This window comes from Theropithecus gelada, chromosome 1 (genome assembly GCF_003255815.1).
Source record: "Theropithecus gelada isolate Dixy chromosome 1, Tgel_1.0, whole genome shotgun sequence".
NCBI classification, from domain to species: domain Eukaryota; kingdom Metazoa; phylum Chordata; class Mammalia; order Primates; family Cercopithecidae; genus Theropithecus; species Theropithecus gelada.
In genome coordinates, this window is record NC_037668.1 from 110,994,555 (window position 1) to 111,066,643 (window position 72,089).

Sequence of the window (72,089 nt, forward strand, 5' to 3'; positions counted from 1 at the left end):
TTTCACCATGTTGATCAGGCTGGTCTCGAGCTCCTGACCTCAAATGATCTGCCAGCCTCAGTCTCCCAAAGTGCTGGGATTAAAGGCATGAGCTACCATGCCTGGTCATCAGAGAATATTTCTAAAGGAAAGGAAAAAATGAAACCAAAAGGGAAGTGTGGTAGAGATGTTCTGTGTGTTTAACCCCAACCCCCATTTCCCCTGGGAGGTGACTGCAGCAAGATGGAGACCATACTACAGGTTCTGACTAATGAGCCATGAGAAGAAGGGGCTCATAGGACTGGTGGCACATGTAATCCTAGGATAGCATGGTAAGGTCTTCATTGGCTTGGGTCCCTGACTGACTTTGAGGAGAAGCAGCCTTGTCTGACATGTGATATGAGTGAAAAATACAGTTTTTGATTGTGAATCCCCTGAGATTTCAGGTTAATTTATTTCCTCAACTTAACTTGAGTATTCTGGCTAGTATGGAAAGCCCAAGATTAAGAAGTCAATAAGCTAGGATCTTAGTAAAAACATAGGGAAACCTAAACAAAGAGATTTGTAATTCTGTATTAAAAATGTCTAATTTGTAGGGTTAAAAAAATCAGAACTGAGGTTGTATTGTAGGTAATCAGCAAAATCCACTGCCTCTCCTTCCTGGCACCTAGCTAGACTACAATTCTCAGCTCTTCTTATAATTATCTGTGGCTGTGTAAATAGGATGGTCTCCATAATGTTTCCCACATAGCTACACAGAATGGAGATTACTTACAAACTGACCCTATGTCACATTTTTCAAATGAAGGATCTACAAGCTGGAAGCAGCTTAGATCCTGAATTACTGCTTGAAGTACCTGCCAATATCTTCTCTAGACTTTCACATGAGTAGGAGATAAAATTTTATTATGTTAATTAACTATTTTTTGTGGTTTATCAAATAAGGACAACTAGGAAGTTCTAATCTTTTTAAAGCTTATTTATAAAATTGAGCAGATTTTAGTCCATCAAGGAAATCTAATGAATTTCATAAGAAACAGGTGTCACACAAATCTCCAGCCAAAGTGAAATTAAATTGGAAATCAATATAAAGATTGTCTGACAAAATGCATTTGCTAGATTTAAAAAGTCAGACATAAATAATTTTGGGGTTATAGAATAAATATTATTAAAAATTTGAAACACTTAGGTCTGAAAGGTAAGGAAATGACAATGTGCCAAAACTTGTGCAATGTAACTAAAGAAGTAGCTACAACAAAATTTATAGCTTTAAATGCTCATATTCAAACAAAAGAAATGCTGAAAATTAAAGAGCTAAAGATCTAAGCTAAGTTAGAAAAGAAACAACATCTCCTTAAGCTGATAAGCAACTTCAGCAAAGTCTCAGGATACAAAATCAATGTGCAAAAAGCTCAAGCATTCCTATACACCAATAACAGACAAACAGAAAGTTAAATCATGAGTGAACTCCCATTCACAGTTGCTACAAAGAGACTAAAATACCTAGGAATACAACTTAGAAGGACGTGAAGGACCTCTTTAAGGAGAACTACAAACCACTACTCAAGGAAATAAGAGAAGACACAAATAAATTGAAAAACATTCCATGCTCATGGATAGGAAGAATCAATATCATGAAAATGACCATACTCTCCAAAGTAATATGTAGATTCAATGCTATCCCCATCAAGCTACCATTGACTTTCTTCACAGAATTGGAAAAAACTACCTTAAATTTCATATGGAACCAAAAAAGACCCCATATAGCCAAGACAATCCTAAGCAAAAAGAACAAAACTTGAGGCATCACACTACCTGACTTCAAACTATACTACAAGGCTACAGTAACCAAAACAGCATGGTACTGGTACCAAAACAGAGATATAGACCAATGGAACAGAACAGAGACCTCAGAAATAACACCAAACACCTACAATCATCTGATCTTTGACAAACCTGACAAAAACAAGCAATGGGGAAAGGATTTCCTATTCAATAAATGGTGTTGGGAAAACTCACTAGCCATATGCGAGAAACTGAAACTAGACCCCTTCCTTACACCTTATACAAAAATTAACTCAAGATGGATTAAATACTTAAATGTAAGACCTAAAACCATAAAAACCCTAGAAGAAAACCTAGGCAATACCATTCAGGACATAGGCATGGGCAAATTCTTCATGACTAAAACACCAAATGCAATGGCCACAAAAGTCAAAATAGACAAACAGGATCTAATTAAACTAAAGAACTTCTGCACAGCAAAAGAAACTATCATCAGAGTGAACAGGCAACCTACAGAACGGGAGAAATTTTTTGCAATCTACCCATCTGACAAAGGGCTAATGTCCATAATCTACAAGGAACTTAAACAAATTTACAAGAAAAATACAAACGACCTCATCAAAATGTGGGTGAGAGATATGAACAGACACTTCTCAAAAGAAGACATTTATGCAGCCAACAAATATATGAAAAAAAAGCTTATTATCACTTGTCATTAGAGAAATGCAAATCAAAACCACAATGAGGGCCAGGTGTGGTGGCTCACGCCTGTAATCCCAGCACTTTGGGAGGCCGAGGCAGGAGGATCACGAGGATCGAGACCATCCTGGCTAACACGGTGAAACCCCATCTCTACTGAAAATACAAAAATTAGCCAGGCATGGTGGCGGGTGCCTGTAGTCCCAGCTACTTGGCAGGCTGAGGCAGGAGAATGGCATGAACCCGGGAGGCGGAGCTTTCAATGAGCGGAGATAGCACCACTGCACTCCAGCCTGGGCGACTGAGAGACACTCCGTCTCAAACAAAAAAAAAAAAAAAAAAAAAAAAACCAATGAGACACCATCTCACCCCAGTTAGAATGGCAATCATAAAAAAGTCAGGAGACAACAGATGCTGGAGAGGATGTGGAGAAATAGGGATGTTTTTACACTGTTCATGGGAGTGTAAATTAGTTCAAACATTGTGGAAGACACTGTGGTGTTTCCTCAAGGATCTAGAACCAGAAATACAATTTAACCCAGCAATCCCATTACTGCATATATACCCAAAGGATTATAAATCATTCTGCTATAAAGACACATGCACACATATGTTTACTGTGGCACTATTCACAATAGCAAAGACTTGGAACCAACCCAAATGCCCATCAGTGATAGACTGGATGAAGAAAATGTGGCACATGCACACCATGGAATACTATGCAGCCATAAAAAGGATGAGTTCATGTCCTTTGCAGGGATATGGATGAAGTTGGAAACCATCATTCTCAGCAAAATATCACAAGGACAGAAAACCAAACACCACATGTTCTCACTCATAAGTAGGGGTTGAACAATGAGAACACATGGACACAGGGAGGGCAGCATCACACACCAAGTCCTGTCAACAGGTGGGGGGTTAGTGGAGGCATATCTTTGGTAGAGATACCTAATATAGATGATTGGTTGGTGCATGCAGCAAACCACCATGGTACGTGTATACCTGTGTAATAAAACTGCACGTTCTGCACATATAACCCAGAACTTAAAGTATGATTAAAAAAAAAAAAAAGAAAAGAAACAACACAGGATAAACCCAAATAAAGTAGAAGAAATAAAATAATGAAAACAGAAAGTCATTGAAATAGAAAATAAATTTTAAAGAGATAGAATTAATGATAATGGTGATGTTGTTGGTGATATCACTAACACATAATACTTGCTATGTAATAAACAAGGAACTAATTTAAGTGCATTATATATATTAATCTATTTCATCCTCAGAAGAACCCTATGAGATTGGTTCTATTTTTATCTCCCTTGTTACAAGAAAAGAAACTAAGGCATAAAGAAGTTTAATAACAAAGTTGAAAAGTAATTATTTAACAAAACTAATATAATAAACAAATCTTTTATGAAACTAATCAAGAGAAGTGATAGAAGACAAAAGTAACCAAAATAAGAACGAAAATTGTATTTGAATTACAGATAAAACAGCTATTCTAAAGACACTATGAGTGAAAAGTCAGCAGACATAGCACTGAAAAAAGAGTGGATTTAGCTTTTGCTATTTTTTTTTTTTTTTTTGAGATAGAGTTTTGCTCTTGTTGCCCAGGCCAGAGTGCAGTGATGCAATCTTGGCCTCACCGCACCCTCCACCTCCTGGGTTCAAGCAATTTTCCTGCCTCGGCCCCCTGAGTAGCTGGGATTACAGGTATGCACCACCATGCCCGGCTAATTTTGTATTTTTAGTAGAGACGGTATTTCTCCATGTTGGTCATGCTGGTCTCGAACTCCCGACCTCAGGTAATCCACCCATCTCAGCCTCCCAAAGCGCTGAGTTTACAGGTGTGAGCAACAGCATCCAGCCTTGATATTGCTTTCAACTTCAAAGTTATTATTTTAGAAGTTGACTAACCTACTTCAACATTTTACCTAGCATCCCTAGAATTTTGTATTATCTATGCTTATGTGATTGCAATTTTTTATCCTAAATAGTCACTGTGGTCAGATGAGGTAGCTAATACCTGTAATCCCAGCATTTTAGGAGGTCAAGGTGAGAGGATCTCTTCAGCCCAGGATTCAAAACCAACATGGGCAACATAGTGAGATCTCATCTCTGTTTTATTTTTTTAAAAAAAATAAAATGATAAAAAATATTTTTAAAAAAAATGAAATAATCACTTTAACTATCTTAATAGGAATATGATATATTATTTGAATTTATTGTTAATATCCAAATGTTCTTTTATAAAAAGACAACCATTTTAGATATAACTTGGATGAAAATCTCCTCCTGCATTTTATATGGCAAATTATTTGTCAATTGAAGTATAAATGTTTATCATTTAAGGTTAAAATGCTGCAATAATTAGTGATGCTTGTGAAAACTTTAATTTTACATACACAACCGTTATCAAGTACAAGATATGTGGGGACATAGTGACAATAAAAACATTTAGACAGAGTATGTTAGCACATGACTTTAACTTAATAAAGAGAAGTTTATTTTTTTTGAGCCTTCAACTCTTTGTATTGTTTACATAACAATATAAAACAGAATAACAGAGATTATATGATCTTTCTAATCAGGCTAGAATTATTTGGTGAACTAACTGTTGCAGACAAACACTAAGGTGACCCTCGGTGAGTCACATCCTTGTATAATCCCCTCTCCTTGAGTGCAGTGGAAACTGTCTTGCCTTTGTCCAAAAGAACTTGACAAAGTAAGATGCCACTCCTTGATAAGGTTATATTATGTGCCAAAGGCGATGCTATATCATTCCCTTGATGGTACTATGTTATATAAGACTATTTTAACACACTGGAGAGAGACAATCTTTTGCTGTCCTTAGGGAGGCAAATGACTTTGTAGTAGAGAACAGCACATGACAGGGAACTTCAGTGGCCTCCCGAGGATGCGGCTTCAAGGAACTAAATTGTGCCAACAACCAATGAACTTGACTATACTTAATCTGTACCATCATTTGTGGACTTGGATTCTGAAGTTGGCTCAACATAGCATGAATTCTTAGCTGTGTAACTCAGTCATTGTCTATGACTTGGGTTATTTTTTGAAGTTTTCAGTGAATTAGTGCCTGCAATAGAAAAAAAATAAAATACAATAAAGCCAACCATATTAGTAGCCTAACAGTTTTGCTCTGAGGACTGGAGATAATGTATGCAAAATGTCTGGAACACAGTAGATTCTCCATTACAGTTATTGGGAGGGGGAATGAGTGGAGGTCACTGGCCTCTCCAAGCCTCTTCCTTTCATCTGGTAATAACACCCACAACATTGCTGAGAAGATTAAATAAGATAACAGAAAGGAAAATCCTTAAGCTCTCAATAAGTGCTCATTAAGCAGTGACTATCGAATGCTCATGCTACCTTTTCTCTCATAAGTGTACATGCACATATACATATTTTGACATATGTATATATTTATATACCTATATAGAGAGAGACAGAGAGAGAATGCCAATACTAAAATTAGCTCATCTGATGATCTTTTCTAAACATTAAAGTTGACAGAAAATTAGGATCTATGATTAGTTCTGAAACCACTTCTTATTCTGAACAAAAATATCCCTCTAGATGTCTCAGGGAACAGTCTATTTCTCTTATATAAACTATCATTATCATTTCTCTTTCAGAAAATGAAGCCATCATTTCCGGAAAGGAAATGGATGTTAATCCACATCTTCCACCGTACTCATCACATCTTACAGCTTTCTGCAATTCCATCTCTCACTCTTATACACTCAGGATTCAGATACAGCCATTGTGTAATTACATGTTTTTCAAGAGAAATTGATGAGAATGTGAATACTCTGAAACAGTATCTTGTTTCCTCCGGTACAACACAACAATATTTTCTATTTCTACAGATGACTTGAAAAGCTGGAGCAATCAGTACCAATCACTCCTCACTCAAAAAGAATGCACAACTCTGCTGCCCGGAGTGCACTGGTTCTCATCTGAGACCCTAGCAGCAGACACACGGTGTCAAGTTCTAAGATTTTAGATGCAGATGAGCTTAATTGTTCTATCTTACCGATGAACAGCACTTGGCAGATTCAAAGTACCTTTACAGAAACAATCTCTTCTGACCCTCTCAGGCACAGAAGACATTATTATCCCTGTGTTATAAAAGAAAAAAAAAACCATATACACAGAAGTAGAGTAGGTATCTTTCTCAAGACCACTTTACAAGTAAGTGGTGGGGCCATGCCTGGCGTCCTGGCATCTCTTCTCCTTGATGGTGTTTTTCAAAACTCATAATAGATGTACCTTCGGACAATTACTACCAAAGCTTTTAGAATTTGATGAAACTTGGATTTGAATCTCAGCTCTTTCTTTTACTAGCTATGTGATTATAGGCAGATTATTTAAGCCCTACAATTTCATTTTCTCATTTGTAAAATGGGATTAGTAATTGGACATTTGAAGTTATGAAAATGTTAGATGAGATAATATTTGCAACATAGCCAGCTTTTAATAAACTCTCAATGTTAACTCTCATAATTGTCATGAGAAAAAATGTATTCTGCTATCTTTTATGACTAATTCTCCATCTAGATAGGAAATATTCAGTATATAATTCCAATTTCTGTTGAATAGAAATGGTTCTAGGAATAATAAAAAAAAAACTTTACTATTTGTAAAAATGGAATAAATTTCTTTTCCTGGGGTTCATAAAAAATGAAACACTTATCAAGTTGCACTTCAAATAGTATAGGTTTTCCATGCTCTCAAAAAAGCATATTTTCACAGGCAAATGAGGCAAAATATGCCTTTTGTCATTCTAAAAACCCAAGTGGGACAGTCTCCATGAAGGCTCAGGAATATATATATTTTTCTTAAATGTTGAAAATAGTTTCTCCAAGACCATATCTATTTTATCTTTATATCTAGGCAAATTTTCTATATAGAATCCCAGACAAGAAAAAACATATGGCTATATGTCACTATAGAGCTTGGTAAATCAATGCTTTTCGTTGATTTTTGGGCTGTCTCATCAAAATAACTTGATATTTTGGCACCAGGTAGACAGACACGGCTTCAGAGAAGGCAAGAGAGAAATTACATTTCATCAAAGAGAGGATATGAGCAGGCGGATATTAGAGTAAATGACTTAAGTATTTTACATTAGTGGCTGCTTTTCTTAGTTTGCTTTATGCCTATATTTTGAATGTTAATATGATACATACTAGCAATGTCAGGAAAAAATTGAAGTAATTGTCTGTCAGGTGGCTCAATGTAGCATGAATGTGACCATATTGAAAGAATTTTTCAATGTTTCTAATAATAAAAATAAATTAAATAACCATTTTTTTCTAGAATATAAACTAAAGTAAGATATGCCAAAATTAATTTAAAAGATTTGAATTGTGTCTTTACAGTTCTCAGGAGCAGCAATTGATATAATACGTAAGTGCCATTTCCAAAAATTAAACAATGTGTCTTTTTCCTACAATTAGAATGTTAGTTTTTCAGTAAATAAACTTAAAAGAAGTGAATTCAAAGTAGAGCAAAAAAATAGATACTGATTTTATTTCAAACTTTCTTGCTGGAAAGAAAAAGGATTTATGCAAGTCTGTTATTACCAAGAGATGACTTCAGATGGCATCATGAATGATTCTACTTTCTTGGAACATTGTATGGACGATATGCATCATCACTGGACTGAAATCACAATTGAAAGAATCACCACTCATCAAATGGCTCTCAGAGCCAATAATTTTTATCTTAAATGTAAACGAATGAAAACCATATGGAAAGAAATTCAGTGCACAGAGTGATTGAAGGCTTGTGGAAGAGTGCCAAGGAAAAAGATTATCTTCATGCATTATATTTCAAGAATTTTTTGTTTCAGGCTTTACAGCTTCTAGATGTCCCTAGCCAAAGATATGCACAGGGAGTCCTGTTGTTCCCATTACACTATGAATAGTGAGACTGTTTGTAAGCTTGTATAGTTTCATTTCAAATATCTTGCAGGGCAAAGACTCCAGAACACCTTTCTGGAAGAAGCTTCTGTGATCAGATACTGTTATCAGTGACCCAAGAAGTGAGGAAACTATTCTCCACTCCAAATTGGGACTGGTGGAAAGGGTATGAACAACAGGGCTGCTTTGGATCTCTGGAGAGGGTCTTGGTTTCCCACCTCATTTCTGTACAGTAGTAGACTGAGTTAGATGTTCTTCTTCCACTTTGCCTCTCTTAATATTCTGTTTTCCCCTTGAATTAGTTAAGGTTCATTGTGTTACATTGAGTAACAGAAATCAAATTGAGCCAATGCAAGTGAAGAGTAAAGAAATGAAAGAATCAGGAAGCAAAAAGCCTTAGGGGACCCAGGGCACTCTAAGTCTCCATCTTATGTATTTGTTCCTCTTCGCACATGTGCTTCGCTTTGCCTCTCTACAGTCCAGCTGCCTTCATGTCTCACATACTGAAAAGCAAATTGGCATTTCAAAATCTAAAGTGACTGATAGCCTCTCAGCCCCATTTACCAATTCCTGAGAAAGAATTAGTCTTTGGCCAAGAGAACCTCCCCAACCTATCCATTTACCTCCCATCCAGGGGTGTGGGGTCATATGTAACACATATACTGTTATCAGGTCCAGACTATGGAGTTGAGGTGTGACTTGCAGTTCAGAAAGAATGGGTACTGAGTTGAGCACTTACTCCAGAAATTATTGTCTACATTTTGCTATTGTCAGGGAAGAGATATTACTATAGACAATAGTATTCAGTATCCATTTATTTTGAAACTCAAGCCTTTCTTCCTTCTTCAGGAATACTCTTTTTTGTGTGTTTGTTTGTTTTGAGACAGGGTCTCACTCTGTTACCCAAGTTGGAGTACAGTAGCATGATCATAGCTCACTACAGTCTCAACCTCCAGGTCTCAAGTGATCCTCCCACTTCAACCTCCAAAGTAGCTGGGATCACAGGCAGGCTCTACAACACCTGGCTTTTTTTTTTAATTTTTATTTTTGTGGAGATGGAGTCTCACCATGTTGCCCAGGCTGGTCTCCAACTACTGGGCTCAAGCAATCTTCCTGCTTTGGCCTCCCAAAGTTCTGGGATTATAGGCATGAGCCACCACGCCCAGTCAGATTGATTTCTTTCATCTTTATATGTGACTAATGAAATCTGTCTCACAGGATTGTTTTGAAGATCAAAATGAGTATCTCCTGGTACCTAGTATATAGCACACATTTGACAAATAATAGGTATTCTTATTTTTTCACTTTTTATAACTCTTTTTAGCAAACAGGTAGCAAATGAGCTAGATATTATGTCACCAATTCTGAAAATCAATAAACATCATCAGTATCCATTCTCCCATTCTTCTCTATCAAATTATGATTATTAGCAGCCCTCATCATCACTCAGAATAAAATAATATTTTCTAGTCTTCCTTATTGCTGTGTGTATTAGTCTGTATTAATACTGCTATAAAGAACTACCCTTAATTGGGGAATTTATAAAGAAAAGGTGTTTAATTGACTCACAGTTCAGCGTGGCTGGGGAGGCCTCAGGAAGCTTACAGTCATGGTGGCAGGTGAAGGGGAAGCAAGGCACCTTCTTCACAAGGCAGCAGGAAGGAGAAGTGCTGAGCAAAAAGGGAAGAGCCCCTTACCAAACCATTAGATCTTGTGAGAAATCACTCACTATTACAAGAACAGTGTGGGGAAACTGCCCCCATGATTCAGTTACCTCCACCTGGTCCTGCCCTTGACACATGAGGATTATGGGGATTACAATTCAAAATGAGATTTTGGGTGACACAGCCAAAGCATATCACTGTGCATGGAACACTGACCAGTGGAATGTTAAGAAAATGTGCCTGGTGTTCAATAATAAGATAGTTTTCTTCAAGTGAGAACGTTCTCCTCTTGTTTCTCTGTTGTTTGTGATGGAAACACAATGGCATCTAGGCTGGAAGTACTACAAGAAGCATCCCAGTAGTAAGTGCCCAATTCCCAATATGTGCTGCACTTTATAGGGTCAGAGGCTACAGAATAATGAAAATCCCGGGATGAATAAGTGGAGTTAAAAAGGAAGAACCTCCAGAGCTCAGCAGCTGACAGCAGCCTGTAAAGTACGAATGCATAACTCCCCGGCTACCTTGGTTATCTTAAATGGCCAGTGTGTCACACAAGATACCTCTGTGAGTTTCTCCACACAGGAAGAGCTTGATTGAATATTCTCCCACAGTTTGAAGAGTAACACCATAGAAAATGGTATGGACAACAGTGGGACATGGAGAGGGAGGTTGTGTTAGTCAGTTTTTATACTGCTATAAAGAACTACCTGAGACTGGGTAATTTATAAAGAAAAGAAGTTTAATTGACTCACAGTTCCCCATGGGTAGGGAGGGCTCAGGAAACTTATAATCATGGCAGAAGGCAAAGGGGAAGCAAGGCATGTCTTACATGGTGGCAAGAGAGAGAAGAGCGAGGGGGAGCTGCCAAACACTTTTAAACCGTCAGATCTCATGAGAACTCAATCACTATTATGAGAACAGCATGAGGGGAACTGCCCCGATGATCTAATCACCCCCAACCAGGTCCCTCCTTCCACATGTGGGAATTACAATTCGAGATGAGATTTGGGTGGGGACAGAGCCAAACTCTATCAAAGGTTGAACCAAATTGAGATGGGGAGGGACTGGACCAAGTAGTTTATAGGTTTGTTTAATAAACTATATAAAACTTACTATTTGCCTATCATTAATTAATTTAATCTTCACAATAACTTCATGAGGTAGGTACTACTACTAGTCCCATTTTAGAAATGAAGAAACTGAGGCACAGAGCTATTGATAAGTGTATAAGGTCACACAACTAGTATACAGTGGGGTTAGGCTTTAAATCAGACTCGAGATTCTTTCCCTAATCACTATGCTATGTTCACTCTCCCTAAAGCCATCTGCCATTAAGGAAGACCAGCTAACATCAACTGCTGTGTGAGCTGTGTGAAGCACTGTGCTAGACAGTCTATTTTCACTGGATCCTCACAATAATCCTAGGAAGTAGGTGCCATTATTAGCCCCATTTCATAGATGAATAAACTGCATATTCGAGAAATTAAGTTATTCATCCCAAGGGCAAAGAGCTTTAAAATGAATGAGTTGAGATTCCAACCTTGGTCTTTCAGACTCCAGAGAATCTACTAATAACTACCACACCACATGACGAAATGTGTAAGATGGATTAAGGAAGAGAGGGAAGGGGACATTAATGTAACTCAAACTGAGTGGAAGAACTTAAATCTAAACATGGGAGAGCCAGGGGCAATAAGAACCCATATATTCCTGTATCATTAATACAATAATTTAGTTTTCTTTTTAAAAAAGCCATGTTTTATTCATTGGTATAAATATAATCATAAATTGCATTGCATGGGGCAGTTTATGAAAAAAGAGGACTCCAACTGCAGGAGATCTGAATTAACAAAGATCCCTTCTGAAGTTTAGGCTGGGGGGGCCCAGAATTTAAATTTATACCCCCTAGCTGGATTGGAAAAATATAAAAGCCAAACTGCCAGGTTAGCCTTGGAATCTTTACATTGCCCACCAAGAAGCATACGTTCTGATTGAGTGTTGAGCACAGCAGGAAATATCATTACAGACCTGGAATCCAGATTTCTACCAGAAAATGCGAAGCATCTGGCAGTTTTGAAAGGTAATCTTTCCAGATTTACTTTCACATAAACTATACTCCACTATAGCACCAGAAATCATGGAGGAAGATTGTTTTTAATATAGTAGTTCAGAGAAAAGCACAGAGAAAGTTAAATGAAGACAGCATTTCATCTCCAGGCCTTGATTAGCAAAAATAGCACCCCCAGACCTTACTTATTTAAGAAAGGTGGGCTCACTTGGATAGTCTTAAGTCATTTCCCAGTGGCTCCTTTGTAGCACATTAATTTCCAGGGAATTCTGTGGGGTGCCTCTTTTCGGAAGCAATTGGCCATTGATTACCCATTAGTTTGGTGGTTGTTATTTTGCTCTACAGGAAGCTAACTGAAGTTTCAAATTATCTTCCATGACTTTGCTGTGAGCACAGTACCAAGTTTCTTTTTTATTAGTTGGAAAGACAGGTTTCTGGATTTTTTCCTTTAAATTACATCTCCAGTTTTAAATCCATATGAGTTGAAGGGAAACACATTGTTTTCTTTTTTCCTTTTTTTGGAAATAAAGATGGATTGAGCCGTGCCTAAACAATTGAGGAAACATTTTCATAGCTTTCATTACAAGCCTAACATTTCTTAGATGATTTCTTGCAATGTAAGGCCTGTTATAAGCAAGAGAAATTCAAAGTGTAGGTTAATCTTGGGGTGGGGGGAGTGAGTAAGGCAGAAACTAGAGTGAAACAGGATAACTTGAGAAATTCTCAGTGATCAATATATGCCATGTTTTTCAACATAATGGAATGGAAATCGAGTTTTTAAAAAAGACATCTTGGAAGAAGTCATTTATAGCAGAATGCACAATGTGAAATGTTTGAACTGCATGAGAAATATAAAAGCCAAGCTGAAAATATACACTTACATTATCAAGATTGTTAGACAACACTGCATTATCGTTTTTCCAAAAACAGAGCATGAATTTGGATCTTAATTACAAAGAAAGCAAATGTACAAAAGAAAAGTTTATTTCCTATTGTTGTTTGCCTATAATTGATAGTGTGACAAATAATTGCACAGCTATTGTGTATGGCAGATAAGCAACTTCAGTAGAAATCTTGCCCTACATGGCAACCAAACAGCTGTTTATCATTGGCCTAATTATCAAGTTAATGAGATGCTAATTTCTATATTCATAAGGCATGCATGAGCAAGTACTAGTGTATGCAAAACAGGGTTTAGTGACAAACTTAATAAAATAGCAAGGTATGGGTAAAGAAACACAAATGGTTTTAAAAGCTAGGACTTAGTTTATCGAGAAATTGTACAATTCCAGGATGCACACCCAGCGATCTACTGTGTTTAATGCATACACAGCACTTACAGTAGCCTTCTTTTGCTCAGTAGTCTTGATTCAACTCCTGCCGTGTCTATAGAACTCTTATTACTGTTGCTCAATGGGGGCAAAATCAGACACACTGTGCAGATTTATGGATAGCCGTTTCACTCCCCATGGGATTGTGGTGCCAGGCTTCCAATTTCCCCAGCACAAGATGGGATGCCCCCTTTTTAGGAAATTAATATTATCAGGAAACCCCTCCAGTAAACACTGCAGTGACACATGCTTTTCCTTTCTCTCAGTCAACAGTGCCCCTGTGGGTAAGGCTTGTATAACACCCAGGTTTGATGTTTCCTTACTTACCTGAAGAGGGGAACCATTATTTTAAATAATAATTAGGAATAGTAGTAATAAGACTTAAGTAGTAACACCAAACAGCAAACACAAGATAATATTCAAAAATTGTATTTCAGGCATAGAGTAGCAGAGAGAAAACTGATTTTTTTTTTTTGAAAATAGAATTTCAAACTTTTGAAGGGGTTGAGAAATGCTGACTTACAGCATCTCCTTCCTGTCATAGAACTTAAGGTTACTAATATAAATGCTTTGGGGGCGACTGATCTGCCATCAAGAGACTAGGTACCTTGGTGACCTACTCACATCTTTTTGGTATGCACAATATCATGCAGAAGAAAAGTGGTGGATCCAGAAAGCAAAGCCCTAAAGCAGGGCTACATAGCCTGCCAGGGAATTTTCCCTCCTTCATTTTTCAGCATGGCCACAGGCATGACATATTGAACAGTTTACCATGAAAATACAGGAAAGACTGGAACTACCCAAATGTCCATCAATGATAGACTGGATTAAAAAAATGTGGCACATATATATCATGGAATACTATGCAGCCACAAAAAAGGGATGAGTTTATGTCCTTGGTAGTGACATGGATGAAGCTGGAAACCATCATTCTCAGCAAACTATCACAAGGACAGAAAACAAAACACTGCATGTTCTCACTCATAGGTGGGAAGTGAACAATGAGAACACTTGGACACATGGCAGGGAACATTACACACCGACAGGGGCCTGTTGTGGGGTGGAGGAATGGGGGAGGGATAGCATTGGTAGAAATACCTAATGTAAATGATGTGTTAATGGGTGCAGCAAACCAACACAGCACATGTATACATATGTAACAAACCTGCACATTGTGTACATGTACCCTAGAACTTAAAGTATAATAAAAAAAAAAAAAAAGAAAATACAAGAAAGACTAGAGAAGATGGGCCCAAGAACACGACAGTGTATATTTTTAATAACCTGTTGCTTTAGTCTGTTTTCATGCTGCTGATAAAGACATACCTGAGACTGGGAAGAAAAAGAGGTTTGATTGGACTTACAGTTCCACATGGCTGGGGAGGCCTCCAAATCATGATGGGAGGTGAAAGGCACTTCTTACATCACCATGGGAAGAGAAAAATGAGGAAAAGCAGAAAACCCCTGATAAACCCATCATATCTCTTGAGACTTATCCACTATCATGAGACTAGCATGAGAAGGACTGGCCCCCATGATTCAATTACCCCACACTGTGTCCCTCCCACAACATGTGGGAATTCTGGGAGATACAATTCAAGTTGAGATTTCGATGGGGACACAGCCAAACCACATTGTTCCACCCCTGGCCCCTCCAAATCTCACATTTTCACATTTCAAAACCAGTCATGCCTTCCCAACAGTACCCCAAAGTCTTAACTTTTTTCAACATTTACCCAGAAGTCTACAGTCCAAAGCCTCATCCAAGACAAGGCAAGTCCCTTCTACCTATGAGCGTGTGAAATCAATGTAAAATTTGATCTATGTAAAATCAAAAGCAAGCTTGTTACTTCCTAGATACAATGGGGGTACAGTCATAGGGTTAAATATAGCCATTCCAAATGGGAGAAATTGGCCAAAACAATTGGCCAAAAGGGGTTATAGGGCCCATAAAAGTCTGAAATCCAGAAGGACAGTCAAATTTTAAAACTCCAAAATGATCTCCTTTGACTCCAGGTCTCACATCCAGGTCACACTGATGCAAGAAGTGATTCCCATGGTCTTGGGCAGCTCTGCCCCTGTGGCTTTGCAGGATACGGCCTCCTTCACGGCTGCTTTCATGGGCTGGTATTGAGTGTCTGCGACTTTTCCAGGCACACGGTGCAAGCTGTCAGTGGATGTACCATTCTGGGGTCTGGAGGATGTCGACCCTCTTCTCACAGCTCCACTAGGCAGTGCCCCAGTAGGGACTCTGTATACAGGCTCCGACCCTACATTTCCCTTCCATTCTGCCCTTGCAGAGGTTCTCCATGAGGGTCCCACCTTGGCAGCAAACTTTTACCTGGGCATCCAGGCATTTCCATATACCTTCTGAAATCTAGGTGGAGGTTTGCAAACCTTAATTCTTGACTTCTGTGTACCTGTAGGCTTAACACCACATGAGACCTGCCAAGGCTTAGGGCTTCTACCCTCTGAAACCACAGCCCAAGCTGTATGTTGGCCCTTTTCAGTCATGGCTGGAGCTGCTTGGATACAGGGCACCACGTCCCTAGACTGCACGCAGCATGAGGACCCTGGGCCCAGCCCACAGAACCACTTTCTCCTCCTGGGCCTCCAGGCCTGTTATGTGAGGGGCTGCCATGAAGGTCTCTGACGTGGCCTGGAGACATTTTCCCCATGGTCTTGGGGATTAACATTAGGCTCCTTGCTACTTTTGCAAATTTCTGCAGCTAGCTTAAATTCTCCTCAGAAAATTGATTTTTCGGCCAGGCGCCGTGGCTCAAGCCTGTAATCCCAGCACTTTGGGAGGCCGAGACAGGCGGATCACGAGGTCAGGAGATGGAGACCATCCTGGCTAACATGGTGAAACCCCGTCTCTACTAAAAAATACAAAAAACTAGCTGGGCGAGGTGGCGGTGCCTGTGGTCCCAGCTACTCAGGAGGCTGAGGCAGGAGAATGGCGGGAACCCGGGAGACGGAGATTGCAGTGAGCTGAGATCCGGCCACTGCACTCCCGCCTGGGCAACAGAGCAAGACTCTGTCTCAAAAAAAAAAAAAAAAGAAAAGAAAATTGATTTTTCTTTTGTATCATATAGGCAGGCTGCAAATTTTCCTAACTTTTATGCTCTGCTTTCCTTATGAAACTGAATGCCTTTAGTAGTACCCAAGTCAACCCTTGAACACTTTGCTGCTGAGAAATTTCAGAGACCCTAAATCATCTTTCTCAAGTTCAAAGTTCCACAAATGTCTAAGGCAGGAGCAAAATGCCACCAGTCTCTTTGCTAAAACATAACAAGAGTCATCTTTATTCCAGTTCCCAATAAGTTCCTCATCTCCACCTGAGACCACCTCAGCCTGGGCCCTATTGTTCATATTGCCATCACCATTTTGGCAAAGTCATTCACCAAATCTCTAGGAAGTTCCACACTTTCCCACATTTTTCTGTCTTCTTCTGAGACCTCCAAACTGTTCCAACTTCTGCCTGTTACCCAGTTCCAAAATTGCTTCCACATTTTGGGGTGTTTTTTCAGTAACACCCCACTCCTGGTACCAGTTTACTGTATTAGTTTGTTTTCATGCTGCTGATAAAGACATACCTGAGACCAGGAAGCAAAAGACATTTAATTGGACTTATAGTTCCAGATGGCTGGGGAGGCCTCAGAATCATGGTGGAAGGCAAAAGGCACTTCATGCATCATGGTGGCAAGAGAAAAATGAGGAAGAAGCAAAAGTGTAAAGCCCTGATAAACCCATCATATCTTGTGAGAATTTTTCGCTATCATGAGACTAGCAAGGGAAAAACCAATCTCCATGATTCAATTAACTCCGTTTGGGTCCCTCCCACAATACATGGGAATTCTTGGAGATACAGTTCAAGTTGAGATTTTGATGGGGACACAGCCAAACCATATCACCTGCTATATGACAATCCTGATTGAGAGGTATAGGGCTATGTCAAATCTAAAGCTGTGTTATTGTTCATGTAGATTTCCAAACTGAAAATCTACAGTGGGTGCTGTAGATTTCCAAACTGAAAATCTAGAGTGGGTGCTGAGTGAATGAAGGCACATATATTTACTCAATGTGTAATCAGGTTGGGATCTCCTGTAATATGCCCCCAATCATGTTTTGAATCTCTATTATTGAAAGAAAACCATCTCGGCAGCTAGTTTTTTCATTCTAATGACAGTATTATTAATGATGACTCCATCTTGCATTTTATGCTTATCATAGGTTAACTTTTTGGAATTTTATGCTAACCCTGAGAGTTTAGGTTGCACGTGAGTCAATCTCATCATTCTAGGGGTGTTGTTACTGAAGCCCAGGTTATGGCAATTGTGAGTGACAGAGCTGGAACTAGAATTCTGAATCTGTGCTCCTTCCTCTTTCTCTATTTGAAAGTTAAGCTGAAAAAAATGATCAGGATATTTAACCTGGCATGCCTTGCAAATGTGCTTGTAACACAGAAAACAGAAAAGTGTCTAATGTCTGACATGATTATGAAATGAGAATTTCCAGTTTCCTGTACATCCTAGTAATTAGGCATATGTCTCCAGGGAATAAGTATATAATTCACCACTTAAAACTGAAAATCTCTGCTATTAACAGGATACCTCAATTTCTAGCATAACTTTTTCTTTCTTACTCAAAAGTATTGAATAATCTTCCAGAGGCTTCAACTTATTCACTTCAACAAACAGTTATAGAGATCTTACCTCACAAGTGGAATCTCAGACTACACGGCCCCATGCTATGAGTGTGTGTGTCCTTCAGTGGAAGATTGAGGCCCTCCTGTAGGTGATTCAGGGACTACTGGAGTAAACACTACAGTGAATTTACATGGCTGAGCTGTTAACATTGATCAAGTTCAGCTAATAATAAAATAATTTGATTCCATTGGTTTGAGTCAAAACTGCCTTAGTGAATTATCATGGATATGTTTTAATCCTCATTGTTCTTTAGACCCAGGACTGAGACTAATGATTGACAGAAAAAGTAGAGTCAACTCTGGAGTTTTTGAAGTGAGACAGGAACATATACACAGCAGTGGTCCAGACGGGGGTTCTCAAATTTAAATGTGCATAAGATTCACTAGCACCTCGTCAAAAACACAGCTACTCAGGAGTTACTAAGGACCAATCTCCCACTTCTCACATGAGAATCTCAGAATGAAGGACATAAGCACCTTCTTTCTTAATAAGATTCATAGGTAAATTTAACATTTATAATGCTAAAGTCTGAAATTCCCTAGGGAGGTCTTTGAACTCCATGAAGTCGAGGCCAGTCTGTCTCATGAAGTCTGAATCATCAACGCTGAGAACATAATTGGCACACCTAATAAGTATTCTTGAATGCATTCGTTAATGAAAAAATAGATCCTCAGGAAAGCACTACAAAATCAGAGATAAAGAACAAAGAGTAAGATGCAATCCAAACAAATAGAGATTCCTTACTTGACCAAAGCTTCAGGATGATCAAAATGAGAAGGCAGTTAAGAACAAAGAAGTCCCCCAAAATCAAGTCCAACAAAGTCAAAAGACATCTGCACAGTCTTTACAGGACCAAGAATATATGAAAACCACTGTGCTTGACCAACCCAAGTCTCACACAAGCTGTTGGATTTCCTCAGGCTCTTTACTTCCATTTGCATATCTCTGAAATCTGGATGCACCTCTCATTTGTTGTATCTTGTGATGTTTCTACTGTCCTGGATTGAACTTTCCTTTCCCCTTCCAGGTAACTTTTGTGTTTGTTCTTGCCAGTCACCTGAGGGCACTCTCCAGTGGAGCCCACTCCATTTTAAATCCTCTGTTAAGAACTTCTGGACCATGTTAGCCTTGTGAATTCAGACTGCACATCTGCAAAAGTGGTGGATTGTAGTTCACATTTTCAGGGGAGGTATTTTTCCCTTCTTCTATCCATTGTCAATATTGAAATGTGCAAGTTTCCTTAACTGTTCTGAACATTGGGCTTAATTCATATTTACCTTTGCAGTGAAGGTTTAGGATGGTTTTTGCTGGAATCAGCTATTAGAGTTCCAGTCTCTCTTTCTCTCTCTGTCTGTCTGTCTGTCTCTCTCTTTTCCCCATATTCCCTTTATCTTTAGCGGAGCATTAAATAACATCACATCTTACAATCAAGGGTGTATTATGTGTTAGAAAATATAGGTTCTTTATACTGGAATTGGATTAGAATTCACAGCTGAGCAGTCTCAAGCTTGCAGGGAGAATAATGAAAGTGTCAACATCAGCCTAAAGGAAACTGTAGCAAGCAAAATCAAAGTTCAGTTCCTTACAACTATTTTTGAATTTGTAGTGTCCTGCAAATTGAAACAATGACACTTCCATTTCATAGGCCATTTTGGATTGTAGTAGTGCTGTTTACCACATTTATAGATTCCTTGTGAGCTCTTCCTTTTAGTCTCCTGGAACAGTGCCCAGCATATATTACATGATCATCTAGTATTTACTGAACTCCCCTTTCTAGAATGTGTCTGTAAACCCTACTTGATCTGGCTCAGCTCTCAAAGCAGAAATGCTTCTTCATGTTGGTTTCCGAGATCTATCCAACAATCACTTTAGAACAACAATCAGGAATTATACAAGGTTTGTAGGCAAACATTTTAATATGATTTTTAACATTTGCAGAACTGTTTTAATGTTGCTCTCTTGTTCTTGATATAGTTCACATGAATTGATGTTTTGTTTTGCTTTTTTTTTTTCCCCCTGAAGAAATTGTTGTTACAAATTCTCATGTTAAATGAAACCAGCTTTTTTGAAAGTGCATAAAATACTTTGTGATGATGGCTGGATTGTTGATTTTCTGGCTTAGCTTATAGTCTATTCATTCTGCCTCCTTCAACAAGACAAACCAATTTTTCTATAGAGTGTTCTGGACTGTAGGCTACCTTTTTTTTTCTCTTAGTCTGTAATTACTCTACTGCCACCCAAAGTTGACTTTTTTGACTCCAGTTTGTTTTTCTCAAAACTTGAGTTTCACATTTATCTTTGTTTTCCTTTTTCTTGATATTTATGAGGTGAGGACCCACTAAAATTCTGCGGCCCTGCAGCCATCTCCAAAAACAATTACTTTAAGTACCACTGACCCCACCCACATCTTCCTCACCAGTTGCCAGCCCACTGGAGTCAGGGAGGAAACTTGGAAAGCAGAAGAGCCTGTTCCAATTGTCAAGAAAGCAAATTCTGAAGGAATGATTAACAGTCCTATCAGCTCTATATATCTCCAGTTTCTCAAAGGAATGATAATCGTATTATGGTATATAAACTCAATCTTTGGGTTCCAACATATAAATAATCAGTTCAGTTGTACTTCAAATTCCATCAGTAGCCTGAAATGTAACTCCTTTCCTTTCTTTCTTTTTTTTTTTTTTCTTCCTCTATCTCCCTCCCTGCCTTACTCCCTTCCTTTTATTTTTCTTTTGTCATATTTTTTGACTTGAACACATTGAGTATCATTTTTTGGTAATGGTGATCATAAATCACTGTCACTTTCAACTACCTGTCACACTTTCTACCAAAGGCAAGTATGACAAAGCATATTTGCCCATGATCATTACTTCCCAAAATTCACCTTTGTTAGGTCTTGGAATGAAGTAAAATGAGAAAAACATGTTTATAGGATTGCACGTGGTCTTTCTAGTCAAATAATTATGATGATAAGAATCTTGATCAATTTTATATTAGGTTGGTACAAAAGTAAGTGTGGCTTTTTTCCATTAAAAGTAATGATAAAAAGCACAATCACATTTGTACCAACCTAATAGCAATGGCTAACATTTTATGGAGCTCATACCTAGTTATCAGAGATATTCAAAATTCTTTACATGTATTTTCTAATTTAATCCTATGAGGCAAATACTGTATTTCTGCATTTCATAAATAAGAAGGGTGGTCCCCAGAGAAGTTAAATAACATTGCTAAAGTGATAGAATACTAAGTTCGGGTTAGGATCTTGATATAAGCACCTTGATACTTGGGAGCCTTTTTGGTAAAATAAATTTAAAATTTCATACAGTCTATAAACAGAAGACATATCCTGAAATAAAGATGTTTAGGAGAAAGAAATTTACTATAACAAGAGGTATGTAGTTTAAGGCACTTACAAATGAAAGAAGATCCCTTGTCTGAGCTGTGTTATTGCATCCCTTGAATCAAAAATAGCCTCTTGGCTATGTAAATTGGATATCGTTCCTTGGACGGGTTTGCCTAAGGTAAGGTTAATAATTTCTGCAGAGAGGCACACTTGGTTATTCAAAGTCTATTTGGTAGAAATGCTTCCTATTTCAGTGAATGATTGGTGCCTTGTCACTGGTGGTCCTTGACTCTGTAGTTATAAAGTTTCTAAAATTCTTTGACCACTATCATACAATCCTTCTCTCCAGGAGTAGCCTTCGGAATTTATTCTTCTTCCCCAAGCAGTTCCTGCTGTATAGTCTTTCAGTAACATTACCTAGGATACTTACTACATAGACAATGGTGCCATTTTGACCTTGATTTCATCACAGACTGAGTAACAAAGAGTAATTCTCTTGATTTTTTTTTTCAGCCCCTTTCCGATTCATTTATTCTACACCTTTCAATATCCTTCAAACATATCTTTTTCCTCTGTCTATTTTGACTCTTGCACAATCCCGCATTCCTAGAGCAAAATAGTTGTCTTTTCCTCCATATGTCTTCATCGGGACAATTGAGAGGATTTAGTGAGAGTAGGCAATCCCAGCAAAGATAGCACAGCTTTAGTTGTTCCATGAGTACTTTAAGGATGGAACAAGAGGTGCTTCCCTTTGGGCTACTAATACACTTTTTTGATCACCCCAGTTCTCCTTCTTCTAAGTGCTCCTGAGGCCTCAAAGAAGAGGCACACTTAGATTAGTGAGTCTATCCCTTATAGTCTCTGCTAACTAGCTCTACCAATGGATGGTTCCCAGGATGCCCGTAGACCAATAAGTAGGACTGTTGTGATGGATAATGCTGAGTGTCAACTTGATTGGATTGAAGGATACAAAATATTGATCCTGGGTGTGTCTGTGAGGGTGTTGCCAAAGGAGATTAATATTTGATTTCTTTGGCTTGTAAGGCAGATCCACCCTTAATCTGGTGGGCACAATCTAATCAGTTGCCAGTGAATATAAAGCAGGCAGAAAAACGTGAAAAGGTGAGATTGGCCTAGATTCCCAGCCTCCATCTTTCTCCCGTGCTGGATGCTTCCTGCCCTCAAATATCAGACTCCAAGTTCTTCAGTTTTAGAACTAGAACTGGCTCTCCTTGTTCCTTAAGCCTGCAGATGGCCTATTGTGGGACCTTGTGATCGTGTAAGTTAATACTTAATAAGCTCCCCTTTGTGTATATATAAAATCTATCCTATTAGTTCTGTCCCTCTGGGGAATCCTGACTAATATAGCTGCAAATTTGCATTGGAATGACATACCCTGCAATGTGCATTACACATACATATTGATACATTATAAAAATGTGTGATTGTTTTGTTGGTTAAAACACATTTTGTCACTGTTCTTTTATAGAAACACCCAGGTACCACATCAAAGTCAATGTTTATCCCTGATTTTATCAGCTTTTAAATATTTTCAGAGCCAGAGATTCCTGAATTCCTCAACTTATTTCACCAACGACGAGTATATTACATGTTCCTCCTTCTCAGTCTTGATATATAACCTATTACATTTGTTTTGATTATGTAAACTATGTACATTTCTAATTAAATTACAGAGGGAAGGAATTAAGCAAGCCTCAAATATAAGAAACTAAGTTTTTTATATTTCTAGAGGCTGTCAAAATCCTGTTACAAAATCTTACTATAATAAGCAAGAAGAATGGAACAGAAACAAAATTAAGCATGATTTGACTCAAACAAAGTGAAAATAATTTTTGTTTTTATTTTAAAAAATTAAATGCCTGTAAATAAGAGAAAATGCTTAAAAAATCTTCCTATGATAGCTACACAACTTCTGTGTGTAATGGTTTTGTGCCTGAAATGTAATAGGTGATTAAAAAATATTTGTTCTGTGTGTGAACCTGAATTCCTAAGGGGCTACTCCTAACATAAACAAACAAACAAATAGAAGTGAGAAAGGAACTGCACCACTCAGAGGTTATATGTTAAGGGAAGGACGGTATGCAGAAGGTGGGTGCAGAGGCTTCCTGCTGAGGCCTGTGGCTATCAGAAGAGCAGCTGGTGGCCAGGAGAGCAGTATACCTCAGGGAGGGTGGCCAGAAGAGCAGCATACCTCATGGATGGATAGGGAGATGGAATGACTAGAAGCACCTTCAATGAGAAAAAGAGCGTAAGGGTAATTTTAGGCAGTTTTCCTATGGAAGAACTCTATAAATCTTTTATACATTTTTATACCACCCTCCAAGGAAACTCATAAAAGTTGGTTATTCTTCAAGAAGTTTGGAAGTCAATCCATGTAATTTTGAAGAAACATGGATCTGAGACTGGTCCTGCAGTAGTAGCACAGTTTTATTTAGGTTTTCTCTTACCCCTGTTGCATCTATCAAAATACCTTTCCATGTCAGTACATTCTCTAAAGAGAATATATTAGTCTTTCTATCTTATGGTTCAGAAATGCATCCTGTTTCACAGGCTGAGAGAAGCCAGACTCTGACCATAAGACTTAGTCACTTTAGCAGGATCAGTCCTGGAAGAACTGACCCGAGTTGCAGGGTGCATGGGTTCAATCAAACTCTAGTTGTACTAAAGGTGAATAAAATAGATGGTTGATGGGATCCCACATTCAAATAGTTGCTTGTTTGGATAGGTAGGGGAAAGACCGGGTTATAGGATGCTCAGAAATTTAGTTGATTACAGCAGCTGCTGGCAGGAAGGCTGGGCTTGCTTGCTGGGTTTCATGGTCAGGTCTGCAGACTTACGAAAACTAAGAAAGTTCTAGCTGGTTTCTTGGTTACAGTCAACTAAAATCAATTAAGTCTTGAGCACCATGCTCAGAAAATGAACAGAAAAAAGGAAGCTGGATTATTGCTGCCACTACCACTCTACAGAGGATGCTGCACTATTGCTGCCCACATGAATTCTGAATTGTTCCTGCTTTTATGGACATTTACTCCAAATGCCCTGGAAGGAGGAGTCAAATGGGATGAGCTTAGGTCATTTGGGAGTTTCCTTTAGCTGCTTTTTAATTTTTAAAAAACTTAAATTAATTATTAAAATAATTTTAATTAAAATTTATTTAGACTTTTTAAAATAGAAATTTAACATTTTTAAATAGAGAAATATCTTTTTTTTCTCCTTGATTGCCCTCCAGGAACCAACTTTCTGTCAGGATTTACACAATGGCAGATTCCAGAAGCTTATGAGATTTTAGATGTGAAAAAACAAATGTCTACAACACTGATCAAGAAGAAGAAATTATTACTAGATCACTTACCAGAAGGCAAAAAATGATGAAGCTCAGTTATGAACAGGGCACATGAGGTAGACTGGGGATGGGGAACAGATAGAGTCTTTTGCCAGAGTTGGAACGTTGAGTGAAGGCTGATCTAGTTGCAGCTTAGTTCTGAGCATGGTTCTTAATCTCCTGACACAGGGAACATTCAATCTTGGGACGCGAAGATGTTGTTGAGCCTGATGATACCCAGATTGAGGCTGATTATCAGTCATGTTGGTGAAGACTTTAACTTGGGATTTAGTAGACCATATTGGTATTTTACTAAATGCTATGATAAGTAACATCAAATCCCACATTAACAAAGTGAAATAGAGGGTTTGGAAGTTTTATACAAATAATTTAGTTTGTTTTTGTGTTAATTTGTATAAGCCCATTAATTTACTGGTGACCTATAGGAATAATAGTCTTATCAATTCTTAAATTGGTGTGTAGTCAGTGGACTTTCAAAAACCTTTGTGAAAGTAAATAAACCTTGAAATATAAAGTTACTATGGACTAGACACCACTATTCTCATTTTACTGCAAAAATACCTTCGCTGGAGTCTTTAATAGCTTTCATTCCCCTCCAGGTCTCCCAGAATTCCTTGGCTAGATGCCAGGGCCTGAGCTGACCACTGGTTGGATCTGGGCCCTCTGATGTTTAGCAACACTTAAGCTATTTGCAACTACGTGTTCCCAGGTGCATTCCTTTCTCCTGTGCCTAAGGATGCTGAGGGATGCTAAGGGTATCTTTATGACAGCATACGATTCCTTGTCACAGGAATAAAATTCAGTGGGCTTTTATAGCAGCAGCTGCTATACTGGAATTGGGAGAAGTAATTCTCCAGGTAATCACAAAAGTAAAAAGGGTAAGAGATAAGAAGAAAAAATAGAAACAAATATATTATTTTCAGGCAAAGTACCAAGAGAGCAGGAGGGAGGGCTAAGAACCAGCATTTATTGTGTTGCGACTATGGCTTCAAGGTTTCCAATAAGCCCAGGGAAAGGAGAAATGCAGGAAGTCAGATGTGGATGTAACAGCCAAGAAACGCTGTCATCTGCAACACAGCCAGCTCTCTGGTCTCCAGGGCCAAAACTGTAGGAGTGGTTTTCTAGTCTGAAAAATCTACAGATGTAAAGGCAAAACATATATTGGGCATATCAGAATGTTGGCTAGCTGGTGACTATGTAATGGAAAAAAGAGAAAGAAAAAACCCTTAGGATAGAGCATATTCCCCTATCTGTTATATTGTGTTAGTTTATCAGACAGAAGAAAAGTCTTTACAATAAAGAACGTGACAAAGACCTGAGAGTGATGATTGCAGACATTCTTTATGGAACGAGAATGATAAGAAAAAGAAAGTCACGTAATAGGTTTGCCTCATTATTTCGCAAATTTTGGCTGAGAGATGAATTCTTGTTGCAGAAACAGGAGGTTGAATTCCTGTGACCCCTTTTGGAGAACCAATGAAAATTCCCTCTCTGACAGGCAACATTTTGAAAATAAGTGGGATCATTCATCCTCTGTCTCTAATATCAATGATGATTTCAAATGTTTTGAATGGATTCAGGGAAATAATTCACATTTTCTACCAGAAGTAAACACACACATGACCACTAATGTGTATTTCCAAATAGCTTGCAAATTTTGCCTGCCTTAAGGAAATCCTCTTCCATCTGAAGAATGTCTACTGAAGTATGGTGTGCCAGTCATTATGGTGTCCTGTGGCTCATACTGTGCAAGCTATCTGCTTCCAGTTGGAGCCAATATAGATTGATTTATAAAGACTTCTCAACCAACAGATCTATAGTGTCAAAAAATAATGACTAATGTTTCTTTTTAAAGTATTGAAACCTCTCTTGATTCATAAACAGTAACAGGTAGCACCTCCTCTGAATACCTGGTGAAAGCAACTCCTTCTTCTGTAGCACTCTTCAGTGCACTTGAGTATTTTGGATTCTCCTCTAGGACTGGTAATATGGGAGAGGATGCATGGTGGGAAGGACTCCATTCTGTGTCTCAGCCAACTAATAAGGAAGCTGGCTTACTGCCTGGATCTTGAGCTCCCCATTTCCCAGGGCTTCTAAGCCTGTACTTGATTTCTAAGTATTTGATTTGTTCATGGAGGCTAAGTGCCTGCCACAATTTCTCCTCTTTTCTGTTAGCTTTGCAGTAGCTCTCCATTTCCTAGATTCAGTCCATTCTGTACTTCCAGAATGCTAAATAGGCAATGCCTTCACTCATTTCTGGAGCAAACTCTACATTGACAAACATCCCAATTTATCCAACTTTGTTTCTTTAAACCCATCTCCATGTATCACTGTGATAAAAATTTAAGCATTGTAATAATTCTCCAGCTTCTATTCACACTTCTCAAATATAGCATGGATTCTCTTTAAAATCAAATTATGTGCAATTTTGAAAGGTACATAAATTCTACTTACTTTCATTTATGCCATTTTCTTATTTTCCACAGCCTAGGTATAATAAGCGCATGTCCGTGTTGATTATAATGGTGACATTCATTTATCCAGTTTTTTACTTCAGAAGGATGTCTATTTCATCGAGACAGTTTATATACGATACTTTCCCTGTAAGTGAGGAGCAAAAGCCCCTACAGGTTTACTTGCTAGGTATTGCTCTATCTGAAGTGTTTCTACAGCTTCTCTGAGAGTTCCCGAGGGATTTCTCATAATAATTCAGAAATAGGTTGTTCATGTCCTCCATACAGGAGTCTTTCCCCTTGTCTCCACACTCCCATCTTTGATGCTGATGGGATATGAAGGTAGGTAGGCGCTCCATCGAAGGCAGGGAGTTCTGTTCCTATCTCCTCTCTGGCCTTGTGGGTCCCAGGGTGGAGGAGGCATTGCTTCTCCATTTTAGTAAAAATGCCTCTGGTGATGGTAATTCAAATGAGGGATGTGGGAATGAGGTACATCCAGCCTCACCAACTAGATGAATGTGGCACCATTCTGTGAGTTAATGACTATAGAGGGAGACAAGGAAGCGCCCTGGGAATGGCATGAAAAGTCCACTTTTGCATATTAGTTTGTGTTAACATCCGTATAAGGTAACAGAAGGCAATTGGATAATGTACAAATGAATCTTAGGAGAGGTGGTGTGGTCTAGAAATATAATTGGAAGTTATGAGGAAATAAATAGTAAAGAAAGTCATGAGAGTGGACAATTTAGCTCTTGAATTCTGTAGTAAGAGAAGACGATATCAGACAAATGATCAAAAACATTTAAGGCACAGTCAGGGACTGGCAGTCTGAAATGGTCACTGTTGGAAGATCCAAGAGGAGTAAGAGAAAATCCAGTAGAGGAAAGAACTTGACCATTTATTGGATGTGACAATAACATATAAACAGTTAAAAAATGATTCTACCCCTATAATCTCAGCACTTTGGGAAGCTGAGGCAGGACAGCTTAACCCCGGGAGTTTGAGGCTGCAGTGAACTATGATTGCACCATCGCGCCCCAGCCTGTCTCTAGAAAAAAAAGTTTTGACTATGAGACTTACTGGTATATATTGGTGACCTGTAAATGTTCATAAATTTATTTGTATAGTTAAATTCCATTTTAACAAGAAATAATATGGGGAAAAACGTTTTCGACAATAAAATTATTTCTAAGTCCAGGTCAATGGCTTACAGCATTAGGGCCTTGTTGATCTCATCACAACTAAATTCTCTACTGTGAATTATTTAGTGTAATAACTTTCCTTATAAGAATACAAGCTATTTCATGAAGGTTGATTTAAGTTAAAAAGTCATTCTCTAGAGTCAGAGTGGTTTATCCAATGTGAAATGTGTTGTGCTCTACTGGAAACTGAAGGTGGGCTCTGGGGTGTGCATTTAAATGGAGCTAATGAATTTCCTCTGTACAGTCCAGCCTGGGGAGAAATGGAGAAGTCAGTTTAATAAAGCATGCAGTAGAATTGCCCTCTCTGGCTCTCCAGATTATAACATGGTATTTGTTCCCTTTTCTCTAAATTTATTCTTGTGTTTTGTGTGTTACTGTAGTTTTTACACTTTCATCATCTAATTTTCTTCTCTGCCCTCTCTCCCTTTCTTCAGGCCTCCCTGCATCCCTCCTTCTCTACCTTTCTACCTCCCTCCCTGCCTTCCTTCTGTTTTCCTTTAATTAAGACTGGTGTCTCAGTGATGATCTGAAGAGATGCTTACTGCGTGCTTACAAGTTCTTCCACACACGCTGTTCTCAGATGTTCTCATGGTGTGCACTCTCCTGCTAAGAGCTGCGAAGTGGGGCCTCTCCTGATTTGGTAAAGAAGAATCTGACTTTGTGCAAGAAATAAGTGTGTTTTTAGTCTTTATTGTTTTTGTTTATTTGTTTATTGCTTTGGTGAGGTTTCTCTGAGAGCTCTGTTCCTTCTGTTTTTTATTTGAGTCTGGGGAGATGGGAGGTAATTTCCCCTTTCAGAATTCTTGTTTGGACTGTGCATTCAGTTCAGAATTTAATTCTGGTCACCTCAACTCTTTTCGAAAGGAGCCTTTCCACAAGATCCTCAAGAGGTGACTTGCACTGTTATCACCTGGGGTGATAGACACCCTAAGAGCATAGCTTAGGAATCTTTCTTTTTAGTAAGTTATTTGGGTAATCACTATGCACACTAAAACCTAAGACCTTCATCCTAAAAGCGTTTCATAGGAAGAGAACAATCACACAAACTGCATCTTCCTCACTCCACTTTAGTTCGTAGATAAGAGTGTAAACTTCCTTAGGTCAGGAATCTTGATTTCATTTCTTTGTATCTTAGACAAGGCTTTACGCAACCATGGGATAAGAGCTGTTCTAGAAGCCAAGAACATCTGAGCTCCAACTCTATCTGCAGTGTCTCACGTCATGAAGTTCATTAACCAACCTGAAATATAATATTCCCAAGACAGTAATTAAGCATTAGTTTCCTGGGCAACTGGTATAAAATTGAATGGATATGTAAAGTATCTGGTAGGAGTTCCGTAGTTGGAACTTTCAAAAATGTTGTTACTTTCACTTTCACTTTCTAAGTGACTTGATTCTTTCATTATAGAATATACATTTTATACTTATGTTATACACTGGTGAGAAGACAAGAATAGGAAATTATGTGGAAACAAAGCTTTGCTTGCTGTATGTGACTGTTATTATCCTTTTAGGTATATATCATGATATCAGTCAATCAAGCCAGAAGTATCACATAGTTATCGGGTGCCTACTATGTACAAACCCCTCTGCTGGGCGAGCTTGTGGATTCAAAATCAAAATCACAGGATTCCTGAACTCCAGGACCTCACAGTCTAATGAGTAACAAGAGTAAGTACGTGTACAATTCTTATAGAAAGTAACCTATGCTCTGTGCTGCCTATTCAGTAGTTAAAAACTAAAAGCTTACGTGAGTTGTTTTGCAGGAGGAAGAAATTAATTCTGACTGGGAGATTGGAACATTTCCCCCACTTAATGCTTGCTGAATTTAAAAGAGAAAATAAAATTAAGGAAAGCCCTATCTCTGCTTATTTAATCTGCTTGGGAAGGCTTTAATTACTCAGAAGAGAGAAGGAGCAAAGTACAGTAGAACCTTGATTAACTGGAACACGCTGATTTGGGATAATGGGATTCTCTTGTTAATTTTGTCTTTAAGACCAAAAAGTCCGTGTTTTGTTCTTCCTATTCGTACATTTAATAATGCCTATTCGAGTAGTTCTTATTCAACTAATCTAGGTTCAACAGTGGTAAGCACTATAGTGGACATGGATGATTCATAATAGATAATTCCTGACTTCCAGAGTTTATTATCTCATAGATTAAAAGAGATATTAACTTATGAAAATATAACAACAACGTAAGGAAGTATATAACCAGCTGGAAATAAATGAGTCCTTTAAAGATTAGGAAATGCAAAATATTTTCAATTGGAATAGATTAATAAGTTTGAGTCAGAATACATTAATTTGGACCAAAAGATGATATAATAAAGCAAGTATTTTGGAAATATTAAAAAGCTGACAGTATACAGAATGGTTTGAATTTGAAGAGACTTGAAAAGACAAATCTGGTAGTTTTTATAGTATCTGATAATGTCACTTAATATTTCTCAGATGATTGAATTCTGGAGTTCTCATTTTGAAGACCATCACCATTGGTTAACATTTCCTGAGTGAGCACAACGTATAAAGCAAACACAAATGCAGTCAGACCTAGTGATTAAAAGTGTGGGATTAGAAATCTAAGGACTAGAGTTAAGTAACAACATTGGCAATTGTGTTCGGGGACTTAGACAACTTACTTAAACTTCTAAACCAAGGTTTCCTCAGCTGTAAAGTGATAACAATAATAGTGTCTCACTTTTTCTTACGGTTATTTGGTTCAGTGCCAGGAACATGGTAAACATTCAGTAACTGTTAACAACTCATTATCATTATTGAAGAGTTTTAGAGTTTGAACAAAAGTTGTGGAATTTATACAGACCATTTGAAATGCCTACACAGTTTTATTTAACATGAATTTTGGGTATATACTTCTTTTGTTTTCTGCTTGCTTTAGTTTTGAGTGAATTATAATTTTTTTTTTTTTTTTTTTTTTTAGGATTTTATGATGGCGCAGTGAATGCTGAAGATGCTGTACCACCCATATCCCCTTGGCCTATCTGAATGGTAACTTCACACAGTGTCACTGTGAGCCTACTGCTTCCTGTGTCTCTCTGCCTGAGGTCGTTCTCAGGCCACAGGTCTGAGCTTGGCTTGTCTGGGCATGCCAGGAGCGCAAGCCAAGGAGCAACCCTAGGAGTGATCCTCGAGTTATGGATGAGAAAAGGAAATTTGTAAGAACTTCAGCTTTCTTTCCTTTTATGAGGTGACTGAGTTGTGTCCTGGAAATTCTATTAGATGATAGCCAGTGGACATGGATTCCAGTTTCCCCAAAGAGTAATCTGCCTGTAAAAGGAGGTTTTATGAATTTTCTCCTTTCCATGTCTAACTTCTTCACTCCCACATTTTGCTTCCTTTGCCAGTTATTAATTTATTGCTGCCTCTCAACTCCAAATCTACCCTTTATTTCCTGCTCTATGATAACGAAGCTGGACTCTATAAAATTTCTCCCTCCACTAGCTGGCACAATGTTAAGCTTTCTTAGTAAAGGTTGGTGGAGAGAGAAAGAGAGAGAGAGAGAGAGAGAAAGAGAGAGAGAGAGAGAGAGGAGAGAGAGACACTCTGAGGAGGCCATGAGTTTTCTCCTGATTTCAGCGTGTCCCTCTAGGCAAGCTACAGCAGCACAGGAAGCTTGTACACACCTGGCAGCCGCCTCTCCATGAGCAGCTTCTCTTGGCACACTCTTCAGGTGGTTTTGAGGCATGGTGCCTCCAGCACAGCACCTTCCATGAATGATTTCCATGCCAGCCCCTATAACAACTTCACAGTAAAGTGACATTGGCACCCCTCTATGGGGATGACTTCCCTTTGTTCTGCTTGGGGCACCTACACAACCTCAATGAACACATTGAACCAGAGTTGCATCCTCTTCAGCAAGGTCTGGACTTTAGCCCTGGTGAAGGGGTGTGTGTGTGTGTGTGTGTGTGTGTGTGTGTATGTGTGTGTGTGTGTTGCAGGAGCAGTGGCCCTCTACTGGAAGACATTCTGTGGCACTCTATCTCAGCCTTAGAGATAGCTCCTTCTCCTTATATCTTCTATTCCTATGTTCTTTGTCTAAAGATAGTTCTGAGCATTAACTTATAACTGATTAAAACAAAGCAATGATGTAAGGAATTATGTACTAGCTGAAAGTCAATTATAGCAATAGGGATTAGGAGATAAAAGAAGCAGCAGAGTAACAGGATTGAGTCTGAATGCACTGATTTGGACCAGAGAAATGATATAAAGAAGTGAGTAAAGAGCAAGTATCTCTTTACTCCTTACTAGCTAATCTCTTACACCAATCTCATAGTTAATACTTCTTAATATGAAATCTTCAGATATGGTTTAGATCTGTGTCTCTGCCCAAATCTCATGCTGGATAGTAATCCCCAAGGTTGGAGGTCGGGACTGCTGGGAGGTGATTAGATCATTGGGGCGATTTCTCATGAATGGTTTAGAACCATCCCTTTGGTGCTGTTCTTGAGATAGAGTTCTTGTGAGATCTGGTTGTTTAAAGGTCTGTAGCACCTTCCCCCTACTCTGGCCATTTGAAGTCCCACACCCTTTATTTGTCTTCCATCATGATTAGAAGCTTCCTGAGGTTCAACAGAAGAAGCTGTACAGCCTGCCAAACTTCTTTTCTTCCTTTCTCCCTTTATTCCTTTCTCCTTCCTTTCTTTCTTCCTTCCTTTCCTTTCTCCCCTCCCCTCCCTTCCCCTCTTTCTTTCTTTCTTTCTTTCTTTCTTTCTTTCTTTCTTTCTTTCTTTCTTTCTTTCTTTCTTTCTTTCTCTCTTTCAGAAGGGTCTCACTCTGTTGCCCATTCTTTCAGAAGGGTCTCACTCTGTTGCCCAGACTGGAGTACAATGGTGTGGTTACAGCTCACTGCGGCCTCCATCTCTCTGGGCCCAAGTGATCCTCCCACCTCAGCTTTCAGAGTAGTTGGGACTACACGCGTGCACCAACACGCCTGGCTAATTTTTTAAATATTTCTTGTAGAAACAGGATTTCACCATGTTGCCCAGGCTGGCCTCAAACTCCTGGGCCCAAGTGATCCACCCACTTCAGCCTCCCAAACTGCTGGGATTATAGGAGTGAGCCATTGCATCAGGCCTAAACCTCTTTTCTTTATAAATTACCCAGTCTCCAGCATTTCTTTATAGCTGTGCAAGAACAGACTAATATATCTTCCATGTTCAAATTCCTGGGTAGTTCCTATGTCCTAACTGGGCCCAGATTTATACATCCCCCATTATTTGCATCCAGATCTCTGTCTTAGGGTTTACTTTTAGGGGAATCCAAATTAAAACTGTTGGTTTCAGTAGAGGCATTAGAAAAGACTCTCTCGATGATAATCTGGAGTCGGATTGCCTGCTGATCAGATGGAAACAAGGATCCTACTTCCAGTGAGAAGTGGAATATTATCATCCAGGTGTGATGTGGCATCATAATCATATAGATTCTCGTCTCTGGTGAATTGGGATGAGGGACAGAGAAGAGAAAGCTCTGGCTTTTAACAGCTCTAACACACTGGTTCCCAAAGCGTGGTGTCTGAACCACCAGCATTACCATCATGTGAGAACTTGGTAGAAATGACAATTCTCAAACACCATCCCAGACTTGCTGAATCAGAAACTCATGGGTTGAGGTACAGAAATCTGTGTTTTAAAAATCCCTTCAGATGATTCTGACACATTGTAAAGCTTAACAGTCAATTCTCCCTAACTTAAAAATATGAGAACAAATATAAAAATTGTCTAACAGATTGACTTTTTATAACTGACATAAAAGCCTTGCAGAAAAAGAATGACAGCTTAGGTCAAACAACTGTCTACTCAGGGCTGTAAATGCAGAGAGCTTTCATGGCAGTGGTTGTGACCATCTACTGCAGCTGAAGTATAACATGTGCTAAAAATTAGGCCCACCATTTGATTGCAAGAAAGGTGCAATTACTAACACATCTAAATTCACAGCTCCAGAAAACCTATGCCAAAGTCAGGGCCATAATAGAGAAGAGAGACATTGGGACCTCAGCTGAGACATTTAACATGTAGATATGCTATAGAACTTTCAGTCCCTATGTTATATGTTGAATGTTTGTGTCCTCACCAAATTCATGGGTGAAGCCCAAATCCCCACTGTAATGGCATGTTGAGGTAGGGCCTTTGGGAGACAATTAGGTCATGAGAGAGAGCTCTCATAAATGTGATTAGTGTCCTTAGGAGAAGAGATGGGACAGCTTTCTCTAACTTTCTGCTCTCTGCCATGTAATGATAAAATGAGAAGAGCCTGCAAACCAGGAAGAATGACCTCACTAGACACTAGATCTTCCAGAGCCTTAATCTTGGACTTACCACTTTCCAGAGCTGTGATAAATAAATGTTTGTTGTTTAAGCCACCCAGTCTATGATATTTTTGTTCTAGAAGTCCAAGCTGACTGCCTACGTCTCTCAAGATTGCAAGAGGAGAGCATTGACCTCCTTGCTTGGAAACCACTCCGAAGTCACATCTGAGGTCAATGTGTGACAGAGGATGTTTATCCTCTTCAAGCTCTGTGTACTTGCCTCCCCCTAGTAATTCTGGATCACTAGCATCAAGTCTTATCCTGGCCTAACTGGTATGAATTATTCACCAAAAAAGCTGAAGCATTTATAGTATTTAATGACACTTAATAAGATAACATTTATGTTATCGTATGAAGGTGATCCTAGAGTGTTGCACTGAGAAGCACTTGAGATACAAGGCAAGACAGGGTAGATTTCTTAAAAATAGGTCAGACTTCTGCGATTTAGGATTTAATATCCTCACAGGAACATGGAGTGGCTCTTTGAAGTTCAGAGGCACAGATAGCCTATAATAAGTGAGGTAAAATGCCAGAATTACATTGACTGAGAGTTGAGACAGAGAATAGAAGACTTAGACATGGACCTCTAGGCACAGGCACTATGCCTACAGATCTTTGTGTCTTACATCAATGCTCACTAGAGCGCTCACTACAGAAGAGCTGCTGGAAAACCAACTGGACAGAATGATTCAGCCAGTACATGTAAGCCAGCTTCTGTCATTAGCTATGTTGGTGCTTGTACAATGGGCCCATGAACAGAATAAATATGGTGGAAGGAGGCTATCTGTGAACCCAAGCGCTTGCCCTTCCTTTCACTAAGCCTGATGAATATCAGAGACCGTCACTGAGTCTTTAATAGTACCTTTAAGGGAACCATTTCTTAAAGACACCAACCAGTTCTTTAGTAGCAAGTTAATTACTTCAAAACTTATGGAGAAAGCAACCTAGACCAGTAAAAGTGTAGTTTGAGAATAAGGGTATCCAAAATATTAGTAGAAGAAGGAAATAATGAGCCCTTATTATTGCCTTGGGATGAAATGCAGCAATAGGAAGTGTACCAAACTTTCTGCACTAACCCTCCTACTATGGAATATGAAGCTCAGAATACAGAGAGTCCTAAGTGCCAGAACAAGAAATTGGTATTTTATTTCTGGATGAATTTAAAAAAAAAACACCAGATGATAAGATAATCAGATGTGCAATTTGTATTGATAAACTTCACCCCCCAAAAAAGATATTCCAAAACACACACACATGCACAACAAACATAAGTACATGCATGATAAACATAAGTACATACACACACACAAATATATGATGGAATGTCAGAGACTAAAATTTAATGAATCAATGTATAAGGTAACATTTCCTGAATAATTGCAATAATCAAATTTTTTTCTATCTTAAATTTCCTGGAGTATAATAAAATTTACAAATTTTAGGGCTCCTGGCTAAAATAATCCTATGAAAATAATGTTAACATATTTTGAATGCTTACTATAGTCTAGACTCAGTGCTAACACATTAATAATATTATCATTTGCAGTACTACAAATGTTTCTGTGAGTTAAATAATACTATTTCTATTTTACGGAGAAGAGAACAAAGGCTTAGAGAGGTTAAGGTTTGTGCAAGATCAGTTAGGAAGAAGCAAAGTTACAGATTCAACTCAAGTTCTACTTAACTCTGAAATTCATGCTTCTAACAATGGTGCCACATTAGTCATCAACACTTTTCCCAAAAGAAGTGGGGGAAAAACACAGTACGTTGATAATTTTACTCTAATTTTCTATGTTGTCTTTTGAAGTGGCAAGACTCAGACTATGAGCACTGGTACTTTGATTTGAAAAGGGTCACAAAGAGAAAGCCTTATTTCTGTTATCCTATCTACAGTGTTGCAGGTAATTGCCAATAATCCAAATTGAAGTTCTTGGCTGCTGCAGCTTATACTAATGATTAAATGAAGTATAATAAACACAAATTTAGTAGTCTATAGTGTTTGAGGGATAATGAAAGATATTATATTGCTTGTAAAGCAAAGGATCTACAATACAGTATTGCAAACCAAAATGTTAATTTATTTTTATGAAGAGGTTTAGGCTTAGAAGTAGGGAAATGTTTCAACGAACCATAAGAGAGTTCATTTATAATAAGAGAACTGTCAAGTTTATAGTTAGGCTGCCTATATAATGTAAATCAAGAGTTGAAAAGTATTTTATTTTAAATTGCTTTTTAAGTCTGTTGAACTCCTGTTGGTTTATACACAAGATTTATGCCAACATGTTCTTTCCATCTCCATTTTCTGTGAAGGGAATATTAATCTTTGATTACCTCCATATTCATGGGAGAAGGAATAGTTTTCTGGGGTATGCAGCTAATCTTTGATTGTTCATCCTACCAACAAACACACTTCTACATTTTAAAAGCCTTGCATTTACCTTATGTTAGAACTACAGAGAGCAGAGAGACATGGACTCTGCGGGATATTGGTAGTGGTCAACCATATTCAGACAAGCTGTCTTATCTTCTCTGTTCTCTACTTCTCAAATCTAGACCATCATATGCAATTCAGGTTGATCAAATTTCCGTCGGGTCTAGTTTTTCTCCTATTATCCCTCAAACAAAAGTCAATCATTGCCTAATTTTCTTTATTTTGTAAAAACTTATTATATTATTGGCAACTATTTAAGTAAAAAAGCATACAACAATAATTCATCTGAATTTGATTGCAGTCTGTTCTCTCCAAGACTGGTTGGTACTTCTAACCAAGAAGCATAGTTCATATACTCTTAACTATAGAGAAATTATCTTATTTAAAGCATGATGGTGGCTTTACACAATAAATATTTGTTTTTCAATCATGTACATTCCAATTCTGGTAGTGGTTTTTTCTAGACTTTTGTAATCCAAATGCTACTAGTGATTGTAATCCCAATAGTTTAGGGATCAGCTTAGGGATTAGAGTGCTCCCATCAATTAGAACAATACAAATAACGTGATATAGAGAAATCTTGGAGGGCATGTATTTTAGCCAGAAAGACCATTTTCAATAGATAATATTTGAGCTTTAAGAAAGAAAGATTTATTCCCTGACCTCTTTCCCAAAATGGAAGAGAGATACTTTCATTTTCATCTCTGATGTGTAAAGAGTGTTGAAGTTGTCACTCTTGTCCTTACAGCAACAACAAAAAAGATGATCAAACTGAAAATTAACAACTTGTCTTGAACCCGTAGAAACTTGAAGTTGCAAAGCAAAATACCCTAAATCTGGAGACGTATGAATCCAGACAGTAAGAGCCAAGATTTGTCAACGTGAAGTGGAAGCCTCTGGGGCCATAAATTGGTATAAACATTTATATGGCAATTTTAACAATTTGCTGGAGTCTGAGTGTGAATTAGCTTCAGAGTGAGAAACTATTGGAGGCCACAGTGTCGGCAGAAAACACTTCTGTAGATTTTACCACTGGAAAACCAGCCCCTTCTTCCTTATCCCCAGATTCTCACAGTGCAGATTCAAGAAAATACCCTTCTACCGTTAGCAGCAAAAGAAGATTACTCATCGTGAAATATACTTAGAGATTTCTCCATAACAAAGGCCTGCTATCAAGTGGGAGCAGGAGACAAAACTGGTAAATAATGATGTACTTGATTAGCCAATTTTATTCCTCCCTCTTTATATTATGCTAATCTTTTTTTTAGATTCATGGGACCTTATATTTTACTATGCCATATTCAAAAAGGAACTCATGAAACTTCTTCACCAAGCTATGAACTTTGATGTTCATAATAGAAAGATGCTAGTAAACAAATGAAGAAACTATTTGGAAAACAACAGCAGCAGTGCCATATAGGAACTTCAGTGTGATGGATATAACTAAAATCGGTGAATTTTTAAAAGTAATGGAAGAATTTATAAAATAAATTTTGATAAATGTTTGGAAGAGTAAGGAGTCTGTCTTCTATAGGAAAAAAAAGAAAGCAAGCATTTACATAATTCCGTTTCCAAAGTTCCTAATCTAATCATGAACTTCAGTAACATTTCTCATTTAGTAGTAGAGGGAACAATTAATCAATTAGTTGAATTTTAAAAAATAAAAGTACTAGATTGCTGAAATGTATTTTCAATTTTTGTTTTCAAATGTAAGTGAAAGGAAACCTGTCTGAAAATGATTACATAGCATTATATTTTAAAAGTGAAATATTAGAAAACATACTTATTGCCAAATGCTTGAAATGAGGATTATCTTCTCAAATTAATTCTTAAATTAATAGGATATTAACATTATGAGCTTTTTGGGGAAACTAGAAGGAAACACTTCAAGGTCATTATATTCAATAATTGAAATAGGATCTGAAAAGTGAAATCAGAAAACCTCATTGTCAATTAAATAATCTTAAAGCCTGAAGATCAATCTTAGTCTGGGAGTCAAATTCAAAAAACTATAGCAATTCAATCAAAGAAAATCTATAAAGTTTTCAGATTCTGCGGGCAAGGAAGCCAGCGTTTGGATCACAAATGCTGTCTAACGAGTCTGTATCAGGGATGTGTCAAGCCAGGTAAAAAAATCTTACTGGTCCATATTAAATACACTCTCTAAAATATACACGCATACACGTGCACGCACACAGTGAAGACAACATTCATTTACCAAGAATCTTTATGTTATGTGGCTTATGCCCGAGATTATCAAGTATTTTCTTAGCAATTTTGTGAATTGCTGTAAGTCAGAGGTCAGCATTCTTTTTCTGTAAAGCTTTGTGGACCATGTGCCTGTGGTTTCTGTCAAAGCAGCCATAGACAATGCATGAACAAGCAAAGTGTGTCTGTGGCAATAAAGCTTTTATTTATAGACACTGAAATTTGAATTTTATGTAATTCTCATGTTTTATAAAATATTTTTTTCTTTTGACTTTTTTCAACTTTTAACAAATATACAAACCATTCTTAGTGTGACAGTCACACGAAAGCTGGAGTTGGATCAGATTTGACATACAGGGAAATTTTGTAGACCACTACACTCTACCACCTTTCTTATCAGAGCTGTGTGTGTGTGTGTATGTGTGTGTGTGTGTGTATGACCACTGTAATGCACTATATTGCTATGGTTGCTATTGTCCTGTATTCACCATCCATTGATTTTAGACTCTTTTATGTGGATGAGCAAGATTCAGTTATTTGGCATCAATAAGAAGAAAAATAGGAGGAGTTTACTGTATGAGCCCACGAATGGTTCATTCTCTGCTCCAATATTGTCTTTTCTCTCATACAGAAAACTCTTAAACCAAGACCTCACTTGAGAAACAAATATATATTGCTAACTTGGAAGAGTTAGAAGGAAGTGTCTTTTAGCATTATTCTTTAGTGTTACAGTTGCCACAGAATATTTCACTTCTCCTTTTTTTCTGATGTTGCCTCTGATGTCTGGCATAGAATGAGAGGTTTCTACATAAGACCCAGGAGACATATCAGAGACTTAGACCTGATTGAGTTGACTTAATCAAAGTGTCTGGTTATCCAGATTCACATACATAGGAACTTCTTAAGTGCATAAAAAGTAAGCCTCATTTGATACTTTAACCTAAAATGGCATTGTTAAATTGTGTGTTTTTTTATTAAGTACTTTACTAAAAATAAGGTTCAGAAATGCTCTTCACTTCCTTGAAATTATCACTGCCTTCTTCTGAATTGTGACAGCGATCCCTGTAGGGATATGTGGTAAAATTATCAAGTTTTTACATAGAATGAAAATCTGACCATAAGGGGTGCACACATGTTTGGTGATGCATGGGAAATCTAGTGTTAATTAGAGCTCATTTTTCAACTCCTTCTAGGATTCCTAGATAGTAAAGTAATAATGATACAAATAACATCATTTAACATAAAAATAATGTTTTATTTGGATTGTAGTTGGCAACAATACACCTTAAAATATTAAAATGTTACATGTTTACAGGGGTGGGGGGAAATATGAGAAAGAAGGAGACTATAACTAGGAAAAATAATTTTAAAATGTGCACTCCTGTGGGACAAAAGGTAATGAGATTTCCTGTGATAGATTGTATTATTGCTAAGAAAATAAAGTTTGCTATCCCTTCCTGGGAATATTATACATTCCATTTCCATTTATGTCAGGCTAGGCCACAAAACTTACTTTGCCCAATGAAAGGTTAGAATCTGAGAAGATGTAAGAACCAATGCATGGATAACAAAACATTTTTTTCCTTTTCCTGCTAAGATGACAAGCAATAGCAGCCAGAATCCTGGAGTGAATAGACATGGAGCAGAGCTGCATTTTCTTCTCAACTGACAGGTCATGTGGGTAAGAAATGAACCTACTTTTGTTGTAAGCCAATACAATTTTGGGGTTATTACTGCAGCCTAACTTACCCTTTACTTAGTGATAGACTTTCTACAAGGTGCAACAGGTTTCATCCCTGTTTTTAAAGCAACAACTAGATGATCAATGTTCTCAATACTACATAAGGGGTTTTTTGAAAGGATCCCTTGGTTAAACAGTTAATAGTATCCGCACTCTACAAGGGTACAGTCAATAGTTTCTTTAGTTGAGGCTAGAAAATCTTGGCTACAATGGACAAATAAGGTCTGTCCTGTCCATGTGACAATGTAAAGTTGTAACAATAAAGAAAACAATATACACTACAGAATGAAAAGTGCATATAGCTAAATGATCAAGGTATCTAAAACATAATCATATAAACTAGAACATGATGTAGCAAGGTTCAGATATTAATTTTTTATTTTCCTCACTAAACAATTCATGATGTTTTTTGTTTGGTTCGCTTTGTATTTGTTATTACAGCTTGGGTTTCTCCCAGTCTTTCATTGTTTGGGTTCTGTAGATATTCTTCATGATGTTGTATACCATTTTTTTCTATAAGTTTCTATTCCAATATATAACTTTTTTTTTCTTTGCGGAAAATTCTGCATCTTTCTATTTAGAATTGCTCAAAGTGAACTTTAAATTTAATGATTATCATCTATATTGAAGGTTGTTTTCTTTTCAAATGTTCTTAAAATTACCAGATGCTGGTTCTTGTCACTAAGAAATAGCTTCTCTTGTCATGAAGTGAAGCTCTGCTTAATAATAAAAGTGATGATGATAACAATGATGATAATGACTGCCATTTATATTGACCCACTATCTCAGGAAGTAGAAAATATTTGGTATTTTATAAAAATTATCTCATTTAGGCCTCACAAAAGTCATACAAAATAGTTGCTATTTTCACTTTAAATTTAAGTAAACTGACATGAAAATTTGCTTGCCCAGTGTCCCAAAACAAGTTTCAAAGTCCCTTGTTCTTCTGCTAAGTACATTATCTTCTCACACTATTCTGTGCATCTGTCAGTCATCTATCTCTCTATTGCATCCTGTGCTCTACTAATGGAAAATCTCTAATGAGAATGCTTCTTTAAAGCAAAATGTAATTATTGCTTGGCATCTGAGTGGAAAAAGATTACTTCTATTGAGTAGTAATATGCTCATCGAGATAAGACTGTTAAACACCTTCCTGATTATATCAACCTTAATTTTATTATGTCATGCCCAGTATAATACAAGAGGAACCACACTCATCAACAGGCTTAGAGAAATGATGAAGAAGCGGGAATAAAGCCAGCCAGGGTTAAGGTCTGGCCTCCAGGGAGAGGTAGCAACTCAGCTCTCTCTTAGTCAGCTGTTTTTAATAGGATTATTTCTGATGGGTGGGGTAGAGGATCTGTAAGCCAAGTGAGATGAGTAATAGAGCAATGCTTCTATCACCATTAAACTGGGTTGAAGGAAATCCCAAGCTATTGGCTAGTGTTATGTAGATCCGGGTATAATTTGTTGAGAAAGGGGGAAAAATATATGCCAGAATAGGTGAGGCTCCAACCAAAAGAATAGAGCAGAGCCCCAAGGGCAGCAGCATAAATCAAACATCACTTAGTAAACAACATAGGGTCATTGGTGACAAATAAAGCTCAGTAGACATGTGAAAGCCAAATGACCCACACTCTGTGCACCCACCAGGATGAGAACTATTAGACTAACTTCAGGTCATGAATGACTCCTGAAATCATTGGTTGGCAGAGATTCAAGGTTTATGGTGGGATGTAACTATAGGATAAAGATTTTGATTAGAAATCCCAGATCTGCCTTTCACACACTGTGATCATGGGCAAGTTACTTAATTACTCTAGGTCTCAATTTCCTCAATTGCAAAATGGTGATAATATTAGTACACACCTCATGAATTTCTTCTTTTTATTATTGTATAATAAACTGTTTACTATTGAGTAAAGAAAAAAATACTAATAGATAACAATTGGTTCAAATTACTTGCACTGACCCTTTAAACACTAAGAAACTCTGTAGAAGTTAAATTACTAGAGGGCATTTCCTGGAACTACAATGAGCTCAGAGGAGCCATTAGAATTCTTTCTCTAACCCTCTATTCCCACCATCACCCCTACAGTTAAGTCTAATATTACCATCTGTCAATTGAATATATTTACATACATAGTGTGCCTTGAATAACCTTACTCTCATACTTGCATCTCCTTTCACTGGTCTAATATTGTTCATAGGAACACATGCTCATATGGATCAAAGTTTAGAACCACTATTTCTTTCACTTCTATGTCTAATTTATTTCCAAGTCTTACTCATTCTACTTCTATATTATTTCTCATATCTTTTCTCTTTTGTTTATTTAACTATCAGACCCCCTAATTACCATTTGGGTAGTCTGTTATAACATGTTATTTGTTTGACTTCTTTTTATCTAAATTACTTCCCTATGATCCATCCTGTGTGCCATCTTTATCTTATAAAAGCACATAAAATCAAGCATTTCCCTTACCTAAACATTATCAATGGTTCTTCATTTCCTGTTGAATAAAGTATGTATGCTACCCCGACATTCATGGTCTTTCTTAAATTGGCCTCAATATATGGTTCATTCTAATCTTATTCTTATTACTCTCTTTCTTGCATTTTATTTCTGGGCTAACTGTTCTATGTATTTTGAACACAGTTTCTCATGCATTTTTACCTTTGGCTTTATTCATGCTGTTTTATTTCTCTCACCAAATGTGAAATATTCATAAAATCTTATTCATTCTTTAAAATTCAATTGAAATACTTTTATTACGTTTTTGTTTTTTTTTTTTTTTTTTTTTGAGATGGAGTCTCGCTCTGCCGCCCAGGCTGGAGTGCAGTGGCCAGATCTCAGCTCACCGCAAGCTCCACCTCCCGGGTTTACGCCATTCTCCTGCCTCAGCCTCCCGAGTAGCTGGGACTACAGGCGTCCGCCACCTCGCCCGGCTAGTTTTTTGTATTTTTTAGCAGAGACGGGGTTTCACCGTGTTAGCCAGGATGGTCTCGATCTCCTGACCTCGTGATCCCCCCACCTCGGCCTCCCAAAGTGCTGGGATTACAGGCTTGAGCCACCGCACCCGGCCCTATTACTATATTTCTTAATGGCCCTCATTGCTTTTACTTTGAATTATAGCTGAGTATGTTGTAGAGATTGAATTGTGTCCTCATCTATTTCCCCAATTCATGTGTTGAAGCCATAGCCCCCAGTGTGACTATATCTGGAGACAGGGTCTTTAGGAGATAATTTAGATTAAATGAGAAATGAGATTATCTGATAAGACTGTGGCCTTATAGGAAGGGAAAGATCTCTCTCCCTCTCGATCTCTCTCGATCTCTCTCTCTCTCTCTCTCTCTGCTATATGAGAACATGGTAAGAAGGCAGCTGTCTGCAAGCTAAGGAGAGAGCCCTCACCAGAAACTGAATCCTACCAGAATCATTAACTTGAATTTTCCAGCCTCCACACTGTGAGAAAATGAATTTTGTTGTTTAAACCACCCAGCATATGGTATTTTGTTATGGCAGCCCAAGCAGACTCATACACATGTCCATGCCCTAATAACTTAAACTGTAAGCTCCTGCACCTTAATAACATTTGTGTTTTTCAATTTGTATATCATAATTTACTGTACAAAATTCTGTTTGATAAATGTTAAATTAATAAAAAAATGAATAAAGAAATATATAAATCCAGGACATGGAAATTGAAATGCCTTCTGAAAAAAATGGGTAATTACAGGAAGAAATGCTTCAAGGATGATTTTTTTAGGCCACAGCTGCATATTGTTTTATTTACTGGCTTGAGTATTTATCACATAAACTATTCTCCACATTTAGGAATAGTTTTAAATAATTATGTAAAAGCACACATTGTTTTGTTTTTTATCTGATAGAAATCTTTTCCTTTCCAGACACCCACACACTGAGGATGAAAAGTCTTATAAAACTCAAGATCAAAACTTCAACAATTTCAGAGGAAATTCAAAACTTTTCGGAGAAACAAGTGCAGTTTCTCTGCAGCTAAATTTTTGCCAAGTATATATCAGTATTTGTGATCTGGATAGTCGGAGTGTTTTTGTTTGGAAAACACTGAAGTTATTATGAATTTAGGAATGAGTAGGAAGGAAGTGTGTTGAATTAGCATATGCATGTTAACATCTGCTGGAGAGACTACTGAGAATGCTCAAAATATCACACCCTTACAAGGGTGAAGGAAAGGAAAGGAAATGAAAGAAAATGGAGATGTAGGAAAAGGAGAAATGCAAGCCTTGAATCATCTATAGCTTTTTGAAGCACGTTCTGTATTTTTCTCAGTTGTTCTGTACAGAGCTAACCTTACTACTTGAATTCAACAAATCCTAAATAACAATAATTATGATACTATAATTTGTTATTATGTAGTTTGTCTTCAAGATATAGTCAACCTAAACACAATAATTAGGGGAATATTAGCAACTTTATATTTAAGTATTACCATATTTAAAGAACACAAATGACATGGCTAAGGTAATCATTCCTAACCATTACCATCACCATTTATCTCAAAGAGAAGAAAGACCTATCTTAGTTTGTGCTGCTATAACAGAATATCACCAACTAGGTAATTTACAGAGATCAGAAATTTATTTATCACAGTTCTGGAGGCTGGGAAGTCCAAGATCAGGGCACTGGCATTAGTATCTGGTAAGGGGCCCATTCCCTCCTTCTCAGATGGTGCCTTGTGACTATGTCCTACAGCAGAGGCAAATGCTGTGTCCTTACATGGTGGAAGATGGAAGGGCAAGAAAGAATTCACTTTCTGTGAATTCTCATTTATAAGGACGCTAATGATTTCATGGAGGCCCTCAATCACTTCCCCAAAGGTTAGACCTCTTAATACCACTACAATGAGGATTGAGTTTCAACAAGAATTTTGAACACACAAATTCAAACCATAGCAAGTCCTTTGTAATTTCACACAATGTAAGAATCTTAGACATAGTGCGATAGGACAAAGAAAGCTATTGGTTTTGCTACCTTTTGACACATTAGGAAAAAGTGTATTGTTATTTGAGTGTTACATTTAAATGAACTACTACTGAGAAGTGCTCTTTCACAGCCTCGTTTATTTATGAAATGATTACTTATTAAGCTTTTGCAATATGCGGGGCATAAGACAGCAGACAAGACAGGTAAGCTTTTTACCTTCATGCAGCTTACATTTAAATAAGAAAAAGAGAAAGGAAGGAAGAAAGAGAGGAGATATTTGGAGATTGTGATACATACTGTCAAGCAAATCAACAGTGAATGTGACAGAGTATTATTGCAATGGTTGAGAGCCAAGGTTCTACTACAGAAAGAGTGGTCAGAGAAGTCAAGAGTATCATTTGGGACCTAAAGTGTGAGAAGTAGCCAGCCAGGCACAGAGCAAGAGTAGGGGAAAAAACATTGCAGACACAGAAAAACAAATTAGAGACTCTGTAAAAGGAAATATGCTGGAATGTATGACATGAAAGGAGGCCAGTGTGGCTGTAGCATGCAGAAAAAGGCTGACAGTGACATGAGACAGAGCTGGAGAGGTAGGCAGGAGGTAGCATGTGTAAGACCTTACAGGTCTAAGAATTAGGTTGATTGGCCGGGCGCGGTGGCTCAAGCCTGTAATCCCAGCACTTTGGGAGGCCGAGGCGGGCGGATCACGAGGTCAGGAGATCGAGACCATCCTGGCTAACACGGTGAAACCCTGTCTCTACTAAAAAAAAAATACAAAAAACTAGCCGGGCGAGGTGGCAGGCGCCTGTAGTCCCAGCTACTCGGGGGGCTGAGGCAGGAGAATGGCGTAAACCCGGGAGGCGGAGCTTGCAGTGAGCTGAGATCTGGCCACTGCGCTCCAGCCTGGGCGATAGAGTGAGACTCCGTCTCAAAAAAAAAAAAAAAAAAAAAAAAAAAAAGAATTAGGTTGATTTTTTTTCCTGAGTTCAATGGAAAATGATGTAACTACCTTAAGCAAGGTAGCAATCATTATAACCACTCTAGTTGCTGTGAAGAAAATGGAATAGAAGTAGAAAAGAGTGAACATATGAATACAGAGGCTTTTGCAGTAACTCAGCAGCAAGATGATGAGGGTTTAGGACTGAAGGTAGAGATGAAGAAAATGAAAGGATTTAAGACATTTTATAGACATACAAGTAACAGCAATTGCTAATGGATTATACAGAGCGCAGAGGTAAAGAAGAGATAGAAATTAAGCATAACTCTTAGGTTTTTAGTTGAAAGAATTAGGTGTATGATGGCCTCACTTTCTGAGATAGAAAAGACTAGGGATTCATTTTTATTGTCCTCCTAAATATGTGAAGCTTAATATCCATTAGCCAATGAGACATAAAGTCAGTAAGAAAATTAAGCTTTTGGTGCTAAAAACTCAAACTTAGAAGATAGATACAGGCTGAAGATACAAATTCAGAATTTTCTTAGATGGTTCTTCCATTTAATGACAGAATAGAGGCAGAAATGTTTGTCAAAAGGATTAAGGATGGTCAGTAAAGTAAAACTTCAAGAAAACAAAGGAATTATGCATTCCATAATTCCAAAAAGAGAACACTAAAAGTAGCATGTGGTCCAGTATGTCAACAATTGCCAAAAGTAGCATGCAATACGACAAAGAGGTTTTTATCAACTTGCAATTTATTTTGATTAGCCAGCATAATTAGAATATAAGTTCTAAATTAACACTTGGTTTTCTAGGATATCTAACTGGCTTTTTAAATTCCAATTCGAAATGATAGAATGCTGCAATTCTTATTAATTAATTTGTTCATTTGATCAATAACAGGTGTTACACTCTTTGCTGGACACTATTGGAAATACTTTGTCCTCTCCTAATTTTTTTATTGCAACCAAAACTTCATCTCTGTAATTTAAGACTAATCTGTTTTACAATAGTCTAATTCCAACTTATATCATAAATTCTAGACCAATTACTTTTAGATCCCAATTCCATTTAAATTTCCTTTTGCAATGATAAAAATTATCCCGGCCACCTACCATTTCCCAAGAGTGTAGCATTTCATAAACTTCTATTTCTCCTACCATTGATATGGCCATGAAATCACAATTAGACTGGAACAGACTTAGGAAAATAGAATCATTAAATTAGAACTTAATGAAAGTCAGGCCATTTTTTCTCACCTAAATGTGTAACGGAAAGGAGCTTCTCTGAAAGAAGAAAAAGACAGGTGATCATATGAAAACATAAAACAACAACCAAAAAAAACAAAAACAAAAACAAAAAAAACTAATGACCTGATTAGACATGTTTTTCTAATTTCTTGTTTTAGTGGTTTCATTTTTCTATCATTTTTTTTTCATGGAGATTAGGAGATTGGACTAAGGCCATTGCAGAGAAACAACAGTAGAATCTCCTGTGGTGGCATTGAGCCAAACGTCTCATATTATGAGTTTTGGCACTAGGTGTTACTTTGAAAGTGCAAACCTGTTTCTATGTATATCAGGCAAATCCACACTGCATTCTTTATAAGGCATGGTCTTTATTAGTGCTTGGTCTTTTACATTATACATGGTTCACATATTGGCACAGCTTCTCAAGGGTTTTACTAAATGCAATTCTACATGTTATTTACAGGCACGGTGTTTATTAGTGACATAATTATCCATCCAGACCCAAATTATAGAAATTGGAAATTTTAAAGTTCTGCGTTTTATACATTATGAAAAGAAAAAAAAGATCCTCTGGTGGCCTGTTCGTGAAAATGTTATGCATATGATATATTGATCTTTAGTTCAAAAATACTTACTGTGCAGATCTTAAGAGAAAATCTAGGGTTTTACCTTCATAGTGATATTTGTCACTTAACTGGGTGAGAAAAATAATATGAAAGCATTCTCACATGAGGGTCATAGTACAATAACTGAAGGAGACACAGAAGAGGACAATAAAAGTGAAAAAATCCCATATGATGAACTGTTCAGATGTGTCAGTGGGAAAGAATAAGTTCTTTAAATGCTTATTTTAGTATTGTTGCTATTTTGTTATTAATATTAATAAATATTAATATTTAAGTGGAGGCTGCTTTTGGAAATCAATAACTTGATTTTCATTATCATTTTAAAGAACATAAGGCCATTTATTGATTTAAGGTGACTGAATTTAAGTTTGGGCCTTCCTTCCTTGCCCCTTTAGCCTTGATGAGTGATACCGGGATAAATAGGATTACATAGCATTGCCTCAAAGTAAAAAGAACAGGTGGAAGCTGTGGTTGTGTTTTCTTCTTTTTTCCCCCAAGAGCAGTTTGAACTTCTGCTTGTTAGCAAATTACAGCCTCTTGTATTCGCTTTCCAAAATAGAAATGGAAAACTGAAATAAAAAGAAATAACAACAAAACACATAATACCACTATTACCAACACCAACACAAGCTTACTTTCTATCATCTATTGGCTGTTTTCAACGAGAAAGATGAAAATCCCACCATTTTAATGTGTGAGGATCCTCTCAATGGTTTAGGGTGAGAACTAGAGATCTTAAAATATTTTATTTTTGTCTTTATAAAGAATTCTGTTATTGATAAAACAAATTATTTTTTATGTTGTTTGTTCTACTGCCATTTTACGGGCACTATTGCTTGTTTCTGGGCAGAGGTTTAGTTGATTGTCTTAGAAACAGTGGGCTGGAGCAGTAGTTCCTAAATTTTAATGTGCATATGAATCACTTGGGAATGTTGTTAAAATGTAGATTCCAACGTGGTTGGTGTAGGGTGGAGCCTGAGATTCTGCACTTCTACCAAGTCCCAAGGTAGTAAGATATTGCTGGCCCACGGACCACGCTTTGAGTAGCAAGGGGTTGGAAAACTGGAGGGAGACACCTCTGACTTATCTTTCTGAGCAAGACACATATATAGTGTATCCATAGAAAGGAAGTTTTAAAATTCCTTTTTTTAGGTTTAAATATAATGGAACTTATTCTGTGGTTTTATCTGGATTAGTCAAAAACTTTATTGAGAAAGGTAGGTTCCGGAATATGATACATGGAGTGGACTAACATGATATTCCTTTTCCTTGTATAAATTTTATATTGCCAAGAGTAATCACAAGTTTGTAGTTGTTCCTAGAATAAATTTATTTTTTAAAGTAGGAAAGCTTTTGGCTATGTCTGTGCCTAAATTGCTATAATTTGTGGTGTCTTTATTAACCAATAGCATTCCTGTTACAAGATGTGTATTTTGAGGCTTCCCAAAGGATTAACCTGATCACATAACAAGAGTGTAAAAACTTGTGGCTGACCGCTGATCCTTTTAACATCGATCTAACTCCTTTGGCAAGTTAGAAGCAAAAGAAGTAAGCCAGTGGTTTTCTACAAAAGTTGAATTAGTTGTAGCCATGGCGGGGATCAGAATCATCTGGAGAACTTTTAAAAATTATACAATTCTCCCTCCCCAACTCACATGCCTTTTCAAATATTAAGATCTCGTGGTGGGAACATGGCTATTTTAATTTGAAAAAAAGGACCCAGGTGGTTCCGATTTGCCTCCTCCATCCCGCCCAAATCAAGAACTGCTGAAATAAATTAATGACATACTTTTAGTCTCACCTTTCATTCCGAATTTTAAAGTCGAAGCCATAAAATGTCTAAACTGTTTTGTGTACTTTTATTTTTTCAAACAGTTATATAATACTAAAGGTTCTGAGTTAAAATGTTCTTACAAGACCAAGTTGCTACAGCAAACTTACATGGCGGCATATTCCATTGCACAGGCCAGAGGTTCTCAATCCTGGCTGTAACCCTGGAATAACATGGAAATGTTTTAAAACACCAGGCATAAGCCCCACCCCAGACCAATTAAGTCAAACTCTGAGGCATGGAGTTTGACATCATTATTTTTAAAGCTCCCCAGGTAATTCTTACACGCAGTCAGAGTTGAGAACCACTGATATGGGCCAAAGACCCAGAAACCATTTGTCTATAGAGCAATCTAGAATAAGTTCTTTTTATGTTAAGTAAAATATTGAGTTTCAGAATATTCAATCAGTGACAGGAACTTCCATTCTTCTCATGGAATTATTCAAGACTTTTTATTCCTGAGTATATGGGATCCTTTGGAATACTAAGAAACAGATCATCATACATTTTACCTTTTCTGAAAATAAGCGGCAATTATAATATCGAGCAATATGTATTCACTAATCTCAATATATATTTCAAGGTATGTAGAAGTGAATGAATTCAGTTTAATAAATTTAGTGCTAATGGCATTTGAGTATATAGTATGTACATTATTAGGTCCTTTCACTTAAGGATCTGCACGTTTTGTTGTTTGTTTTGTTTGCAATCCAACTGTATGTTAAAAAAAATAAACAAAACCCAAAAATATCTTACAGAGGAAATTAATCCATTGAGGACAGTGAAGAAATAACTTTGAGATCACCTTCCCATCCTTCTGATTTCTTCAATGAAAGCTTAAATGGATTTTTAAAAAATATACAGTTTAGATTACATGAAATGAAATTCGCCCTTTTTAGTGTGCAGTACTGAGAGATAATTCTCCATGGGTCACTCACATTTTTGCATTTGTTGTGAGCAGAGGCACTGACTGTCCTTTCTTCTGGACTCTCTTTTAAGGATGTTTGTTTAGCAAGTAGCCTTGGAAGATTGTTCCCCACTGAAATAAGCAGCCATTTTATGAGTCACCAAGTAAAGTTTCCTGAGACTATATGGGCAGATTATTTTTTGTCTTGTTTTGTTTTGTTTGAGATGAAGTCTCACTCTGTCCTCCAGGTTGGAGTTCAGTGGCGCGATCTCGGCTCACTGCAACCTCCATATATGGGCATATTCTTAATGTCAGTTTCCTAGCAGTCAAAGAAAAAAATATTGCTTCAGCTTTCTACCACCAAAATGAGGCCCTGCACCTTACTGAACTGTTTGACTATTAGGGACAGTGTATTTCTACCTGGGGCATTCTACTGGGTCTATTATATTGGCTAAGCCACAAATCAGCATGTTTTGTGTAGGGTCCAAATTAACAGATTGTCTCAGAAGTTGTGGTACACTCTACATTTGGGGCCCCACACTCCAAAAAAAAAAAAAAACAAAACAAAAAAACAAAAAAACAAAACAAAAAAACCCTTAGGAACAATCATAATAGGAAATTCAAATTCAAATTCAAAGTATGATATTCTGGAACCCTCTTTTCTCAATGAAGATTTTTATTAACCCAAATAAAGCCACAAAATAAGTTCCTTTACATTGAAAGTCTCTGTGACTTGGCTTTGTCACGTATCCTATCAGAGGAAAAAATCCTCTCTTTAGGGGAGCTTCTTATGGTTTGGACTCATTGCTTCTGTGATACAGCTACCACGCTTTCTGAGAAGCAAGTATCGGCTCGCTCCTGGGGTCTTGCCAAAATTGAACTCCTGGCCCATGGATGACTTGTAACGCTACTGCTGGGTGTTTCCATTTGAGTGTGTGTCAACTCAGACTCAGTAACTACCAGGATGGGAAGTTACTGAGTTATCAACCAGCCTTGCTTTTCCCATGCTAGTGATATTTTTTAAGAACTCCCCTGACCTCAGAGGTATCTTGGCTTTACAAGAATAGCTCACAGTTATCCCTCTGTGGGAAACTTTATCTCCACTCTTTTTATGTAAAGAAAAGTTGGCCCCAAAGGGTCCTCGATTCACAGATGTTCCCTAAAAGCTTTGACTGGGTTCATTGATAGTTTAGCTAAGCTAAAGCTTAATGTTATCCATTGGACTACTATAGCCATTCAACTTCAGTATCCGCTATACAGAATGAAAAATGGATGGGGTCGGTCCATTCAGTGGGCAAAACTCAATGCTCTTCTCACAGCTCTGGCTACTACTCCTTTGATGAACTGCTATATTTTTACTGACTTTTTGTCAATGGACTAGCAATTGTAGAAAACCACAAACTGGCAAATTGAAGATACCACTTTTTGGAGCTGTGAATAATGGATATAAATCATGGCAAGGGTGCAATTCTTCACTCATGTAGATGCCCATGGTAAGATCTCATTCTCTGAGAAGACTGAGTAGAATCAAACCTGAACACTCCCAATTGTCACCACTGTTGCCTAGATCCATCATGCTACTAGACACAGCACCATACCCGTTATTATAGACTAGGAACAAAGTAAGGGACTCTCTATCTCTGATGCAGAAGTTACGAATCCATGTCAGAAGCTGTGAATCCTGCCAAAGTTGACCAGTGTTTTAGTAGTGAAGGAGGCCACAACACATGAGGCATGGCTTTTATTCATTCCTGGAAAACTGACTCAGTTGAAACTTTTACTAACTGTTCTGGGCTAAAGTGTTGCCTCACTGCTGTTAATGCCTTTTCAGGTCATGGTGTTGCTCTTCCAGTTCAATCAGCCAACTCTGGCCCCACTGCCATGGTTCTTTGATCCTAATCTGTGTCATGTTTTCAGCTTTCTGATGTTAGAGAGCTGCTGGTCAAGGTATTCAATGGGCTCCCATGCTCTGTAACATCCACAGGCACCTGGTCAGTTTGAGCATTGAAAGGATCTCCCCAAAAATCAACATAGGAAAATTTCCAACTCTACTCTTCTCACCTCTTCCTTAATGAGGCAGTTTGGTCACTGAATGTGGCTGTCTCTGAAAGAGGTCATTCCCTTTGACTGCTTGCTGGGTAATAATCAAGATGAAAGGAGTGGGAACTATATAGATCATCTAGGATTCTGCCTTGACCATTCCTAGGCATGATTCTTCTTTCATTCCCTTGATAGCAGGGTTTTGAAAGCCTGGTTCTTAACTCTCTTGGTGGCAGCCTAGCCAAAAGATGGTCTAGGTAATTCAAATTTAATTTTGGATCAGCTACTTACATTCTCTTGTTTGATTGACATGATTCTGTATCATAAGGATAATAACAACTTTGCTGATGACCTTTCTCTCCAACTTCCCTTACAGTAGCCGACATATACCCAAAGTGGGGGACATGATGGGTCTTTGTCATTTTTGTAAAATTGTCCTGCCTCATTTACACATAAACCTTCTGAAAAAAGGTCTGCATGAAAATAGAAGATGATTGCCTAAAGACACAATGATGACTGCAGGAATAGGAAACACCAATTTTTGTGTAGTGGAGGGAAAGCCAAACCTTGGCACCTGCTATGGTTTGAATGTCTTTCCCAAAACTCATGTTGAGATTTGGTTGCTCTGTGACAGTATTAAGTTGAGAGGTGATTATGTTATACAGTCTATGCCTTCATCAATGGATTAATGGATTAATGTTGTTAATTTGGGAGTGAGTTATTTATCACAAGACTAGGTCTGTTATAAAAGGTAGTTCTGCCCCCTTTCTCTCCCTCTGTCTTGTGTACTCACTTGGCCTTCTGCCTTCTGCCTTCTGCCTTCTGCCTTCTGCCATGGAATAACACAGCCTGAAGGCCCTCACAAGAAGCCTAGTCTCCAGAACCATGAGCCAAATAAATCTCTTTTCCTTGTATATTCTGTATTCCTTGTATATTCCTCTTGTATTCCTTGTATATTCTGTTATGACAACAGAAAATAAGACAGCACCTATGGAGAGAATGCCTCAGACTCAAAGAGTTATGGGAGAAGAAGCTATATTAATGATTTTTTTTTCCAAACATAAGGACTAGTTTCAATTATTCACACTGAACTGCAAATACTAAAGTTTACTAGCCAGCCAGTCATGAGGCTAATTTGGAGGCAATGCCAACCCATGCCTTCTATATTAGTCACGGTTTTCTAGAGGGACAGAACTAACGTATGTATGTATATCTATATAGATAGAGATATAAAGATATAGATATATATAAAGACATATATGTATTCATAAAGAGGAGTTTATTAACTAGTATTACCTCACATGATCACAAGATCCTATAATAGGCAGTCTCCAAGCTGAGGAGCAAGGAAGCCAGTCCAAATTCCACAGCTGAAAAAACCTGGAGTCTGATGTTTGAGGGCAGGAAGCATCCAGCACAGGAGAAAGATGTAGGCTGGGGGGCTAGGCCAGTCTAGCCTTTTCATGTTTTTCTGCTTGCTTTATATTCGCTGGCAGCTGATTAGATGGTGCCCACCCAGATAAAGGGTGGGTCTGCCTTCCGCAGCCCACTGACTCAAATGTTGATTTCCTTTGGCAACACCCTCACAGACAAATATGATATTTGGTAAGTTTAAAATTACAAATTAACCTATCAACACAACAGCAAATATCTAGTTTAGGTAAATACAGTAAGTATTTTATTGGAAAGATTAGATGGGCATAGTAGACAATTAAAATCACCAGATTTAGCAAATAAAAATATATGATGCTGTGTTTAGTTTGATTTTCAGATAAAAAACAAATATTGTTTTTGGTATAAGTATGCCTAAATTATGTCATGGGACATACTCATATTAAATAATTTATTTGTGAGTTACCTGAAATTCCAATTTAACACAGCATTCTGTATTTTATCTAGTAACATTACACTCAATTAATGTTCTTTATAATCCCTACAATTGTTCTCAGTTCTAATCTTTAAAAACCTTAGGTATTTCCTCACCCCCTATTTCATGCCAAAGGAATAGCACAAATCCAAGTGAACCTCCTTAGAAACTTGGGGAATCTGTAACACCAAAGCCCTGGAATTAGTCCCACCCATCTGGGATATCCTGAAACTAAAGCCAAGCCAAAGTGAAGGGATTGTTTTGTGGTTCTGTGTTCATAACAATTTTAATCAGCAGCTACGTTCCTTGTGAGGCCTTGGAACAATCTTCTGACTTTAATGGAGACAAAAATTTTTCCTTTAAAATTTATTGCCTCTTAAGACCCACACTTTACTCTAAAGGGACTGCCCAATACCTGGCATTGCTACCCTGTAGTCAATAAAACCAAGATCAAGGTCATCAGCTCATGTTTCTTTTACTCCATAGTGAATCTCTAAATCAGTGGCTCTCACATTTAGCTGCATTAGAATTACCTGGAGCATTTGATAAACACAGAGTGCCCGGCCCCACCCCCAGGTTCTGATTCAGTAGGTCTGGGGAAAGGCTCAAAGTTCTCTGACGACACTGACACTGCTGGTCTAGGGACCACATTTTGAGAATTACTTGTCTACTTTAGAATTCCTAAAAGGACAATAAACATTACAGTTGATTAACTGAGTGTGCTATTCATTTGGTATCTCTCAAAAGTGAGAAAGTGCTGGAGACAAATTAAGTTTATAATATTGACCATGTGACATTTTAGTCTTTAAATTCTTTCTGAATCATTAAAGAGAGATTGCACTATGTGAAGTCTAAAGCTTAAAGTTTTTCCTGTTCTAATTTTTTGAAAATTGATAATATATGTTGGTATACATGATACCTCTCATGTCTAAAAATGCCAAATAATAAGGACATGCTATATTTTATAAAGCTGATTTTAAGAACATATTCCCAGTACACATAAAATTATATTTAGATGTGGACTATTAGCATTTGTAAAAATATACAAGAATAAAGAACAAAATCCTTCAAGTACAGTACGAGATTTTTTTATACTTACAGTACTATTGAAGGAAAGCGGATGGGAAGAGGACAACATTCAATGAGTAAAATTATAAGCAATTCAGTTTTTGTTATTTCTCTAAATAACATACTTCCTCTTAGGCATTGAAGATATTTTAATAACTTTAACTTCGCTTTTTCTGTGAAGTGGCTAATCAGCAAGCACTTCCAAGTGTAATTTAATGAAATGTGAAAAAGTAGTTAAAGAATTTATTAAGCCTAGTATTTTAAAATCTTCAAAAAAAAAAAAAAATCTATGTTGGACCAGCTGGCTCAAATAAGTACAGCTAACACATCAATTTCAGCAAATACATATAAATGAATTTTGAAATTAGAATATAAAAATGTCAGCACTTAAAAATTTTAATCACAGAGTGTCACTTGCAACTCAAATTGACAGAATGAATGGCAGCATAGAGACTGGTTTTACAGAATATAAAAAAAGAGAACCCCTGTAAGCACTTAGAGTTTGTATCACCACTTAAGATGCTATTGCTATACCCTTCAGCCCATTATCTAATGATACACCAACTGACATATAGAAAATTACATTAAGAAGGCTGGCATGTTTTAGAAGAAGCTTGTATATAATAATCAGTCCTCAGATCTCAAACCAAAATAAAGCGTTAAAAATAGTAGGTAATGTACAAACTTCTTAATAAGGCTTTAAATTCTGGGAAATCCTAAGTAAGTGTATCTTCATTTTTCATTAGCAGTACTTATCCTTAGATCAAATAATACACATTCTTAATTTATTAGTAATTATGATAAGTATTTATGAAGCTCCTACTATGTTTCAGGTCTTATTCTAAGTAGTTGGCATATTTAATCTCACTTTTTCCTCAAAAAAAATATAAAATGAATCAAGGCAAAATTTTCAGATATGTGCAAGGTAGAAGGCACTCTTGGCCATGCACTTGAATTTATAAACACTCCTTTCTAACCTCTGTCAATAAATACAGACTTATCACATAACTGATTTTAAAAAATGCGGAACAACCATAGCATATGCAGTATATTTCCACAACTCACCTACACCACAATACCAATTGGTTAATCCTACTCCATCCTAAAGTTTAAACAAAGAGACACATAATGATCCTATGTATTATTGTAATTCAGCTCTTCTCTTGGGATGCCAAAACAGTGAGGTGAGACAAGGTCTATGCTTTTCCTTCCAACATCCCTGTTCTCCACCACCTCCAAAGGCCTACCCAAATCAGAGATGCCCAACTTTTTATTTTTTCTCTTTTATGATTAGTGTGCTGTTTTAGTGAGAAAAGAAGAAAAGGCAGAGGTTGGGCCTGCTTTGGATTCACTTTTAGAATGATTTTTATCTAGGAAAAAGCATGTCTGCACAAATGGATGCCTAGTTCATAGGAACTATATATTGCAGTTTAGGGCTATAATCTTGGAATAATATTAATTTGTAAACATTATCTTTGGCACATATATTTGCCTTTGTGGGGTGAAGTTGATGGCGTTAAGATAGTACTGGAGTATCCCAAGTTCTTTTAACCAAATACAATTTTAATATCAATCTTTTAATGCTTTGCTAAAAGCTGTACAAGAAAATTAAAATATCCCAAAGCTGTCTTGGATTGCATCCAAAAACGGGTTAGCTACCTTAGATATAAAAATATATCACTGTCACATAATCACATATGTTGGAGTGTAAGGACAAAACTATTACATGACATTCAATATTGTTATGTTGGGAAAAACAGAAATAGAAGCTTCTCAGAGGGTCGTTGGCTCCTTTATCATTAACTCTCACCTCATTACTTGGTGTTCATATTTAGCAATTAAAAGTTCTGATTTTCTGATCTTGAGATGAGAGTGCCCTGGAACCAGAAAATAGTGTAATCTAAAATACAAAATCTCACCAAAAATAAGTACAACTTTCCTAGATATAGATTATAATATTTCATTTTTAACAAAGAATAACCATTTAAGCAAAATAGTAAAAACATTATTTTTTTTAAATATTAACATTTAAAATGATATTTCTTTAGGTACAATTGCACACTCAAATATTCTTATTTATTTTCAATTATCTCTGTCTATGTCTTTTGTTATTGCCCAATTTAAGCAATATACTTCTCTTTAATTGATACTCTATCTTATCTTGCAACCCAGTTTTTCTGTCCTTTCTTATTAGGGTATTTTTACCTTAAAAACTCAAATATTTGCTCTACTTTAATTTAGAAAATTATTCCAGCAACTACTCCTTAAATAGCTTAAGTAATTGTCACTAGATCTTACCTTCATCTTTTTCCATGAGAGAGAAGAGAGTGACAGTTCTCAAATTTGGAAAGTGATTCTAGTCTTCATGCTTATCCTATTACTTGCAAGCCAGTCAAAAGGAAGTGCAGTGGATGAAATAAGGAGAAATTCATGGGGCCTAAACGACTGACATTTACCAAGCATCTTACCAAATGTAACTTCAACAACTCTCTACCGTTACGTAAGATTTACTTGTTTTCATTCATAGAGTGATTGGACAAAAAGTTGAAACAAGTTCATATCCTAAGCATGATGAATAAGCCATGGCAGCTTCCACAAACTTGAAGGTCAAATGGGCCAGCACAAACGAGTTCAGGCTTTTTTGAAGTGGGTGGTTTGACCCTCTTTATTGTGGAAGCAAAGCAAACGGCCCCAAACCATCAGGTAAGTGAAGCTGGAATACCTGGTATGGTAGGCACTAGGGCTATTTATGTATAATCCAGACCTTCTCCTCCAGGCAAATGAGAGATTGTACTTCTCTTCCTTCTTTGACATTAGGCATGGTCATGAGGTCTGCTCTGGCCTGTGAAAAAATGGGTAGAAGTGATGCATGTCTCACCCAGGTGGAAGCCACAAGAGCCAATGTGAGATGTGCCATGCAACCTTCCACTTAGCACACAATTGCGGCAGTATGGATTGAGCTGAAGCATCTATGAGATGGAGGTCCCTTGGATTGCTATAATGAACAGAGTCCTATTGCTGACCTGTTTTGTTCACATGGCCTGAGTAGAAAATCTATTTATTGTGTCAGATCATTGAGCTTTTGGAGTTGTTACCACAGCAAAACCTAGCCTACCCTGACAGATACACAAGCCACCCTCTATTTGGGAAAAGTCAAGTTAGGTCACTTAATAGATTTTCCATTTATCTTTGAAGCTCAACATATACCACAAAGTTGCAGAGAAACATATTTGACCCTGAGGAAACCATACAGTTGGTGACCTGAGTAACTGGAGGTGAACAGGGAGTAATTTTCCACTTTACTAATTTCATTTCAAAACAACACAACTCTTAGTAATGCCTTAACCATAGCTTAGCAACCCAGCAACTTTTACAAATTACTGGTAAAAGAATTCTTTAGGAAATGATTTCTGAATATTCCCTATGTCTCTTATACAGAGGAAGTTTACTTAACAAAATTTATACAAGAATTGTAAGTAGAGATTTAAATTGCTTTCACATAGAAAAAAAATCAGCTTCTTCTGTGGTTATCAAGACTGAGAAGCAGAGATTGCAGATAAGAAAGTTATCATATAACCAGAATGATGCTTTGATTTAGAAAAGAAAGAGAACACATTTTCCAGTGTCTGGCACTATTCAGTTCATTCACTGAGACCATGAAACACAGTTCAATCCTTCGACCTCAGTTTCTTCTTTATGAAAGGGGCAATGGTGCTCACTATAAGAGGACTATAACAGTTCATTGCCATTATTATTGTTGTTGGCTGAGAGATAGGTGTAAGAAAATTTACCAGTCAAAGCTTTAAAATATGGGAGTTGAATGCTTTGTGATTTAGATATTTTTCTTCTTCCTATCTTTCTGTCAAACACTATCCACTGAAGTTTTGAATGCTTAACTTATGTGATTATTAAAATACTGAAGTCCAGCACAAACAACTCTATCATAATGCAAATCCAGTTTCTATTATCATCTAATAAAATTGTGTGTTAGAGAGAGCAGTATTTGAAGATTTTCCCTTATAAAAGCACTTGGGCCCGAGCTCTAATAACACAACCCAGATTCCCCATGGTTACAAGCCAAATAGAGGTCTGTGCTTTCATCAGGTACCTCCTTTCTCTTCCTCTCTCTTCTTTTGTATGTTACATTCTGGAGTGATAGTCCTTCATGAAGAAATAAGGGAATGGTTTAGTGTGCCTGCTTTCTCAATAAGTATGAGGGGATTGTGAAAAGTGGAGATTTTTAAAATATTCTTTTTGACTTTTACATTCAGGGAGTACATGCACAGATTTGTTACATGGTTACATTGTGTGTTGCTGTGGTTTGGTGTACAAATGATTTCGTCACCCAGGTAGTGAGCATAGTACTTGAAAGGTACCTGATAGTTTTGCTACTAAATAGTAGGAAACATTCTCTCCCTCCTCCCACCTGCAATGTTTGGTTTTCAGTTCCTGCATTTATTTGCCTATGATAATCGGCTCCAGCTGCATTCGTGTTGCTGAAAAGAACATGATTTCATTTCTTCCTGGCTGCATAGTATTCCATGATGTATATGTACCACGTTTTCTTTAGCCAGTCCACCACTGATGGGCATCTAGGTTGATTCCATGTCTTTGCTATTGTGAATAATGCTGCAATGACCATATGTGTGCTATTGTGAATAATGCTGCGATGACCATATGTGTGCACGTGCCTGTTTGGTAGAATGATTTCTATTCCTTTGGGTATGTACCCAGTGATGGGATTGGTAGATTGTGGTACTTCTGCTTTAAGTTTTTTGAGAAATCTCCAAACTGCTTTCCGTAGTGGCTGAACTCACTTACACTGCTGCTAAATGGGTTCATTCCATTTGAATCCACATCACTGACTGGACCCTAAGCATTTTTAAGTGTCAGGCCAAAGACAGTCTGCTCAGGCTCCTCTCTATCTTAACAAATCCTTGAATTAAAAATGTTGTGCCTAACAGCAAACTTTTCTTGGGCAATTTTAAGGACTATAAAGGAAAAGAAAACTAAACATTTTTGAGTCTACTATGTGTTGGGTGCTTTTCTAACAGTATCACATTTGACCCTACCAATTCATTGTATTGGATATTATTAATCTAATTTTTCAAATGAGAAAACTGCTTTTTTGGAGAAGTAGAAAAAAGTTCACCAAATTTATCTGTTGTTAGTTCCTTTTTATGTCCAGACTCATGATCTCTCTATGATACCATACAGCTTTCTTTAAGGAAATTACAATTTAAATAAGTCAAGCAATTTACCCTACCTCTACAAACCTTAGTTACGTCCTTTGGAACATAATGATAATTATAATTCATAAAATTGGAGAAAAGTAAATAGAGGAACAAACAGGATTAATTGTACAATGAAAAATGCACATAGGTTGTTCTGTAAGATAAGAGTAAAGGAATATGATAGGAGTGTTTGTGTAGAAATGAAGTAGGACAGAAACTTCAAGGTGAAGTGTGGTCAAGATTCTTTTACTCTAGAATTTCAGAATTTTGTATTTTACTATATGATAAATGATGAATGATTGGTTAGTTGTTAGGTGAGGTACAAGGTAGTAGACAAATATGAAACCTGAACATTATCTGTGTAATGTATTTTGACATAATTATTTCTCAAGGATCTGCTGTTATCACTAGAGGACTTATTGCCCAGAATGTGGACCAAAGGTTAGAAGACTTCACATTGGAATCCTGGGTCTGCCATTAAATAATAAGGAACAAGCACTACCTCATAAGCTCTTACTCTCATCATTTATAAAGTGATGATTTAAAAATAAGTCTTTCCCATGTTGTGATTCTAAGGATGCAATGTAATAAAGAATTTAAGATCATAGGACTTTGGGGGCAGAAGAAACTGGCCTACATAGTCCTCTTTTAGTTATGTTTTAGCTCTTTTATCTGAGAAAAATAAAATCGCTTTAAATCTCAGTTTCAATAACTGGAGAATAGGGAAAATAATAGTTCATTCCTCATAGGGTTGTTGAGAGCATTAACAATAGATGAAATTCTGCATATATATAATTCAAGGCTTGGCATCCAGATTGTTTTAAAAAAAACAATATGTAATTATGGTGAGTAATACACTCATAGGCATTCCACAAGGAGACATCCAAGTGTGGTGTCAGTCTTTCTAAGTTTGACAAACAAGTAAGCTGTTTAAAGCCTTTTACCATCTAGAATGAGAGGTTGGGATTACTGTGGACTACAAAGATATGTGGCAAACAATATTTTATATTCTTCTTGGATGTTCTCCTCTTCTCAATTGCCCAGAATATAAAATCATATTTTGGGGGAACTGTTTGTGTTTTGACTATTAAAAACATAAGCTGACTTAGGGCATGCAGTGAGGAGTACTGAAGGCAACAAACACATGATGAGACCCCTTTCAACAGCCTCTCATCTAGGGAAAAAGGCGCACGCTGCGTGTCAGCCCAGCCCACCCTGGGAGAGGAAAAGATTACTAGTGGAGTAGTAATGTTAAAAAGAATAAAATGTGAGTGTTTTTTTTTTTGGGGGGGGGGACCATTAACACTTTTCAAAAATACACAAACCAACTTGAAGTTCAATTAAGGGCTGCAAAAGGGAGAAGAGTGTGCTATATCTTCAGCATCTGGACCCGAACCCGAACTAGTACATGAACATGAAGTAATACATGTCTGTCACTGACAGCTTTCTTGGCTATTTTTAATTCAGTCTAATTAGTCATGTCTTCTCCTGCAAGTATAAGAATCAGTCAGAATGTGGATAAGAGTTGTGAAACTACCTTTTGGAGAACTCCTTTGCATATTATTGTAGAAGACAACCATAAAGTCCTATAAATGATAGTCCCCATAAATGTCAACCGAGATAATTTGACTGATGTCAAGAAGCAGAGGTTGAATGGGCTGTCATAGATATTGGGGTTGAATATAGAACATGACATCAAACTCATGGCTTTGTAAACATTTCCTTCTTTGCATGCAGATTTAATTATCTTGCACCCCAGAGAAGAGCAAAACTGGGACCAGCATCATTTCAAAGGAAAGAAAAATGTGTTCCCATTTTTACAGCCTTGTAAAAGCAAGGAAATGTCTGAAGAGAAGAAAAAATAGTTTCGAAGAAGAATGCAATATGCCCCAACCCAAACTTATTCAAGATGTCATTCCTGGATAGAATTCTACGCTCTCAGCATTAGACAGACTGCTTAAGCAAAGGCAGGTTCTACATAGACTGTCATCTGAACATGATATTGATGGATCGTTTTTACAAACAGGCTGGACTGCAATGAAAAGCCTTGTGAATGTGCTAAGACCGCTTTAAGAAGTCACTGGAGACCAAAGTGCCTGAAGGAGAGGATCTAAGCCAAGTCCTATGAACAGTTCATAATATATGAATAATGAAGCACTTCAGGAAAAAAAAACATATATATATAAGATGAAGATATTCCCAAAGACATTTCTTGTGTCACTAATATTTTCGAGAACCCTCCTAGCTGCAACCTTATTAGGTGTTTCAGGATATGCAATATGTTTTCTTCATGACACTCTGATCCACAGTTCTTTTTTTTTGTTTCTCTCAAGTCACATAGAACAGGTTTCCATTGTACTAAAGCAGGTAGAAGTCTTGTCTGAAGCTTGATACAATATAATGAATCAACTCAATGTAGAAACATTATACACACACGTGTAACTAGAATTGTTGGCACCTTTCAGGGGCAATAAGGAAAGAGAGGATATTGATGAAATAAAAAATCTGCCTTCTTGCAAATGGAAAACCTGCAACTATTGCAAACAATCCTACCCAGAACCTAATTTCAACACAAAACGTATGACTCAGACCAAAAGGCATTTGGTCATTTTTTGCTCACTCACCTGCCCAATTATAATTTTTCTTGGAGCTTTAATATTCAATTGCAAGTTCTTGAATGGAAATGTAAGGCTTTGGCAATATATTAACATAAATTATTATCTAGTTTACTAATGTATCATCACTTAAATCAGGTTTTATAAGAGGAGTTTGTCATTGTTCACTCCCAGAGATTTTAAGTTCAAAAGAAAGGAACTGAAATGGCTTTATTTAAATTGCAGATGACTACTTAAAAAGATTCTGGTTAGAGCATGTTCAGATAAAATATAAAGACAGGGTATCACTATTTTTCAAATATAATCTTCAGCTGTAGTTACCAACATATGCTTGCCATTGGATTACAGAAAGGAAAAGTAGGAAGGAGTTTAAGTGGTCATCCTGCCCATTTTTTGGCATTTAAGTCTTTATTTAAAACAAACAAACAAAGCAAACAAACAAAAAACGAAACATAAGACAGAACTTCCATATACCCTCTTGGCAAGTTCTTTTAGAACATTTGAAAGCCTATTCCTTTAGTTGTATGTTCACTGAATATTAAACATCACTGTTTACCATTCTTATAAGTAGCCATTTGCATGGTGAAGACTTAATTGTATCTATTTATAGACGGTTTTTCAGTTGCTGAGTCACATTCTTATATGCCGACTTTGATCTTCCTACAAAATTCTTTTGTGATAGACAGGGCAGGTCAACCCTCAGGCACAAGGGCAGAGTTTATATTTTTCATCACTGATGCTAAACATATAGAATGTGCTTATTGGTATTTCTTGAATAAACGGTCCCATTTTACAGGTAAGGAAACGGTGAGGAAGAGGTTATATGATTGCATTCAGGTCTTAGGTCTTAATCTCAGATTGTCTGCCTCCACGGAATGTTGACTGTGACACTGTACATTTATCCATTTTGATTCCTATTTTGAATGATGACCCTTTTAAGCCTTGTTGCATTTGCCTAAATATAATTCTTTTTTTTTTTTTTTTTTTAACTGAGAATTTCAGGGTAAAAAAGACACTTGCCAAAAAACCTAAGGGAATGCAGAGAATGACCATATGAAACTGAACAGTGCTGACTTCTATACTGTACTATTTGGCGGGGTTATTGAATGAACATGGGAATGAGTGCCTAGCCAGGAGAGGTATCTGTAGAAAAGAGCCACCGGAAGTCATTCGGATTAAAATATCTCTTCTCATATAAATATTTGAGCACTTAGAAATTAATTTGGACTAGCAAACTCCTCCTTTTAAAAGCAAATATCCTGGGAAGATCACATCTCTAAGTCATAGTGACAATTATTTTAATAATCACATGAATATCAAGCTGAAAATAAGTAATTCAGGAAATGGGGGTTTTGCTAGGCAGAGGAAGAAGAGATTATTTGAGAGCATTGAGGATATTAAGCACCAGTGGTAAGGGAAGAACTTTGTACAGCTAGAAAGCATTAGAAAGGCTCTGAATATTCAGAAAGTTGAAGGCAAATAGGAGGTCAATAGGTAATTGTACACTAGAGGTGACTTATGCACTGGGCCCTGGATACCAGCCGTGTGTTACTGAAAATTATCTTCTGTACATGGCTGTTAACTTTGGATATTTAGATTCCAAATAATTTTTAGGGATACAAATATATGTCTCCTTAAGTCAGCTCTGTGTCTCTGCAGTAAGTCACTGCTACATTAAAGCCAGAGCTGTCCTAATTGGTTGCTATAATGTACAGGCACACACACACACATGCACACATACACATACACACAAGCAGGCACTAATAAGAAAGATGAGAAGAAAGGGCTAATTTCCAGACACTTGTCAATTCTAATTTTAAAAGATCTAACACTCCCTCTCTTAAGATCCTGTCCTTTTTTGTCTTTCTCAGCTTCCCTTCTCATTCATCCATTCAACTAGTATTTTCTATGCTCAAATTATCTGCAAAGTATTGTGTTGAATTTTAGAGATTTTGTAATGAACCAACTGACTCCTGCATCAAGGAGCTCAAATTCCAGTGTGGTGCTGTAATGAGAATATAGATAGAATGGTATGGGAGCAAGAAAAGTGTAGTCCTTATTGAGCTGGAGTGTTAGGAAATCGTTAGGAGATCATGTTAGTTGAGTCTTTCTTTTCAGGTGGGGTTCACATTTCTGCAAGTTATCAACTCATTTGTTTCTGAGGCTCTGTTAAGTTCTTGCTAAACCCAAATTCTCCCTACAGGAAAAATCCCACAGAGGCTGATAAATCTAATTATCATTTAGGCATTGAATTTTAGCCATCAAACCACTATACCATTTCAGGGAAATCTACAGCCATTTTTCTTCACCTAATGACAAAGGTATACATGAAGTTAGTCAATAGCAGTCAACATATTCCTACAACAAAAGAAAAAAGATAGGTTTTTAAATGTTGAATTATCCAAACTTTTTCATAATATCAGTTCTCATGTTTCAAATTCATTTAAATATGGATTTATCACTCTATCTGACCCTTGTAGTTCTTTATTTGGTAAATACATACAAATGCAAGCTCTGCATAATGATTTAGTGAATGAAAGACCAACAGCGTGATCTTAACTGATTTTTTATTTTTCTTAGTAGTCTACCTCTTGATAGAAGAGTAAAACAGGATCTGCTTTACATGATCAGTTTCAGGCCATTAATATTTGAAAGATTTTTCTAGGCATTTGTTGGAAAATACTTTTACATTATAAGCACTTTGTGGTATGGTCACTTTTTAAGGTTTAGGAACTGTCTGTCTATGTCTAAGAATTACTTAGAGATATTATTAAGACTTAAGCTGCTAAGTCACTTATATGCAAGTTGGGTGGGGAATGTGTGGGAAGGAGAAAAACGTTGAATTGTTTTGTTGCTGTTAGTTCAATAAAGTGAAGAAACAAAAATGGGGATGATCTCCTGGATTTGTAGAAACAATGAGATAGAGCAAATGATAGAATGAGGGAGACAGAGGAGGGGGCTGAATGGTTCCCAGCCCCAACAAATGTGTGTAATGGGCCCTAAATTTAAAAGGAAAATAAAAACTTCCTAGGTGACTAATGTGGTCAAAATGAAAAATTAAAGTAGGTTAACAAGCTGCAGAGTGCATTCTTATTCAGCCAGCAGAAATCAGTCATTGTAGCTTTCAAGAGATAAGAGAAACTATTGACAGGCTTGAGGAGAGCAGCTGAAATTACACAGTCACTCCACACTCTTTATACATTTGTCACTAGTGGATGTAAATATTTATGGCTCAGATGACAAACGACTTACCTTATTTGGTGATTTGAAGCTCTGGTGCAATTCCAGGGTCACCAGAGTGGTGTTAAGTTTCCGCTGAGATCTGGGCTGGATTAAGGCTAGGGAGTCATAGCAGCTGCAAATGAAAATGTGTCATAACCCATTCCCACCTCTATAATCCTCCAACTTTCACACATGTCCCCAAACCAACCCCCTGCCCCCCACCAGAAAAAAAAAATAAGAAAATCTGTGCCTTGGGTTGTAAGGGGAAACTCCAATATCTGGAATTTAAAAGAATGTGGAGTGCAGAGAAGGAGCTAAACTAAGCACGTTCAGAGTGCATAAAATTAAAACACACCAACCTCATCTGTTGAACAGCATGGTGCTCTGGCAGTTCATAAGCAAATGTTTAATAATATTTATAGTTCAGCTAAATAAGGAATTAATAAAGAAAAAAGTGGATTGTCCTGGATGAGATCAACTTGGTATGCTCTCCCAGATGTTGATTTTAGGTTTAGGTAGCATAGAATCACCTGTGCTCACCAAAGAGTGCAGGAGAGTTCGGTAAAGGAGCTCAGCCCAGGGAAGGCCTTTAAAGAGATATTATTTACCTGCTTTCCTATGCTTCGACAAAATTCTGTGCCACTGGTCAGGCAAACAACACTCCTTCCTTTTGTTTTCCAACTGTGATCCTTGGTTACACCCACAAGGATGTGCAGAAAAATCTACTTAAAGTGGTCTTTTAGGGGTAGAACTTACACCCGATAAGTTATAATTACAGAATATTAGAGACCCTTTTGTCCTAGATACTGGGTCTTGAAACTACTTTCCTTGAAACTATTAATACCTTAAGTGGATTTTTAACCCCCTGAAGTTGACTACACTGCCGTGCATCCAGACTTAAAGCTGCCCTGAGGTCCTCTTGAAGGTAAATTTTCTCAACTGACAGCTCCCAGGTTTGAGGAAATAAGTCTATAATCATGAATACATACATCTATTCTATGATCAAGGCATTTTTTTACTACTACTTGGGGGAAAATGACCAGAAAGCCTTCTTTTATAAAGAAAAACATTATAAACATTTCAAGAATTACGTGGAAATTACGATAAATTTTCCTTTAACTTATCTTTTGTGCACCAAGAGATCCACCTTTATATGCAACTTTTTTCTACCCAACACAGGTAAGTACAACAGAAATTGAAGTTGTGGTGGCCATGGTGATTCCCTATGTCGATCCCCTTTTGAGAAAGAACTTGCTGTTTAAGTTCCCCTTCAAGAGAGACTTGTCCCAGCTGCTAAGGTTGCTGTTGGCAGGCAAGTGTCAGCTGGCAGCCCCTTCAGGGATGGCTTCAGCTGCAGAGGACTTTCTTGCCTAAGGCAATGCCCTTAAGAAAGCAGCCCGCTTCAAATGACTGATGGAGTGTTTATACAAATGCCAGGTCATTTCAGCCAACACATGACAACATTAAGATATGGTTTTAGCTCTAAAGTATCTCCACGAGGCTGGTCATTGGGCTGAGGCTGTCATTAGGCCAGCATCACTCCTTCCAGAACCGCTTCCTTCTTCTCCCTTCTATAGTTGTTGATTCACCTCATGGTCTATCTCAGTTTCCTTTTCAGAAAACCCAACCTATGACACATGGTCATAGACAAAGGTCAAGATGTTGGCTCCAGCTTTAGGGGAGAAAGGAACTTGCGCGCTGACTTGGCTTCCCGGTGGAGATCATGATCTGCTTGTAGAATTTCTCCATCAAAGAGTTAGGCAATGGATGACTGTCTCTCTAAATCAGGGACAGATCATTTAGAACTAAGGATGGCATAGAAGTCCTAATCTTGATTTTCTTATTTCTCAATCTCAGCAAGCTGTTGTTGCTCTAGGATTTAAATATGTGGAAGCTATCTGTAGAATTCACCTGAGCCAAATAAACTTTGGTAAAGACAATAATTTTAAAAGAATGAACATGCATATATCCTAGCTTTGCTTGGCAATTTTGGTGTGCTCAGTTTATTCATCTTTGTCTTTAGATATGTTTGCTGCGTTTCTTTATCTCAAGCTCCAGAATCAATCCTCGTCCCCAAAATGGATGATTTAAATGCCTCTAAACCGCTGACTAAGCAGGATAAGCCTTTGTATGGTTCAACTTGGGTCTTAAGTGCCCTGATTTCTTTGAGACTCAGCTTTAAATTTGTTTTCTTGAGAGTAAATCTCAAAAATGTAGCCTAAAATATATACCAGGAATAAACGCTCTACTGCTACATGACAATCTCTGCCTATGAAATCCTAGTTCCTCTTTTGTACCTCCCCACTGGCTATCAGTGACCTGTAGAGTTTCTTGAAGATCAGGTGAGAGTATCAGTCAAAGAAAATCGTTACCCAAAGGCCAAGGAACTTGCATTCTTATCCCTGAATGGCCTAATTATATTAGTAGAATAAAATTTCCATTTCTACTCATAAATAATTTCTAAGGGAAAAAAGGCCATAGCTTGATAAAATTAAAGGTTTATGGGTCAAGCCACCTTTAAACTCAGCTACTATTTTTCACAGCGTAGGTCTTTATTCCTCCCTTTCCCGTATCTAACCCCTACCCCATTACCGATTTGATCAAGCACAAAGAAGAAACAGATTCAAGTTCAATTGGCCTAGTCTGGCTGAAAATAATCTGGGGAGAAAAAAAAGGTCAAGACCATAGCAAAGTTCTTTTCATTAAGAAGATGTAATAAGCAGAGCATAAGCACTCTGTGATCGCTAAGAGCATGGAATAATATTCACATTGACAGAATCTTAGCATAAATAAAAGAATTTCATTAAATTGAAATGAAAAAGTTCAGTGACCCTTACCACATCCAAGGATATTCCCGGAATTTAGCAAAAAGGAGCAAAGATATATATATAAATAAAGAGAATGTTTTCAAGACTTCTTTCTAAAATGATTGTGGCAATTACAGGCACAATCTGGCAGGAGGTGCCGTGGATCTTGCCACCCAGGCAAGATTCATCTCATTGGTCACCTCTTTGCTCCATCTCTGAAATTTCCTCTTTCATTTCTTAAAAATGATGCTATGTTTCTCTCTTGCTTACATCTATCAAACCTAATTTTTGGAACTTTTCTTCCTGTGCTGTACTTGATTAAATGGAGTCTTAACCCCTTTTATCTTGTTGGAATTATATCATATGGCCAGACATTTCTCTTTCTGCCTGGAGTCTTAATGGCTGGCTCATTCCTTATATGTTTTTTTCACTAACCTTTTACCATCATCAATATTGGCAGAAGAATGTACTTAATACGAATACATTTACAAATATAAAATATATTTATTTTTTCTCAAACTCAAACTTCACAATTCTGGGAAAGAACACAAACTGTCAGGGAGCCTTGAGCTAAGTGGCTTCCATGGAGTTAGATATCCTGGCTTTCTTTACACAGAGGGCAATGACAGGGGAGGAAAGCTGGGGGACAAACGAAGGAGGGGTCTTCCTAAAACACACTCTCAATTGCATGCAGTGATTTTTTGATGCATGAAAACTCTTTAGGCATTTAACTTTTGTTGTCAGATAAATTTCTGGCAATATAAAGATGATGCAGACCTCTTGAGAATTAATCTAAAAATAAGTTTCTGGCCCCAAACCTCAGTTCAGTGGTTTAAAAAAAAAAAAAAAAAACTCATCTGGCCTGCCATGGTGACTCACGCAAAGTGCTGTAATCCCAGCACTTTGGGAGGCCAAGGTGGGCAGATCATTTGAGGTCAGGAATTCGAGACCAGCCTGACCAACATGGAGAAACCCCGTCTCTACTAAAAAAATTACAAAGTTAGCCGGGTGTGGAGGTGCATGCCTGTGATCCTAGCTACTCAGGAAGCTGAGACAGGAGAATTGCTTGAACCCGGGAGGCAGAGGTTGCCATGAGTCGAGATTGTACCATTGCACTCGAGCCTGGACAACAAGAGTAAAACTCCATCTCAAAAAAAAAAAAAAAAAAAAAAAAAAATCATCTGACCCTATAGGTGTAAGTTTGTGAATAGTTAAAAGAACAGCCTTAGCTGCTGTTTCATTTTTTATCTGGCATTCTTGCAACTCTGTCACTGAACATCTTGAGTTTGTTTTGCATATCATCAACTGTATGAGATGAAGATTTTTTTTATCCTTTATTAACTATATAATCAAAGTCTCAGGCCCTGCATGATTCCCCAAAATTTGTGGTTTTCAGATCAGCAGTGCCCTAGTTCAAGAAGAAAATTGCTTTCAGCCAGTATTATTCAAAGAGTCTTGTTTCCATTT